Source organism: Mixophyes fleayi, chromosome 9 (genome assembly GCF_038048845.1).
Source record: "Mixophyes fleayi isolate aMixFle1 chromosome 9, aMixFle1.hap1, whole genome shotgun sequence".
Taxonomy (NCBI): domain Eukaryota; kingdom Metazoa; phylum Chordata; class Amphibia; order Anura; family Limnodynastidae; genus Mixophyes; species Mixophyes fleayi.
Genome location: NC_134410.1, coordinates 120,206,611 through 120,278,699, shown reverse-complemented (window position 1 = coordinate 120,278,699; position 72,089 = coordinate 120,206,611). Strand labels below are relative to the sequence as shown.

At 41.9% G+C, this 72,089-nt stretch overlaps 2 protein-coding genes across 3 annotated transcripts in view; one reads left to right on the top strand and one right to left on the bottom strand.

Moving 5' to 3' along the window:
- Positions 1–10,119, top strand: part of LOC142101134 (coiled-coil domain-containing protein 180-like) — a 10,950-nt gene extending 831 nt beyond the window's left edge. The window contains exons 2-6 of the mRNA XM_075185356.1: positions 7,808–7,877; positions 8,071–8,145; positions 8,278–8,344; positions 9,751–9,895; positions 9,970–10,119. Coding sequence (XP_075041457.1) covers positions 8,072–8,145; positions 8,278–8,344; positions 9,751–9,895; positions 9,970–10,088 — 405 coding nt within the window. The 5' untranslated portion in view covers positions 7,808–7,877; position 8,071 and the 3' untranslated portion in view covers positions 10,089–10,119. The remainder of the gene's footprint in view (positions 1–7,807; positions 7,878–8,070; positions 8,146–8,277; positions 8,345–9,750; positions 9,896–9,969) is intronic.
- Positions 10,120–19,348: 9,229 nt separating this feature from the next.
- LOC142101132 (histo-blood group ABO system transferase-like) lies at positions 19,349–59,078 on the bottom strand. 2 transcript variants are annotated; one of them, XM_075185354.1, is made up of 8 exons: positions 58,802–59,078; positions 42,856–42,931; positions 40,934–41,137; positions 40,446–40,502; positions 31,145–31,210; positions 29,347–29,382; positions 22,452–22,586; positions 19,349–21,790 (listed from the first exon to the last, which is right to left on the bottom strand). In XM_075185354.1, the coding sequence occupies exons 4-8, from the start codon at positions 40,493–40,495 to the stop codon at positions 21,058–21,060; spliced, it is 1,020 nt and encodes a 339-aa protein (XP_075041455.1). In that variant the 5' UTR covers positions 40,496–40,502; positions 40,934–41,137; positions 42,856–42,931; positions 58,802–59,078; the 3' UTR covers positions 19,349–21,057. The 2 variants fall into 2 exon arrangements, with proteins under 2 accessions (XP_075041455.1, XP_075041454.1); XM_075185353.1 differs by lacking the exon at positions 40,934–41,137.
- Positions 59,079–72,089: the final 13,011 nt, after the last annotated feature.

Here is a 72,089-nt window from a genome sequence, read left to right as displayed (position 1 = left end):
TACCCTCCTAGGAGCCGGGCACGGTCGCCGCAGGCTGTGTCCGTCCTCCTGATCTGACAGTCAGATAGACTGCAGACACTGCGTGAGGAAGGGTGGCAGAAGGTAAGTGAAACCCTCTCCCAGCACAATGCTGAGAGAGAGGGGTAGAAAATCGCAGTGTGTCCCTGAGCAGGCATTTTATGGAAAAAAAAAAAAAAGATTCTATTTTTCAGGAGACAGGGTCAGGCAAGGATCACTAACATAGTGAGCCCTGCTAGGCACTGGATTGGTTGAGGGTGTTGTCCTGTTGAATGTTACCAATTCAGTGCTGGGCCCTGGGGGAGCGCTGTCTCTTCTATAACACTTCCTCCATGGTGGTCTCTCACTATTTTGTGTGCAGACACCAGAATAAACAGCCATTTTATAGCTCCAGCTTCTCCCGTTTTCTGTCCTGAGTCCTAATAGAAAGGTTTGGTGGTTGCTATTTTCAAAGGTTTGTTATTTTTACTCTGTGGGGCTTTATTGGCTGTATTGCAGGCTCACTTTCTGTTCAGTTTTGTGGGCTGCTTGTTATTTATATTGTGTTTTGTTACACTGTTTATTACACTGTTTGGTTTGTGTTTTGTTCCATCTGTTAACATGTCAGAAGGGTAAAAAACCATGCGTGGTAAAGCTGGTGTTACATCGATGTTGAGTTTCACCTGGGCTGTCTGTCATGTCAAGCTACCATCAGGTCAGTCAGGCGCGCAGGCTCTGTGCGCAGCCTGTCGGTACTCAGAGAGCATACCGTGTAATACAGCAGCTGCTGCTTTACATACGGCAACACATGCCTGGGTTCTGTCTCTCTCCAATACAGTGGCTGAACTTGCTCAGTTGGTGCTGTCACAGGCTGTGGTCACTCCATCTTCTGATTCTGCTTGCACTGTAGCAACTGACATGGGTTCTAGTTCGCTAAGTCAAGGTTTGACTGTTTCTCCCTGGTGGAGTCTGTACGGCCTGCTTGGGTACAGGCAATTGCATCCTCTGTACAGGGTTTGGTTTAGGTTTCATCCTCTTAGAGAGGATGTTACAAACTGCGGCACCGTCTTCCTGACATAAGCGTAGGAGGATGATGCCACAACTTCAGGAAAATAAGCCAGATTTTGACTGTCGTTCCCAGAATGAAGGTAATTTAGCGGTGAATTCTGACATAGATGCTCCTTCAGTTGTGGAGGAGATTCATTTGGTTTGCCAGAGTGTGCTGGAATTAATACAAACTGTGTGTCAGGTACTTCACTTTCCTAAGTAAGAGGTTCCTCATGTTGCACAGGCTCCTCTTTTTGCACGGGAAAAAAAAAAAATATTTATTTTTCTTGGCTTCTTCCCTATTGGAAGATTTGTTGTCAGAGCCTTGGACTTCCCCAGATAGCAAGTTCCAAGTATTTCGGTGACTGCAGTCGGTTTATCCTTTTCCTCCTGAAGTTTTTGCTAAATGATAGACGCTTCCACGTCTGGATGTGCAGTTACAAGGTTAGCCAAGGTAACTACTATTCCTTTTCCTAGCATAGCCACTCTTAAGGATGGTACAGCCCATTAAGTTAAGGCCGTCCTTAAGTTCATTTTCTTGGCAGCATGTGCCTCCTTCAGGCCTGCTTTGGCATCTGTGTGGGTTAACAAAGCGGTAGAACGCTGGTCAAAACACCGTTTTCAAGGTTTGTTGGCAGGCAGGCCTTCCTCTGAACTGCTTCCATTAGTGGAGCAAATTCAGAGGGTGCTAGATTATTTACGAGAGGCAGCTACATACGCGGGACTGATTGGTGCATGTATTTCTGCCTCTGCAGTTTCAGCTCGTCGTATTCTCTGCCTTAAGTCCTGGAAGGCTGATGGCGAGTCTGAAAAGGTTCTTGAGACCATACCGTTTTCTCTTTTGTTTGGACCTCAGTTTGACTCCATTATCAGTCAAGCTACAGGTGGAAAGGGCACTTTTCTTCCAGTTAATTCTCCCAAACAAAGATAATCCAAATTCCAGTCCTTTCAGTCCTCAGGAAGGTTTCAGGGTTAATATTCCTCAGGCCAATCTTCTACAGGCCAGTCATCTGCCCCTAGGGGCGGTTTGCTGCGTGGGCGCCAGGCCTAGTCAGCTTGTTCAGGGATCAGTGATTGCAGTCTACCACCTATGTCAGGGCTTGGGTGTAGTGGATTAAGGATACAAGATCGATCTGCTCGGTCTTACTCCCAGACAGTTCTTTGCCATAGGGCTTCCCACTTGTCTACGAAAGCGTCTGGTTTTACGAGAAACTATTCTATCCCTCCTTTATTCCGGAGTGATGATTCCGGTTCCAGATTCTCAAAGAGGTTTGGGTTTTTATTACAAACTTTTTCTCGTACTAAAACTAAAGGGCTTATTCAGACCAATTCTGACTCTGAAACACCCACGTCACAGTGCCCAGGTTCAAGATTTTGAGCTCGGTCATTGACGGCATGGAGCAAGGAAAATTCATGGGGGTTCTAGACATCAAAAATGCCTATCTTCATGTACCTATCTAGAGGGGTCATCAGTCCCTTTTGAGGTTTGCGGTTCGGTCAGAGCACTAACAATTTCAGGATCTTCCCTTTGGTCTGGCCACGACCCCACGTATCTTCACAAAGATCATGCCGGTCGTGGCTGCTCTACTAAAGTCCAAGAGGATTACAATCATCCCTTGTCTGGACGATCTTCTTTTAATGACAGAGTCTCCAAAGGTGCTTTAGGCGACATATCCAAGTAGTAATCCAGCCTCTACAGTTTCACGGTTGGATTCTCAACTTCAAAAAGTCCAAGTTGCTCCCATCCCAGCAAATTATCTTTTTGAGTATTTTTATTTCACATCCGTCAAAACGGGTGTTCTTACCAACCAAGACAGGATTCTAGCCTTGTAGAACAGGGTAAGATCTTTGTTGGCGGCAAGGTAGCCTTCGGTACATTTTGCCATGAGCATCATGGTATCGACTTTCTATTCAGTCCAGTTTACTCAGTTTTATGCACGCCAGTCCCAGTTGGATCTTCTGTTGCAATGCAACAAATATCATCTGAATCTTGTGACCCAAGTATTTAATCTGTCTCCACAGACTAGTTAGTTGCTTCTTTGGTATACATAAACAGATTCTCGCCAGGGGACGCAATTTATCAATTTAAAATTGGATTTTGATCACAAAGGATGCCAGCCTTTGAGATTAGAGGCCGTCTGTCTTCATGATTGTTTTTGAAAGGTTTTTGTACTCAAAAGGAATCCAAGCTAGCAATCAATGTCTTAAATCTGCGAGCAGTCTTCATGCTCTTATAAGCGTGCAACACTTGCTGCAGGGAAGGCCAGTGAAGACTCAGTCAGACCATGCCACGTCAGTGGCATACCTCAATCATCAGAGTGGTACCAAAAGTCCCTTGACCATGCGGAAATTGTCCCTTCATCCTAAGGTGTTTCGTCATGTCGACATGGTGGCATCTAGGATGAACCACAAGGTTCTCCTCTTCTGCTCCTGTGCAAGAGATCCTATGGCTGTTGCAGTAAACGCCATGTCTGTCCCTTGGAGGTATTGCTTAGTGTACCTTTTTCCACCGGTAGCCATGCTCCCAAGAGTGTTAAGAAAGGTAAAGAGAGAGGGTGTTCCAGGCCCTCTGTGGATTGGCCACAGAGGGCCTGGTACACCGACGAGCTCGGACCTGGCGGTTGCCGCTACGCCCAGATCTATTAACTCAAGATCCCTTTTGTCATCTACGTTTACAGCGTCTAGCTTTAACGGTGTGACTGTTGAAGCTATAATCCTAAGCGCTAAGGTTTTTCCGAACTTGTGGTGCAAACCATGCTTTGTGCTCAGAAACCAGCCTCTGCAAAGATTTCTCATCGACTCTGGAAAACTTTTATTGACTGGTGTAAAAAGAAGGGATATTCTACTTCTTCTTTTTTCTTGGCCAGGTTACTTAGGTTCTTGCAGGATGGGTTGGATGCAGGTTTGCGCCTTAGTTCTCTTTAAGGTCAGGTGTCAGCTTTTTCTGTCTTCTTTCAATGAAAACTTGCTGTCAATCCTTATGTGCACACTTTCATTCAGGGTGTTCTCCATGTACAACCTCCATATGTCCTTCTGGTACCACCATGGGATTTGAATTTGGTGTTGAATGCTTTACAGCATCTGCCTTTTGAACCTTTTGCCCATTTCTACGGCACACACAGTTTTCAGAGCTTGCTGCTTTATCTTACAAGTCTCCTCTTCTTGTTTTTCATAAAAACAGGGCAGTTCTTCGAAACAGGACCTCTTTCTTTCCTATGGTTGTGTCATGTTTCTATCTAAATCAACACATTGTCATTCCGGACCTGAAGGATTTTATGTATTCAGTTTAACGATATTTCTATTGGTTTTCTCAATGTTGTCCGAGTCTTCCGAATTTATGTGCAGAGGTCTCAGAAGATGCGCAAGACTGACGATCTTTTGAGTCTCTATCATGCTCACAAAAGAGGCTGGCTAGCTTCTAAAGTAATTATTGCTAGGTGGATTATGCCTGTTATCCATTAAATCTTATAGTAGGGCTGGGGAGCCTCTTCCAGATAACCTAAGCGCGCACTCTACAGAGTCTGTATGTGCTTCGTGGGCGGCCCGCTATGGTGCTTCCAGAGAACAGCTGTGTAAAGTGGCCACGTGATAGTCTGTACACACATTCACTAACTTTAACAAGTTTAATGTGTTTCAAGTGTGCATCCAAGAATGCAAGTTTTAGAAGAAAGGTGTTTCGTGCCATTTCTTCTGAGTGTTCCCTCCCGTAGGGCAGCTTTGGGATGTCCCTGATGTCCCCCAAAGGAAGACAGAGAAAATGGGATTTTTATACTTGCGTAAAATCCGTTTCTCTTAGTCCATTGGGGGACACCGGGCGCCCACCCGTAACGCTCTAGTTTCTCTTCTTCTGTTTGACATGTAGTCTTGTTGTTAGGAGAATGTTGTTGTTTGGTAATTTTATTCTCTTTTCCTGTTTCTCTCTATCCCCGCTTCATGTGGGCTTGGTTAAACATAAACTGAGACTGGACAGGAGGTGGGGTATAGAGGGGGAGGAGATAGGGCTTAGTTAAACAGAAGTTTAAAGTGCCTAGTTCACCCTGTCCCTACTCTATACCCCAATGTCCCCGGTGTCCCCCAATGGACTAAGAGAAATGGATTTTACGTACGTATAAAAATCCCATTTTCCTGCTACCCACACGCTTTTCCTTGAAATAAAGACATGAAATTTGTTTGGCGAAAAAGAAGTTACAGCTTTATTTTACAATCAATCTTATGAAAGGTGACAAAGAAAACAGCAGTGCCTCTATCAGCTCCAGCTATAACTGTAATTATCATAACCAACAAGAGGGAGCGCTCAATGAAAAATCTCACCCCCTTCCCTTAACCCTGGCTTCTTATAAGAACCTCTATAAAGGTGGTATCAAGCATTTCATCCGCACTTTCAAAGGGGGGGTATCCCCATGGAGCCCACTTGCGCCCCCCATGGCCTCTGACTGCAGTGATTTCCAGCCTTGTTGTGTCTCGTCTGCAAATAAAACATGTTAACATACAAAACAACTTATAACCTATCTGTGGCGTATGTGGGAGGGAATTCTGAAAAACAATTCTACTCTACACTCCTGGATTTCCTTCATTTATCTTCCTGTAGTCGCCTCTGGCCGTCCCTACTACTGCTCCCTCCCTTCTTCTATTGGCTCCCTCCTAACTAGCTCCCCCTCTATCTCACACCTGATCTATCTAACCCATTCCCCTTTATCCCCCACCCCCACTTTCCTCTTTCTTAATTAGTGTAGAGCTGGCACAGCCATGGCGGTTATATTCCTTCGGTCCTAATCAGACCTCTGTCTTCTTACTATATAGCGCTACATATTACTTTGCTTTGCAAAGAATATTCAATCATCAGTCCCTGCCCCAGTGGAGCTTGCAATATATTTTCCCTACCACACAGACTCACACTCTAAGGTTAGTTTAGTCAGAAGCCATTTAACCTAACAGTATGTTTTTTGGCGTGTGGGAGGGGCATTCAGAGGAAACTCACGCCAACACAGAGAGTGCCCTGCGTGGACTCCATCCCATATTCAAGTAAATAAGTACATTGCAATTAGTCTTTTCCTTAGGCTATGGTATTAATGTTCTATTTTTCAAAAACGCATGACAGGTATGCACTTATACAGTATTTAGATGGTAAATGGTTTTATACATAGCCTCTGCTTCCATCTATTGTTCGGTTGTTGGCATTGCTGCATGAATTTTGTATAGAAAAATGTGCATTCTGACAAAGAGGAAACTGTTTGTCAGTTGTTTCACCTATACATATGCCTTTGAATTGTTACATGCATTAAAACCTGAGCCTGATTGGTAAAGGGTCAAGAGAAACATTTGTCCTGGCCCACCATTACAATTCCTACCAATCACTTCTCTGTAGACATAGCGTGATGATGTGAAATGCATTATTACATGTCCTCTAACCCCTGACATCACAGAGCTCCCCTCTGCATCTTCTGCAGCTGAAACCTCAGCTAGAATTTTACATGGTTCTATTCCATTAATTTAGAAATCACACAGATTAAAACTAGTTAGCATTGCCTCCAATATACAGAATAAGAGAAATTGTACTGTGCACTTGGCAAATACTGACACTCTTTCTGATTCGGAAAGTACCCCAAGCTTTAACCCTACACCTGAAATTATCCCAACCCAAGTATATGTGAGAATTATCTGTAAATGCAGCTCAAGCTTTGAAATCTAAGAGATTTTATTTCCCTTGCCAAATTTGTTAAATGTTATTTGATTTTGTGGAAAATATTTTTTGTCTTGTACTGGTCTCTTGAGAAAACTTGATACAATCATCATCAGCTATTTGTATAGCGCCACTAATTTCGCACCGCTGTACAGAGAACTCACTCACATCAGTCCCTGCCCCATTGGAGCTTACAGTCTAAATTCCCTACACACAAAAAGACTACAGTCAATTTTTATAGCAGCCAATTAACCTACCAGTATGTTTTTGGAATGTGGGAGGAAACTGGAGCACCCGGAGGAATCCCACGCAAACACAGGGAGAGCATACAAACTCCACACAGATAAGGCCATGTTCAGGAATGGAACTCATGACCCCAGTGTTGTGAAGCAGACGTGCTAACCACTATACAATGTACAATTTACTGTAATATAAAAGGGTCCTGTCACTGGGGTGTAGGGGAAGAAACAGAGCTCTGTCTAGCTTATATGATAATCACTTCCTATTCTGACTGGGCAGCTCTATGTCTCTCAACTGCCCGCTCCAGCATGGCAGTACTCACTACTGGTCTACAGCACAGGGAGAAGGGACATGTAGCACTAGAAAGACACAACTTTGCCCATCTTATATCACATAGTGTTACAGCTGGGCAGGGCTGTGTCCTTCCAGCAGTGCCTCCCCCTACACATCATTTTTGTCAGTGCTCCCTACTGGTCTACAGTGATTTGCAGGATGGGCGGTATTAGTGGAGAGACAGAGCACTGGTCAGTTCAGCAGTTAATATACTGAGTGCTCCTACTGACCTCTCTTAGGTGAACAATGAGGATGATTAGTGGTATTTTTATGGGGGGGTGTTTTTTTTGTAAAAGATTCAGTTAGTCATCGTTTTATAGTACATAACTATTACTAATCCTCTGTTATTTTGGTGGCAGGTCCTCTTTATGTAGTGTAATGTTCTGTGAGTAGGAGGAGGATACAGCTAGTTTACATGTATAAGTCCGTGCAATAAATCAGAGCTAATTGTATTTACTATGTATAAATGAAAATAAATGTTTTCATGTTCAATGTTCCCTTTTTTCACAGTTTCAGTATAAAATCAGAGTCTACCTATAGTACCACGTCCACCAACACAACCCAGTAGTGGAAATAAGCAGTAAGTTGGGACGACTGAAGGGCAAATGTTGAAAATATCAATATTTTTAAAAATTAAGGTTTCTTTATTAAACCTTCTATTTGTCCCTCGGCATTCCCCATGCAGTCGGGTTGTTTTATGGCCCGGTCAGTTAACGCTGGCTGCTTGTACATAAACCATCCCCAAGTCTCTGAAACACTCTGTTCTTTCTCAGCATGCGGAAGCTTGTGAAGCCCACCCGGTTGGATAAGAAATACCAGATTTTTGGGGAGAAGAAAGAAGAATCTGAGTAAGTTGTAACTATTAATTAATATTAATGCAGTGAGAAGCTTCTTATTGAGTTAACAAATACATTTTTTTAATCTGTTTTTGACTTACCGTGAACAAATTATATATATTTCTGTTCTTTCTATTTTTACAGTAATTTTAAAGTGATCCTGACTTCCATTCTCTGGGAGAGCAATGATAACTTGCTGTATTTGGCTGAGGTACCTGCACACATCTGCACATGAACCAGATATCTGGACCGCACATCACTAGACATATGTTCACTGGCTCCCTTATGTACCTGATTCTGTTTACCCTCCCTTAGGATGTAAGCTCGTATGAGCAGGGCCCATCTTCCCTCCAGTCTCCATACCTGTTCTTCCGCTCCGTCTCTACTGTATCTGCCTGCCTGGAGTTTCTGAAGTGCTGGTACTTTGTGTTTATTGTTCTGTACTGTCTTACCCGGTATAGTCTACTGTTTGTGCCGTGTACGGCGCTGCGGAAACCTTGTGGCGCCTTACAAATAAACGATAATAATAATAATAATAATAATATGTTACCTTGTCGTGTTCCATTTCCCACCTTTTGTCCTTTTTACATGTCTGCATGACGTTAGCCATCTTCTGGGCAGCTATGAATATTCATGAATCGGACGGATGTGTGTATGCTTGACCTCAGCTATCCCTTCCTCTACATTGCTCTCAGTCATCCGCCACTTCCCTCCCTCTTTCTACCCTTCAAGTTGTAGGCTGCCAGCCATCAAGTGTCACCCATCCCTGACATTAAATAAATATCACCGATATTTAATAAATAGGCCTCCTTCACCCCAACTAGCCTGATCATTATATTATTAGCCCCCACATTTATTACAGAAAGTTGACATTACATTATTAGCACCTACAATATATGAATAGTTCTTATCAACCCCAAATTACACTAATAGCTCCACATTTAATAAAACGAGACACCATATTAAACTAATAGCCCCCACCAGCTGCCACATTACATAAACAGTCCACATATTAGTGCTAATTGTAGGTATATTGGTGTAAAGGAACTGCCTAATTATATATAAACAGAAGTATATTCCCTTACCCCCACACCGTATAACAGAAGTGTTATACGGTGTGGGGGTAAGGGAAAGTAGGCTGGAGACCCCAATTTTCACAACTATTATCCAACACTCACTATTGAAGGGCTTTGGTAGGTAGACAACTAGCATAGGGGTATGTGACTGGCAATCTTATTTATTGGTACAATGCTCTGCTATCATCTCTTGATGCTAGTGAATATAATGTAAATCTGTACAATTGTGCTCATATACATACCTGTAATTAGTGATACATGGGTCTGGGGGCAGGAATCAGGGAGTTTCTCACTTCTGTAATCTGTTTTGCCCTGTAAACATTATATTGCACCATGCAGTTTGCGTGTAAACGGTTTAAATGTAAATACGGCACTGGAATTTTGTAAACATTGTCTGATTGTTTGCATATATCCTTTTCTCTATTTGAGTTGCAGACAATACAGAGACATACAGTAAGTTTTTGCTACAGTTTACAAAGGACCACACGGTACTATTTGAATAAACGTTAAGTCTATTTTTCATATAAATCTTGTGGTATAGGAATTCTATAAAAAGAAGGAGCGTTGTCCCATTGGACGCCCGGACTTACTCCAGGAAACGTTTGAGGATTGTGCCGACATGTTAGTGCTCAAACTTCAGTCGTACAAGGAACAGGCTTTGGAGTATTACAACAATTGCTTGTTGGGTAAGGTGCCCCTCGGGTGCTATCACGTTTATACCAAACACATGTTACCCTGACATTTACATGTCAATCTACAGAGCTCCGGGAGCAGCTGGAGCAGGTGGAGGTGCTGGTGCGAGAGGTTCCACCACATCTGATAGAGACCCAGAGACAGGGACGCTTGGAGGCCATGCAAACCAACATCCAACAAGCTTGAGAGCTCTTCACAAAGGACCTTGACAAGTGGGGAAAAAGCCCTTCGTTGTTTGACATCAGGAGTTCTATATAAGATAAATGTGAGTTAAACAAGCAGCTTTGGGAGGAGAAGGGAAATGTCTAAATTCATGATAGGATGAGGGTGAGGCAACCATGATAGTAGCCCATGTTTAGCGGTGATGCTTTCACCTGTGCAAGACGTGCGCTTGTCAGCTCCACAGAGGAGCGCAGATCAGTGATGAGTAACAGGCCAGGGAGAAGCTGTAGAGATAAGTGTGAGGATACTGTAGATGTAAGTGAGCCTCGGAACTGGAGCAATGTCAACATTTAATAGATTATCTTAACATGTTTCATATATTAGTACTATAAGATATATCTGTGTAGTGAAGATATAATCAGTGCTTAACAGGAATTTTGACATATATGTGATCTATTGCACATCACTTAATACCCACACAAGTAGATGGCTGAGCTGGGGCTATTCCAGTAGGGATCTCCTTCTCAACAACCAGTCACAACGCACGTTTTAGGGACCACGTACGGTGATGTCAGACTAATTGCCAAACATCACTTGTGTCACAGGATGTGTTGCCTCCACCAGGAGGAGCTGCTATAAGGATGGAACACAAGAGCTGCACTGATGGACCTGTCTTCTGTCTTCCAGGAGGAGTTGAGGAACCTGCTGAGACCCAGCCTGGGACACCCTGATAATGCTCAGGTTCTAGAGAACATCTGCCAGCAGGAAGAGAGGAGGCAGAGGGAGGAGACGGAGGGGATAGATCGTAACGCCAGACACTTACAGGTAGCAAACGACAGGTAGGGAACTAGGTCACCTCAAATATCTCACTCACCCTGAAGGTTTATTCTTACTTTACAAACCAGGACGTAGGTTATTTCCAGCAAGCGACTGATTATTTACATACATATATAATTTACAATTATCAGAATTAGCTTACTTGGCCCATGTAAATCCATCCATAGCCCCCACTACAGTGAAGCCCATTGTGGACGGAGTATTGTGAATTTAGATTACTTTATCCACGTTTTTTTGGGGGGGGTTTTTATGAAGCATATCCCTTAAATTAGACTATATAGGTTATGCTGTAAGTTCTGTATATAGCAAGTGATTATTTAAGATCTTAAATATGCCATTTAATTAACAATTGTAATAAAAATGTAAATAACGCCGGTCACATTGACAGGACTGTGTCTCGGAGAGTATCCGGTGTTTCACCGCGTCACTGGCGTCCCTCACCGAGAACATGCTGCTGAAACTGGATGAGGTCCTCACCATGGATGACGTCTTACCCGTCAGTAGGTGGCAGTGATGCATCAGTATGGCGGACAGTGATACCAAGTGTGGGCTGATTATGACTTCCATGGGGGAACCAGCAGCAGTGGGATCCTCCTTTTATAATGATTAGCAGCTCCCAGATTACCCAGAGGGGAGGAGGCAAAATATGGCACGGCCCCCTATTAGAGATTACCGACCCTACTTTAAAAAGAACTGGGAGTAAATGTATCGAGGTGCGATTTTGCAAATCCAGAGATTTTCTCGGGAGAGTTGAAACTAGCAGATGTATGAAGCTGAGATTTCATATAAAATCGCCAGAGTTGTGTTTCTTGTCAGAGGTGCTATTTCCAAAATCGATAGAGATCAAACTCCCAACTGTTTGCCACTCTAGCTATACAAGTCTCAAATGTATGAAGCTGCGATTAAGGAAACTCTCCTGAGTTTGCTTTAAGAATTGCTACATACAACACGCTGCATTCTAGCAGCGTGATTAGTAAACACATCACTGTTACACTGTCTGACTATACAGCCGGAGGTCCGGCAGCTGTCAAAAGTGTTAAAATTAGATAAAAGTTACAAAAAAAAAAAGCATGGGGTCCCCCCCACCAGTGCACTATTAACCCTAGTGCTGCCACCCTACTGCTGGTTATGTGAAAATCAGGGAAATATTTTGCGTGGGGTCCCCCTGATTTTCACTTAACCAGCACTTGGCAAACTAGTCAGGGTGGGTGGCACTATAGCAGGGGGACACGCGGCAGAGGTCCCCATGCCATAATGACAACCAACCCCAGGCTGTTCAGCGCTGGGCTGGATTCCCTAGGGAGTGGGACCGCCGAAACAAATGAGCGGGACCCCCCTCTAGGGACAACAAGTCCATTGCTGAAAGCACTAGGGCTCTTCCTACACCCCTGGGCGGTGGATGTAGGGTACTAACGGTGATATAAATGTACACAAAAAAAACACGCCATTTTGTTTTGTGAATCTACAAGTTCCAGCCAGCCAGGGTGCCATAAACAGTGTGGGCATGCTGATGCTTGTTGTGTGAAAACAAGGTATTAATATCACCTCAACCTGTCTGCACCTTGTTTCTCGCAAACTGCGGACTATAAAAACATATACTTTTTCTAGCCCTCTGGTTCCCCATATTTCTCAGTCATATTTAGACTTGTACATTCTATTTTGAAAGTAGCTAAAAGGTCTGCCAGCTTGTATTGTTATCTTGCAGACTAGTCCATTGTTTCAGTCTAGGCAAAAGGATCATTGTCCACCAGTGCTGTATGAATGTACATCACACCAGGGTGTCTCTTGTCTTTGTTTAGCTGTGATCTCTATGTTTAACTACAGAGGACTGCATTGTGTATTTAAATGTAAATGTGTCTGGATTGTGATCTCTCCTGTTTAAATAAACTCTGCTGTATAGCAACAGAATAATACCTGTCCCTAATTAAATCAGGAATGACTCATCTGCTACCCCGTTGTCTGTATGTTTACCTGTGAAAAGGTAAACACAGAAATGGACCAATCAGGCAGGTCCTGGAATTGCTGATGAGGTCATTTTTGGGCTTAAAAGAGAGCTCTAGAGGATAGAAAATTGGCATTTACTTCCAAGTGATAGCTGAAGTCAGGCTGGCTTTGAGATATAGATCTCTGCCCCTGACAGGAAAGGGACAGTCGGTCCCTGGAGTACTGCCGTTGCCCTGATCTAGCTCTCCAGGTCTTGGGGAGCTGTGTGTCCACCGAAAGCGGAGTGACAGTGACTTAGGGCCACTACCTTTGCTGGTAGTCTTAAAGGAAAGAGGGGAGAAGCTTGGATTGATAGACAGCAGTCCCTGAAAGTGACAAGGATACTGGTGAGGTGTTTTCATTATACCCTGTATGTTGTCTGTGCCAGACTGTAGTGTTATTCGTTGCAAGTTATTATTTAAATATGTTTATTGCTGTTTTGTGCTACCATTTTGTTAAATAAACTTATTTATATTATTTTGGATATTTGCATGGGTGATTTTGAACCTTGGATAGGTACCGGGTAGGCCAGTTGTGCGGCGCAGAAGGTTATGTTAAACCCGGTATCCTCACATTTGGTTGGCCACCCAGTCCCGGGCTGGCGAGCCGGGTAGAGCTGCAGGGGATCACACACGAGGTGTGGTCCAGGGCTCTGCGAATATCCGAAGCACCAACCCTGCACACTACAGTCTGTGGCATAGTTGCTTGGGTACCAGTAACCAGTAGTTTGGAGCTGCAAAAAGATCCAATAGCAACTGGGGTACTGGCTCAGGGTCGGTGCGTTCACCCTTTGAGAAGTACAGAATAGTGGGCCGTGTCTCACAAGGAGGATCACAGACAGATGAACTCGGAATTAGGCTAGGATTACGGTACACCTAGATGCAAGATAAGTGTGGCACTTGGGTGCAATCCAGGGCGAGAAAAGTACTGGCACGGTGAGGGTGCGAATGCCTACTGGCAGTACTGAGTATGGGACTGTATGCCAAGGTAAAAGACACAGTGGTAACGGTGATTTATCTAGGTGCAGGCTCAGGGCCATCTTAACAAAATTATGGGCCCCCGGGCAAAGCAGTGCACTGGGGCCCCTAGATATAGATATAGATATAGATATAGATATATAGATGTACAGTATACAGATACAGATATAGATATATAGAGATAGAGAGATGTACTTGCTCAGTGACCCTTGTAGGTTTTTTTTGCAGGTTATTTTCTTTTGCAGGATTATTTATTCTCATTAAGAGCCGTGCCTATGATGCCCCCTTGCCCGTGGGGCCCCCGGGCAGCTGCCCATCGTGCCCAATGGAAAAGATGGCCCTGTGCAGGCTTGGCTAGGGTTAGTAAACCCCGCAAGTCGGAGTGAGGAGAGTGATCCTGTATGTAAAGGACAGAGTAAAGTGCCGGCCAGGTGTTCATCAGGGAGTAACAGTGGACCCTGGGAACTACCAAGTATTACCTGAGTGAGAAGACCGGGAGCGCACAGCGAAGTGGCCCTGGCAGGGAGAGCAGGACAGAACCCCGCCGTGGAGCACCCAACACAGGGGCTCTAAGGAGGCACAAGTGAAGGCTATTGTACCCGTTGGAGTAGGGTCCGCATGCCCTCTCAGAGGTACTAAATGAAGTGAGAGCAGGACAGAACCCTGCCGCAAATATTGTTCAAGGCCCAGAAGCTCTTGGAGCAGATTGCAAGTAGAGTGGGTCCCAGCCCCACAGCATGTAGGATGGGCCCCAACCCCACAGCAAGTAGAGTGGGTCCCAGCCCCACAGAGTACGCTGCAGTGGGTTGTAGCCCAACTGCAAGTAGAGTGGGTCCCAGCCCCACAGCAAGTAGGGTGGATCCCAACCCCACAACAAGTAGAGTGGGTCCCAGCCTCACAGAGTACTCTGCAGTTGGTCCCAGCCCCACAGAAAGTAGGGTGGGGGACCCCCACAGCAAGTAGAGTGGGTCCCAGCCCCACAGAGTACGGAGCAGTGGGTCATAGCCAAATGGCGAGTAGAGTGGGTCCCAGCCCCACAGCAAGTAGTTTGGGTATCAGTCCCACCATAAAGATGGCCCTGAAGAAGGGAACAGAGAGCCATCGCAGTAACAGCACAAGGACAAGCATATATGGAGGCACCCCATTATATCTCCAGGACCCAGAGCTGCCGCTGTCCCTCAGAGATTAATGGGTCTCTTCGTCCTGAGAGCGCCTCTACATTGTCTGAAATGAAGTCAGCAACTGGACTGGAGTTCACAAGCAGGAAAAGTTGGGAATTCTGTTTGACACATGGTGAAATTGCCTGAGTGGAAGAAGGCGCTGGAGTGGACAGCCCATAAGATGTTACAAATGGGCTAAGAGATTCGAGCGCTTAGTTCAGAGGTTCCAGGTCAACAGGGAGAGGAGGCTGACCTCGACCAGGTGGATGATAGGAAGCGATACCTGCTATCCCTTCTCTTCTCACTGGGGGAAGGTCACAGCAAAATGCTCAGTGAGCAGCCTGAGCTGTGTTACAACTGGCCATTTGCGGGTTCGGAGGATGAGGAATTGATAAGTGAATTCCAACCACCAGCTGCCTTAAATGTTACACTGGGGGAGGCAAGCATCGAACAGGTGAATCCCAGGTTACACAGACTGCAAACCCGCCCGTCCAAGGGAGAAGGACACAGAGTGGACAGTATGGAACCAGCAGGGAACACTTGCCCTGATCATGTGGACATCAGGAGTTGTCACTTGCAAATGCTTCTTTCATTTCGGTAAAGAAGCCACATAGTCAGAGACCATGACAGATTTCCAGGAGGAGGTCAGTACGTCCACAAGCGAAGTATTGGAGCCGGTCTTGCAGCAGGTATTTTCAAAAGATCCTTGGTTCTTTCCTGGGGAAAGCACCATTTCTGGAGACATAAGCAAATAGTGGAATATCTCTGAAGTGCAAATTCTGCAGCTGTCTAAAGATCAGCTATATGCGCAGATCAAGTTCTCTAATCGTAAGTGCATAGACAACTGGCAGAAAGGATGCAATGAATGGGACAGTTTAATATACATAATTTAATGCATATGTATATTCACTTGTTTCTTCGGATCCACATACAGTACTGAAAAAGGACTGATTTTGTTTTTTTAAAAATTTGAAAGAGCCTTATATTGTTACCCTAATAAATTGTGTCTTACAAATATAACATTTTATGGGACAGCTTGAGATGTTTGAATGGGGAAAATGTTCATTTGTTTTTCAAAGGTGTTGTATACAATTTTTTTTTACATCATTTATTTTATTTGATATACACAGAATATTGTTTGAATGGGGAAATCACTATTTAGGCGTTCTTCTTTGTGTATATATAGAATGTATTTAGTTTAGTGTGGTGGCACTTTTGAAGACTTTGAATTGCATTCCTTTTGAGCACTGTTATATTAGTATTTACAAATTCTTTATCACAAAAGGAGGATTAGCTATAGAGAAACCTCAGACCGTAAGGAAGAGATCTGTGTGCATAGAATACCTCAGTTGTGAGAGATAAGTGCAGTCCACTAGTAAACTGTGTGGAATTTGCCTAAAAATATTTATATATACTGAACTACAGTAGTTTCCCTTTCTCTCTCAGACAGAAACTGTTAAATTATAATATCCTTTACTGTAGTTTTTTCATTAATTCAAGACATATTGGTCAGCGTGATTAAATTCGCAAAATTGCACAAGAAAACTCAATACACTGATTATACTGGACACCTCAGCATGGCAACGGTTAAATACCTCAACTGCTAATACGTACATCAATGGCTATTTAAGGGTGATGTATATGGATATTGATATATATAGATAGATATAGATATAAACCCTGTAAATATATCTTTCGGACATAAGATTTGTCGCAGCATATCGCAAGGTTGACGGAACTAAGATATTCTATTAAAACCATAGTTGCCCTGCTCTCCCGGAATGTCCGGGAGGTTCCCGAATTTCTGGGAGCTCCCGGGAGAGCAGGGCAACCTCTCGGGTTCGTGGCCAGTCCATTAAGATAACTGGGGGGCGGGGCCTAGTGATGCAGTTCACACAGCCCCGTCCCCCACGGTAATAAGGTAAAATTGTTCTGCCAGCTTAGGGGGCGTGGCCATGTGATGCTTTCGGCTTGACCACACCCCACAAAAATCGCCAGTGAGCTCTCCCCTCCGTTAGGAGATATCTCAAAAGGTGGCATGTATGACTAAAACTCATTATATGTAGAGTACTCATTGGAATTATTTTCATTGATATAATTAATGTTAAACAAAAAGAAAAAAACATGATATGTGAAAATAAATATTGATATAAATGATTATACAGTACTCTTAAATTGATTATACTAAGAGTTGATATTTTTTCATGATTAAATACATTTTTTATGCATACTGATGTGAACTTTTATTGCACTTTTATACTGCAGTCTGACCTGTGTGTCTACAGGCGGCCAGTACTGTTTAGGCAGAGCGTACTTCCACAAAGATTAAAACCGAAACGTATCTTCAGATACCCTTGGACACGAATATGATCAGAACTACACACAACTTCCGCACACTTTTTAAACACGCAACTCACATGCAAGATGAGTTCAGACATGAATTGGGCCCTGAATCACAAGTGAAATATTTAGCACCACCTGTGGATCTGTTACAATGTGTCACTCAGTAACGATTACACCTGTGCTCCAGCAAGGAGATATAGAAAACCTGCCCTATCAGGCAGGGCCGGATTTACCGCTAGGCAACCTAGGCAACTGCCTAGGGCCTAGCGGCCCCAGAGGGCCCTGCCAGAGCCGACGGTGAGCAGGGAAGGCAAGGTAGAGGGGCGCTCCCCTCCTCCCGCCATCCCCCTCTATCCGCCGGCATAATAAGAAGAACCGCGGCCGAAAATTAAGAAGAAGAAAAAAAAAATCATAGTCGCCTGACCGCGAGTCAGCTCCCAGCAGTCTCCTCTCTCCCACTGAATGTCGGGCGTGACGTCATCACGCCCGACATCAGTGTCAGGGAGAATTCTGTGAGGAGCACTGCCGGAGAAGAGAGGAGGAGCTGCGACAGCGCGACATACAATACAGAAAAGAAGACAAGAAGAACAGAACAGAAAAGAGAAAAAGGCAATTGACAGGTAAGCTAACGGAGGCAGTGGGTTAGGGGCAGAGCCGGATTTAGACCACATGGGGCCCTAGGCAAGATACTGGTTTGGGGCCCCCTCTGTCAAAAAAATCCATAGCACTATAGTTTTTTAGCATAACATCTACCCCTATTCAGGGGCTGGCAGGAAGGCTTTAGCCCGGGGGGGCAAGCACATAGCACTGGCCCATAAGTAGTGGCCCATTTTTAAAGGGTGGTCTCACCTCCAGCCCTGGGAGGGCCCTCTGGGGACCGCTGGGCCCTAGGCAATTGCCTAGGTTGCCTAATGGTAAATCCGGCCCTGGTTAGGGGCAAGAGAAAGGTGCAATAAGGGCACAGAGGGGCATGAGAGAAAGGTGAACATTTATGGAGGCCACAGAGGGGCATGAGAGAAAGGTGAACATTTATGGAGGGCACAGAGGGGCATGAGAGCAAGGTGGAACAATTATGGAGGGCAGTGTGAGGGGTAATAAACAATGATGGAGGGCACAATGGGGTGATGAAGCGAGTACAGTGTACTAAAGGGGATCAGTGTGTTGGAGGAGCAAAAGTGATGAAGATGGGGACATTTTTTTCTCTTCTATAGTTCTGCAACTTATTTGTCAAACATTTTTTTGTAGGAGGGAGCTGTGAGAGTTTGCGCAGGCTCAGTGTGCTTGGACTGGGCGTGCAGGGAATGAAGTGACATCATACGGAGGATCGAGGTAGACTGTGCAGAGTTGGGCCAATAATACCAACCGTCAGAGAGTAAAATAACCTTTCTTTTCATCAGCAAACGTGAGTAATGAAAAGTAATCATTATAACAGATTATTGAAAAAACTCCTATTGTTCAAATGTAATTAATTAAAGCTATGTATAACATTATATGTGCTCTGTTTTATGTAAGGATTTAATTAAAAGTTAATATTTATTGGTATATCATTGTCTGCACTATCTTTTCTAGTAGGTATTAACAGTTAATATAATCTATGCTTTAAAAAAATAATTAAAAAAATGCATTGCTAGGGATTGTTTCACTAGGGGGGGGGGTAGGGGGCGGGGATGGGCCCAAACCAGTATCTTGCCTAGGGCCCTATGAGGTCTAAATCCGGCTCTGCTGTCAGGGTTCCCTGAGGACAGGATGTGAGAAATCTGCAAATACTTTATGTTCTATTTATTTAACTATCGCAAACAACTTCTTTGAGACATGTCCTTCTCTTACACGCTCATAAAACACATAAAACTTTGACCCTCTTCTTATGTACTGCTGACTTATTCAAAGGTATTATGGCTCTAAACTTGAAGCATTCTAAGACAATTCGGAGATTCATCCTATAATACTTTGCATTGTTCTTCATAAATGACCAAAAATATCTTAATGATAGTTAAGACACAATTTATTGTTAACTAGTACATAATATTAGAGTTTGGCACAATGAAAGAACAATATAAATATGCTGACATACAGTGTCTATTTTTATTAAACATTCTTACATTGCAGTGTAAATATTGAAGGTGACCTACACAGCTAAACTAGTTTCCAATTGTTGTATAATAGACAATTTCATCGTCACCATGTGTAACTGTAGTCTCCTCATTTTTATCAATACACCGGGGAGGAGGGATGGGGGGGGTAGATTATTCTGTTGACTGCTAATCAAATCCTCTGGATTGTGAAGGTTTCATAAGCAGAAGAGAATGTTAATGGAAACATGGCGGCAGGGTGGTTAGCATTGCTAGCTTACATTGCTGGAGTCATAAGTCCTATTCAGACCAGGGGGTAAATGTATTAAATAGTGTTTTTTTGCAAATCGCCGATATCCAGCGACTTTGCATGGTAAATTTAAAGCGGCAATGGCTTTAAAGGCACAGCTTGCCCCAGGGCCCTATCTGTGTTGGGTACTCACCGTTAGTTCTCCCTGTGTTTATGTGGGTTTCCTCAGGGTACTCCAGTTCCCTCCTACAGTCCAAAAACACACTGAGGGGCTAATTGTCTTATATAAACTACAGTAATAATAATAATTCTAAAGGTATTCCAGGGTTTAGGAAAACAAAAAGAGAAAGACAGACAATTGAACGTTGCTCCACAGGACCTTGCTACTCAGTATTGTTGTGATTTGAGCTGCATGTTCACCTACCATCTCCTCTTCAACCTTACAGACACAGTGACGTTTAGCATTAGTTGATTTAGCTGAAAAATGTTAATTTTAATATATTTTAATATACTGATTTAATTGGCTGCAGGTTGATGTTATCTCCTGCGTGGACTTGTGTAACCAGTTTTGAAGAATGCATGCAATTAGTGCTTTAAAACATGGTTAAAAGCACTTAAAAATTACATGTCTGCTTTTTCCCTGTTTTAAACAACATTTAGCAACAATTCCAGTTTTGGACATTTCCTTTGACCAATGAATACGCCACAAATATAATGGTGGGCTGCCCACTGGTACCACTTTCCTATACACTGGCAGCAGGTCTGTAGAAATCAGATCTCCACAAACCTGACCGCTGTAGAGTACCCATATAATCATGTTCAAACTCAATTTCCCATATATGATGACAGTTGTAAGTCTCAGCAGTCTAAATACTGGCGCAGAGGCTTTCATGTGCCATTTTGCCAGGAAGGTGTTGCTGCTGCACGGCACTGGCACTGGCACTGGCAAACCTAGCAGGACATTCCACATCGCTCAGCTCTGCCCATCAAGTCCATGTTTTTGTAGGCCTGTTTTCTCAGGGAGAGGTCCTGGGCAGGGACAATATAAGAATATGGGGGTTGGGGTACTGATTTTTCAAAGCACATTTCTGAAAGCTTAAGTGTCCTTTAAATTGTCCCTATTTCCAGTGCATGAAGTGGCGGTATAGAAATTTAGAAGTGAGGGTATGGAATATGTAAGTGAATGGAATTTGGTAATCTTACAATCAGAGCAGTAAGAGAAGTGGTTGTATGGCATACCACCGTATACCGAATCAGTGCTTATTATAAACGTTGTGATAATGGAAAAGTGCATCTTGTTTAATGCCCGTGCAATCAATGCTAGGTTTTAAAAGTTCTAATTTATGGAAGATGTTAGATCTTCCAACTGTAGAGTCATCTGTGAAATTTTTGTTTGTTTCTTGAATAGTCCCGCAATGCCCGTTTGTTCCGGATTGCATTATGATTTTTTGGAATGGCAGCAAATCTTCTTCTCTTAAGGAATGCTGGAGCCCCGAAATTAGTGGGCCACAGATATTCAGGAGATAGAATTTTAGTTGGCTTGTGATAAAGAAAATACTTGTTCAAATAGCTCTCATCATGCCAAATGGCTTCAATATTATTTCCCTTATCAGTCATCATGGCATTATGGCAGAAATTGGTCAATTTGTAGACTTCTTCTACTGTACCACCAAAATTTCCACCTGCATAATAAAAGTCCCCTTCGTCTGTAGGAATGTATGCCGTAGACTGTTGTCTGCGCTCGTAGGTGAAACGTGTACGAGATGCAGCATAGAAACTAGGATGTAAAGTGCCAAACGAATGACTTAAAATCTCCACTCCAACATCATCACTGAACATCATGTCTACATCCACGCACACCAAGTAGTCCACCTCATTGACGAATCGTTGACGCGCATGATCTCTGATCATCTCCATCCGCCTCATGGATACCTCCTGCCATCGTTTGTAACTAGGGACCTCCAGGATGACCAATTGTCTGCCCTCACCGAGAGTAATATTTGGAATGTCACCGACGCGGTCTGTAAATATGTAATAGTTGACTTTATGTCCCACCATAAAGAACTTTTCAGCAGTTTCAATAAACGTCTTGATGAACACTGTATACCTGAAAAGTAAGTGAACACTTTTTACTATTCACTAATTCATTAATTAATGAGGCAAGCAAATTTAATGTATGTATTTTGTTTCAAGCAAAAGTACATTTAAACCTGTCTACTTTTGTACAGTGACTGTTCTAATTCTCTGATTGGCTATAGCTTTGTGAAGTCATGCGAATGTTCAAACGCTCTTATTGGCTATAGGTTGCTCTATCTCTCTGAACATTCTAACCACAGTTGGGTATAACCCTTGAATGTTCTCTCTGATTGGATGCCAGTTGGTATAAATCTATGAACATTGAAATGCTTTGATTGGCTGTGATTGGATTGACATTGTAAACATTCTAATACTTCTATTAACTACAGGTTCTTTCTTGTTCTACTCTCATCAGTGTTACTGACAAATGGACAGTGATGAGAAAAAGTGAATACAATAAGTGCTAACAGCAGAGTGAATGCCACCGAACAACTGCACATTGGTAATATTTCACATGTTCATCATCATCGTTTATATATATAGCGCCACTAATTCCGCAGCACTGTACAGAGAACGCAGTCACATTTGTCCCTGACCCATTGGAGCTTACAGTCTAAATTAAGTTGTGTGTTACAGATAACATTAGACATCATCCCTAACCATCCTCATGTCCAGATCACATCATAACTTACTTTTTAATAGCAAAAACGGTAATGCCAATGCTGACATTTTTCTGATGGAATTGAGTATTCAGTATGTCTATATTATAGGTGCCATTCCATACAATTGGGGCAAACCAAGGTGTCATCATCAAGACATCTGATCTCCTTAAAGCAAGAAAAAGACATTCGATTAATTTATGTGTGAATAATTTAGGATAATTTCAAACAAATATTCCAGATGACTGTCTCTGCTGTAAAATCTGCTGCAACTATACAAAGCTGAACTTAATATGTTGTTTTGCATTCAAAGTTGAACCTAATACGGTTACCGAAATACAAAGTACAACCAAATCTAGCAGGGTACAAAACTGACCCAAATTTGGAAGGTACAGTGCAAAGCAAACCTAGTGGTACCAACCACTACCACTGAGCCTAGCTTCTATCATAAAGCTCTACTGCCTGTAGATTGAGCACTGTTTTGTGTTCTACACTGAACTGTGACTGGCTATCAGCGTTCACTGCAAAGTAGGAGATAGATGCCTATCAGCCAATAACAGAGGCTCCATCTCTAAGTGACTGCCCTCCTTTCTCTCCTCGCCCCTTCTCCTGCTCTCTCCGGCCCAACTGTGGTTTCCACTGTACCAACCATAGTAATTTCACCACTGATAGAGTAATTTACCCGGCTGCATGCTTTACAGCTTCTGCAAACATACCCAGTGGTTTACTACTAATGTATTAACAATGTGTTTTCGTGATAAAGAAATAAGAAGCCAATGTCTTAAAGAAATGTGACAATCCCCTTCAATTGCTTTCCACGAGGCACATTAAAGAAACAGTTTACAATATCTTATATGTAATGTCAATTTAAATAAGAATTAAATTCTATATTTTTCACGTAATGTATTCTACAAAACATCAAAAGGGTGATAACTGATCCTCTTCTCTAGATTATAATTGCTCATACACCCAGGTGCCAATATTGCGTGTTAAATATGCAATATTAAAGCCAGGTAAATGTCATTTGAAACTAAAAAAAAAACAATGTAAGGGAACTGATCTGTATATACACAGTTTCTATCTGACAGCTTTGCATCAATTTCAACATTGCCTCCAGCATTCACAAGCGTTGTGTATGATTGGAGCATTCATTAAGTACATAGTACACTGAGCTGAAGCAAGGATTTCAGAAACCAAATGCTCTATTAAAAGTGAGGCATTGTTTTCCAAAGGCCATGACTCAGATGCCCTAAAAATTTCGAAACACATCTTGCAGTTACAATATTTAAATGTACGAAGTTATTTGCTGAATACATTTAAATTGGTCATGGGTCACCAACGTAGCTTCAAATGCCATTATACAATATAAAGTAGGGTGTGTTTTATTATTGTAAGTAATAGGTGTGTGCAACTGCTATCTTGACAATGAATTTTTTATAGAACCATATAATGTATGTGTAACATTTTCATAGGACTCTTCAGAAGATTATGATCAAGTACAAATGTTTTGTGACTTTGTCAATTTGTCAACATTGCTGGGCTTTATCTTAGGGCGTGTAATTGCAACATGGTTATTGACTCTGGACCGTCTGCGCTGGTAAGTGGTGGTCCTTATGTGGTGGTTGCTGCCTTGCGTTAGACTTCCAGAGTTCCAGTCCAATGTTGGGGGTTTGTTCTGGCACAGTGGTGGTGAGGGTCGGGAGAAATAACCATGGGAAGGAGAAGAAAGAGGCTTACCTTTATGGTGTTACGGATACATGGACCAATTGTCCTTGCACCCATATAAACAACATTTTGAGCACAAAACACACTTACAGGTATAACAGCACAACCTCTATATCACCCAACTCACCTATCACTTGACACCCTACACCCACAAAAATATAACACGCCAATACCACACCGTTTACCAAGTATACCACATTAAGAAACACACACAATCTCATCGCACACAGCAGAAACCAAGAACACTAAGGAACTTTTCCTTATATCTGATGTGAGCAATAAACATTTAAAGAGTTTAAACTTTAAATATTCAGAATTATCCTATACACCAGGTGCTATCTAGAAGCTATAAACATATTCTATATTCAAGCTATAAACATTAAGTGCAAAATACGGCACATGAAAGAGCTTTGAATCTTTTTTTTCATTTTTGAATTTTTTTATTATTACAACCGCATAAACAAAAGTGTACATACATTTACAGTCCATTCACTATCATGTAGATAATAATACCGAACATCCAAGTAACAGACTTTGAAAAACATGCACCACATAAAACTGTAAAGTAAGTGACTAAAATGTTTAAGAAAAACAATAGAGGTAGAAAGGATAAACAATTATAAAAGCGCGGAGGTTTTGTGGGGAGGGGGGGTTCTACTTACAGGGGGAAAGGAAAGAGGGGGAGGGATGAGATTTTTCACTCAAGTAGATCCTGGAACCGGAGATTGCTGCCAGTCAAACCATGGAGACCAAATTTTTCGAAATTTAGTAAGTTTATCGTTCATAAGGGCGGAAATATGTTCCATAGAGGAGATAAACCAGATGCGATTGATCAGTTCTGTTCTGGAGGGAGCGGAGGGTTGTTTCCAAGCTCTCGCAATTAGTAACTTGGACGCCTGGTAAATATGACCTATTAGACAGTTGTTGGTCTTGCCTATCTCAGGGATCGGTTGATTCAGTAAAATCTGAGCCGGAATCTTGTCAACTCTAATACCAGTTACTTTACGTACTATGGCCAAAGTAAGGTTCCAAAAGGTTTGAATGACAGGGCAATCCCACCAAATGTGTAAAAAAGTTCCCTTAGCCCCACAAAGGCGCCAACAACGGCCTGATACCGATGGGTACATGCGGTGGAGCCTTTCCGGAACCAGGTACCAACGCAAATATATTTTATAACAATTCTCTTGTATACCTGCATTGATGGAAATCTTTGCTGTTCTCGTTTGGATAGTAGACCACTCCTCGCTGTCCAGTGAGACCCCCAAATCACGTTGCCAAGCCTCTTCATGAGGCTCGAGGCTTTGGTCGGGTGGAGCAGTGAGCATACGGTACATAATTGAGATATTACCTCTGCGGCCTGCTGAATATATACAATGTCGCTCGAATGAGGAAATACTACGAAGTCGAGAGGAACGGGCTTGTAGTTGTAGAAAGTTCCGGATTTGTATGTATTGAAAGTGTATCGAGGGGGGTGGGTGGAATTTATCCTGAAATTCTACATATGAGATTGGGACATTTTCCCCCACTATGTGTAGAAAGCGATCAATCTTGCGCCCTGTCCACCAACCAGATAGCGCATCAGACCTCCCTGGATGGAAGAGTGGGTGGGTCCAAATGGGTGTCAGGGGAGACGGGTAAGGGGCCAAATTATGCCTTTTGTTAGCCAAGTCCCACATGTTTAATGTGAAGGCGATAGAGGTGGAAGAGTAGACTCAGGCTGGTCTACATGATTTCGGAAGCCATAGCAGGTGATGCACAGGTACCTCTGGGGTCAGTTCGTTTTCTATATCCACCCACTTTTTAAGACCTGGGTTGAGATGTCACGAGACAACATAGCTCAACTGAGTAGCCATATGCTATTCGTAAAGTAGTGGGAGGCCTAGGCCCCCAGCCGCTTTGGGCTTAGCCAGAAGCGACTTGTTCAGTCTAGGTTTCTTACCCCGCCATATAAAACGATTACAAGACTATTGAAGGGTTGTTAGTGTCTTACGGGGAATTGGTACTGGAAGCGTTTGGAATAAGTAAAGTAGGCGAGGGAGAATGTTCATTTTGATGACCTGAATTCTTCCCACCCAGGAAATATACATGGGATCCCATTTTGCTATATCTTGTTGAATATTTGAAAGTAAGGGCAAGTAATTTGCTTTATATAGTCCTGAATAATGTTTGGTGATATTTATCCCCAAATATCTAATTGCGTGAGGACGCCACTGGAAAGTGTAAGACTGCTGGAGGGCTTCTCGGGTGGTGCGTGGAATATGTAGGGGCAGTGGGGCAGTGCTTCGGATTTGGAATCGTTAATTTTATATCCTGAAAGCTTGTCAAAATGCGATAGTTCTGCCATTAAATTTGGGAGTGAAATAACTGGGTTTGTCAGTGTTAATAAGACATCGTCTGCAAAAAGGGAGATTTTGTAATGTGCAGATCCCAAGGAGATACCCTTTATGTCTGGATTAAGGTGTATTTTGGCAGCCAGAGGTTCTATACATAGAGCGAACAAAAGTGGTGATAGCGGGCAACCTTGCCTTCTGCCGTTGTGAAGTTGATGTGGCTGGAGACCTGACTGTTGGTCATAACCCGAGAGGTGGGGCTCGTGTATAACGCTGAGATGGCTTGTAAAAAGTGCCCTCGGATGCCAAAAGCCTCTAGCGTGGAAAACATGAAGGGCCAAGAAACCCTATCAAATGCTTTCTCAGCATCCAAGGCCAGAAGCAACGATGGTAGTTTGTGCGCATTAACATGATGGATTAAATCAACTACTCTTCGCATATTATCAGGTGCTTGCCTATTGGGAATGAAACCCACCTGATCGGGATCTATGAGATCAGCCAGGACTCCATTTAATCTATTAGCAAGGATTTTGGCAAAGAGTTTGATGTCTGTGTTAAGAAGGGAGATAGGGCGATAGTTTGCACAGAGAGTGTGGTCCTTATCAGGCTTAGGAAGAGCTTTGAATCTTAATCCAGGCTCATGCAAAAAGAAGTGCAGTCGCTGATATCTATAAACATTGTCTATCCACTTTATATGAGCTAGTTCCATTATGAGCTATTTATTTAGTGCAATAAATTTATATTACTACAAAGAAATAAAGAGCTTTCAATCTACAGCTACAAGAAGACTTGAACTTCAAGGGTCAAAGATACGTTATTCTAAATGACCGAGGTTTCCTTAGAAGGACAATTGATACAATTATCCCACACTTGTCTACTCTCCCAGAATATTCAGCAAACTACCAGATTTCGGGTAATTTTTCCGAACTCCCGGGAGAGCAGGTCAACTGTCAGCATCCATCCGATTTCCTTGTGAAGTGGGCGGGATTGGGACCTCAATGACGTAATTTGTGGTGAATTGCGTCTTTTTTTGGCCTCGCCCCCGGATGGAGATGACGCAGTAGAAGGTGAGCCACGTCATCCCCCCACCCACACACACACACACACACACACATTCCCACAGCAGAACAAGTAGGCAATTATGATTAATCATTAACATCATGAAGGTAATCTCCTCACTCTCTTGTTTTTCTAATTTTTGCTAAAATTGCAACATAGACTCAAAACTGTCTATTTTGCAAATAGGGGTCGTGGTGCAGGCATATACAGTCATTTGTGTACATCTGTCCCCCATCAATCAATCATCAGTGATTTGAACAGAGTTATTTGAAAGCTATTTGTGCTACTTAGTTAAAAACCGATGATGTAGGATTTGTGATGTGCTAATAGGGGGCATCTTTGGACAGAAAATTGGATACTTCCAAAATTGGAGAGGTTATAGTAAAGATAAGTGGCAGATACACTGATACACTAGCAATTTATTAAATTACTATACATGGGAAACTAGTAATGTTTAATAACAAATAAAAATAAACCAAAATGGACTTATCCTTCAAGTAAAAAAATAATTGCAATCCAAACTAAACCGAACACATGCCATTAGAGAAAAACACCACAACAAATGCCTTACTGCCTTCATTACACTTATCCAAGAACATTTGGATCACGTCAACATTGTCCAGTTGTTTTCATTATTTCCAACAAATTCAAAAGGTATTTTTTGACAATAAATTTATTTGCAAGTTATTGCTATATATCCTGCTGACTTTCAGTTCAAAACTAAACATAGATGAAATGTGCTGTAAATTGCAGTGAACATCTCCTTTCATTGTATATTAGAGGTTATACAAAACACACAATTACATGAACGTATTAGGTCCACATGCAGAATTAATAAACAGGCCAGGCAAAAAGACACATGATTAAAGACTAAGGGGTCTATTTATGACCCCAGCACGGTAGCCATTGATATGTATCGCTGCAAATCACAGCAGTACATAATGTGCTACCAATTAAACTTACTATGCCGGGGCTTTTCTGGGGGCCCCTCCTCAATAAAATATTTTCGCTCCTCACCGGCATGGACATGGCTCTTTCGCCATGAGGGATTCATCAAAGCCAGAGAGGCTTCATCCTAAAGCTGGGTATACACTATAGTAATTTCATGTAATTATCGTGCAGATCACATGATAAACGACCATTTGGTCAGATATTGCATTAGTGTGAACACTCCAAAGATCATGTTTTATCGTACCAAAGCATATTGTATTGTTTTATAAACGTCCTAAAAAATCAAAATCAACGATGAGTGTACAGAGTCAGGATCTTTTCAGCAGAAGATTATGAGAGATAAAGAGCACAGATCTGAAGGTAAATCATGTATGGTCAGGTGTGTACACATGAATCGGCATCCTCATCGGGACTTTCAGTCATTGGTAAAATCGTTACAGAAATCGTATGTGCAGTAATTTTCTGTAGAGTGTACCCAGCTTAAGATGGCATAACTTTGCTGCGAAAAGAGTTTAATAAATGAGTTAATGCTGTTGTTCCCATAGAAGTCTATGGGGACTGCAGTAAGCTCCGATAATTAGCTTAATGTCGGAGAAATCATAGATTTCTCTGACATTAACCCTTTGTTAAATAGCAAAAAGCGGTGAAATAGCCTTTTATCTCGCATAACAAATTTGCCAAAATGGGGCAGGCTGTGAGTAGGGAAATGATGTTTGCTAGCAGGGATTCCCTCTGAAGCCCTGCACACCTAGAGTGCTAGGGTACACCGGGGAGATTTTAGGAGAAGGGTGGTATAAAACTATTTAAAATCTATATTTATTGATCCTTTAACAGTGATACATGTGCTAAATAAACACACTTACGGTGGACTCAAGGCATTCGGTTTTTCATACAGCATTCTGAAATAAGGGGGTAAAAAACAAATTTTGAATTGAGATTATGGCATCCGTTATCTCAAGTTGGCATGTATAGGTCCTCTCTATATAAAAAATTTAAAATAAAATTTGCAATTTGTTGTCCATACCACTGAATCTAGTAAAATGAAAGTCTGAGGTATTAGTTCCTATTTTGATCAAAACATTTAAGCCTGCATCCTTGCATCAAAGTCCTCCTTCTTGTAAGTCCTACACACAGACCCTTTATGTTTTGAATCCCTATAGGACATTTATAGTGCCATGCAAATGGTATCCTGTAGAATATGGGATTAACCAAGCGCCTTTTTATTTCTTTTGTAATCTGTTTTGCTTTTAGAAAATTGAACATTATTAATTTTTTACATCTCGCCATACATGTGCAAAACAAATCCTAGTTAGAAGAACTAAATCCCCCAACCTAATAATCATAATTTACAGGAGAAAATAATCTTTTGTCAATTTTTTTTTACTGGTCCATTGTTGTTCTTTTTTTAAGTTTGATTTTATTTTCCCACCCCTAAAATGATGTAAATTTTTCCTCCAGCCCACTAGCCAAAGTAGTGACCAGAGTGAAGCTTCTGAAGATCAAATTTATCACTTTGAATATACGTTAACTTGTATCGGCCTCTAATATTTGAGTACATGCCTCTGCGCAATTACAAAGCCTCTTTGTTAGAAAGGAACAAATGCGCATGGTTATTAAAATAATCAGTATAATTTGCTCTAGTAAACAATTAATTGATTGACATAATCTACCAGTACATATTGGCATGTGCCACTTAAAAAATAAATGTATAAATAAATTTCAAAAAAAGATAAAAAATATTTTAAAAAGTAGTCCCTGGCTACAAGATACAATGCATTTTGTACATTAAGAGCATTCCCTCATGTATACCAACTATTCAGAACAAAACAGCCATGGTTGCATGGCTGCAGGATCCTACAGTCATGCAACCAGAAAGTATCATTTTTTTTCTTGTTCTGTGTTGGATATTTGGAATGCTGCACTGAGGACATTACAACACATGGGAGTAGGTTTATCAAACCTTCTAAAAACACAAAAGTGGAGGTGTTGCCCATAGCAACCAATCAGATTCTAGCTATCATTTTTTTGCATGTACTAGATAAATGATAGCTAGAATCTGATTGGATGCTATGGCCAACACTTCCACTCTTCCTTTTCAGAAGGTTTGAGCAATCTTCCCCTCAGTGTTTGAAGCCATTCAGTCCCAACAGTAGATATGTACAGACAAAACATCAAGGACCTGATTTAGAATAAGGAGTAAATCCAGCTAGACTTAAAGTAAAGCCAGACCATGGATTTAATTGTATCCCACGATGCAAAAAGCTGGCAATTGAATAAAGCCAATTGAATAAAATCTTAAAATATACTTAATTTATAATATTAATGTATCCAAAAGGCAGTCATTCATAAGTATCATGATTCCTGTTGATTTTTTGCTTAATCATCATCATCACCATTTGATCCACCAAGGCATGTTTGTTGTGCTTGTTGTGTATTATGCCAATGTTGGGGAAGTGCTACACCCCCAAGTGTGCAAGAGATTGTCACATTCTTTGTGACAATTTTTTACTGAAGATCCACAAGATCTTTGCCTTGAAAGCCACTGCCATTTTAAATTTGCCCTGCAAAGTTGCTGAATATCGTCAACTTGCAAAAAACCCTGGCTAATACCTTTACCCCCAGTATAATGAGTTGTTCATTTGTGCCTCTCAGGGATTTTACCTGTGAAGAAAGTCTTGTTTTAATAGGTCGAATTGTGAGGAGGTGTTGACATAATTGATGGTCGGTCTGTATGGAGAAAGCAAATATTCATCATTGGTACTATCAACAAAGACATCAGCAGAAACTGGATTTAATCATACAATAAAAGCTTTCTCACTGTAGCAATTTCTAGTTGTTGGTCAGTCTACTTCTAGCATTTGAACTACGCGCCTCATAATCCTGCCCACCTTAATTCTCCATTTCCTTGAAGAGCACCTGTAACCTGTACACACTTTAGAGCTTTTCAGCTTCTCAACAGACACTCATGAGAATTTAGCTTAACAGTTCAATAAGAATCAATGTAATTACTGAAGCATTTAGCGAGGCACTGGTTCTTAGTGAATTGACACTTGGCCGCTATCTGGGGATGCAAGGAGTACACGGGTATGGGGCCTGACAACTGTATGAGGCCTGGCAAGCTCTGGGCCCAAATAGATTTATTAAGAGTGGGGGACCTCAAAAGCGATGTGGCGGCTCCCTTTCTAGGCAGCAGTTGATCCTGAGAAGTGGGGGAGGGGAGGGGAGGGGCACCATGCTGAATTAAGGGGTGTGACAGCGAGCTTCCTTGTAGTCAGTGCATCCGCCTATGGGGGGCACCACGGCAACTGCCATTCTCTCCAGTCCCAGTCCCCCAGATCAGTATCTTCCGAGAGAAAGCCAATAGATAAGGCACAGGTTTAGCAACAACTCACGATACTCGTTCAGCGTGCAGATGAATAGCGGAGAGGAGTTCCAGCTTGCAGGTGAACAGCAGTGAGGAGTTTGCAGCTTGCAGGTGAACAGCAGTAAGGAGTTCAGTCCACCGAGCAGGTAACGGACACAGGGAAGGAGAGGTGTACAGCCAGATCCAAATTGTCACGGTTCTCAAACAGAAGTACAGCTAGGAGTCATGAATTCGGTGAAAACACTCTGTGTTTATTTGCAGAGAGGTGATAACAACAGGTAAGAAGGAGCAGTGATAAATACCAGGTTCCAGCTGATGCAGCAAGTAGCATGAATGTCCAGAAACAATCAGGTAAGGACAACAGGAAATGACATCACAGGATGGGACAACAATAACCAGCAATGACTGCTGGGAGGATCAGGTATATATAAGGGGAATGAGACACACCCAGGTGCATGAGATAATTAGTGAACATACAGGTTAACTCCTTAAGCACAAGAATAATGCACGATAGCAGCACCTCTGGTGAAAAGAGGTACTGCTGGAACACAAAATAGAAATACAAATAATAGAATGACAAAAAGGCAGGAGCTGCCATGCAAGGCAGCATGTAATGCATACGCTGTAGGCAGATCATGACAGTACCCCCTCCCTTAAGGGCGGATTCCAGACGCCCAATTACCAAAAATGTCTGAAATCATCGGAATCATAGTCCAGAATTGGGGGGCCAGCAGAAAAGTCCTCGTCCATGGGTGGATGAGCAAAGGAGACTATGCCAGCTGCCAGTTCAAGCTCTGTAGACCTTGCTCTCTTCTTTCGCTTTTTCTTTTTTCGAGAATTCCCTGGAACAGCAGTTTGAACCAATTGGGTGGAGCACAAAGAAATCTCTAGGCCAGGTGAGATGGGTGGACCTGCTGACAATACAGAGGCCCCGTAACAAGGCATAGCGGGAGGTGTTGGTGAAAACTTGTTGATCACTGCCTCGACAAATAGTGGTAAGTCAGATAGGGTGGGGTGATTAGTCTCAATCAAAGGGTTCGCCCATTCCATAGCCTCTCCTCTAAAATTTGTTAATAAAAACAAAACTTGCCTCTTTGGGTCACTGACAAGGCTAGGTACTGAGGGGAAATAAGAAGCACCAAACCTCAGTAGAGCACTAAATTGAGAAAGGTGTCCCTCAAAGGTAGGTGGCAGCTCAGACTTGGAACCCTTGGCAACGGATGGTTCGGATTTGGCAGCAGGCTTGACAGGAGACCCGGACTGGGCGGCAGGCTTGACAGCGGGCCCGGACTGGGCGGCTGGCTTGGCAGCGGGCCCGGACTGGGCGGAAGGCTTGGCAGCGGGCCCGGACTGGGCGGAAGGCTTGGCAGCGGGCCCGGACTGGGCGGAAGGCTTGGGAGCTGGCCCGGACTGGGCGGAAGGCTTGGGAGCTGGCCCGGACTGGGCGGAAGGCTTGGGAGCTGGCCCGGACTGGGCGGCAGGCTTGGGAGCTGGCCCGGACTGGGCGGCAGGCTTGGGAGCTGGCCCGGACTGGGCGGCAGGCTTGGGAGCTGGCCCGGACTGGGCGGCAGGCTTGGGAGCTGGCCCGGACTGGGCGGCAGGCTTGGGAGCACTTTGAGAAGCCTGAGGGCAGACAGCACTTTGAGAAGCCTGAGGGCAGACAGCACTTTGAGAAGCCTGAGGGCAGACAGCACTTTGAGAAGCCTGAGGGCAGACAGCACTTTGAGAAGCCTGAGGGCAGACAGCACTTTGAGAAGCCTGAGGGCAGACAGCACTTTGAGAAGCCTGAGGGCAGACAGCACTTTGAGAAGCCTGAGGGCAGACAGCACTTTGAGAAGCCTGAGAGCAGACAGCACTTTGAGAAGCCTGAGGGCAGACAGCACCAAGTGGTAACTCGGGCTGGACCGCATGGACTGGCAACTCGGGCTGAACCGCATGGACTGGCAACTCGGGCTGGACCGCATGGACTGGCAACTCGGGCTGGACCGCATAGACTGGCAACTCGGGCTGGACCGCATGGACTGGCAACTCGGGCTGGACTGCATGGACTGGCAACTCGGGCTGGACCGCATGGACTGGCAACTCGGGCTGGACCGCATGGACTGGCAACTCGGGCTGGACCGCATGGACTGGCAACTCGGGCTGGACCGCATGGACTGGCAACTCGGGCTGGAGGGACAGAACCCCCTCTGGAGCAGACTGTAAGAGCAGCGCCCCCTCTGGAACAGTTGGTAAGGGCAGCGCCCCCTCTGGAGCAGACGGTAAGGGCAGCGCCCCCTCTGGAGCAGACGGTAAGGGCAGCGCCCCCTCTGGAGCAGACTGGAAGGGCAGCGCCCCCTCTGGAGCAGACTGGAAGGGCAGCGCCCCCTCTGGAGCAGACTGGAAGGGCAGCGCCCCCTCTGGAGCAGACTGGAAGGGCAGCGCCCCCTCTGGAGCAGACTGGAAGGGCAGCGCCCCCTCTGGAGCAGACTGGAGCTCAGGAACAGAGACAGCGGCTGAAGACTCAAAACTGGACACAGTGGCAGGAGACTCGGAACCGGACACAGTGGCAGGAGACTCGGAACCGGACACAGTGGCAGGAGACTCGGAACCGGACACAGTGGCAGGAGACTCGGAACCGGACACAGTGGCAGGAGACTCGGAACCGGACACAGTGGCAGGAGACTCGGAACCGGACACAGTGGCAGGAGACTCGGAACCGGACACAGTGGCAGGAGACTCGGAACTGGACACAGTGGCAGGAGACTCGGAACCGGACACAGTGGCAGCAGGCTCCAAGCTGGAGGCAGATGATGTGACCTCAGAGCTGGAGGCAGATGATGTGACCTCAGAGCTGGAGGCAGATGATGTGACCTCGGCACAGGAGACAGAGGCTGGCACCTCGGCACAGGAGACAGAGGCTGGCACCTCGGCACAGGAGACAGAGGCTGGCACCTCGGCACAGGAGACAGAGGCTGGCACCTCGGCACAGGAGACAGAGGGAATGGGTGCCTCAGGACAGGCGGCTGGAGCTGGCAGATTGGGTCTCTTCGCAGAGAACAGGAATGCTGGAGCATGAACAGATTTGGAGTGCCGAGAGGAAACAACAGGAGATGGTTCAGTAAGCTGACGTGGTCTACGGACAGGACAGTCCTGCAAGAAATGTGCATTGCTGGCACAGTAGAGACACAGTTTGTTGGTTACTCTGCGCTGTCGCTCCACTTCGGTCAGATGGGGGCGTGGCCCACTTGTGAACCGGGCATTAGTTAAACTGCAGTTGTTAGTTAAATGCAAATTTGACATGGTATTATTGCAAGGTGTTGGCGGCACGGATTCAGCAGCAGACAGAGTTGGCTGGGTCAAATCAACAGCATTAGATTTCAGTGAAACCGTCTCTGATAGTCTCCTGAGTGGGTCCAAAAGCAAAGCGGAAAATCCGGCCAGCTGGGAGCGCAACAATATAATGTCCATTTGTAAGGTTTGTAGCAGGGGTAATTCCATGATTGGTAAAACAGACATGTTGCAAAAGACAAATGAAAACTTGATTGCAGCAAAAAAAGTCCCAGAATAAAACAAAACTTTCACCTGACTCCAAAGCTGTTTTTTGGGCTGGTTATACTGTCACGGTTCTCAAACAGAAGTACAGCTAGGAGTCATGAATTCTGTGAAAACACTCTGTGTTTATTTGCAGAGAGGTGATAACAACAGGTAATAAGGAGCAGTGATAAATACCAGGTTCCAGCTGATGCAGCAAGTAGCATGAATGTCCAGAAACAATCAGGTAAGGACAACAGGAAATGACATCACAGGATGGGACAACAATAACCAGCAATGACTGCTGGGAGGATCAGGTATATATAAGGGGAATGAGACACACCCAGGTGCATGAGATAATTAGTGAACATACAGGTTAACTCCTTAAGCACAAGAATAATGCACGATAGCAGCACCTCTGGTGAAAAGAGGTACTGCTGGAACACAAAATAGAAATACAAATAATAGAATGACAAAAAGGCAGGAGCTGCCATGCAAGGCAGCATGTAATGCATACGCTGTAGGCAGATCATGACACAAATGCAACCAGAGTAACACGAAGAACAGGCAATGAGCCCATAACCTTGGGAGGTTAATATAGTGCTCCAGGACCAATGAGGTTCAGGAAGAGGTCCAGATCACAGTAGCCAGGAACACCTGTGAAAGTAATGTCTCTGAGGCAGAAGCAAGCAGAATTATGGTTCTTAAAGGGAAAGTCACAACGCCGGCACCTAACTATGAGACCGGCGTGTGACAGTAAACTACTGGAAGGGGCTAGATAAATCCGGGGATGGGGTTGGCTGGAGAGAATGGGGGAGTAGCTGGAGAGAAGAAGAAGTGGCTGGAGAGAAGGGGGATGGCTGGAGAGAAGGAGAAGTGGTTGGAAAGAATTGGGATTAAGGAGCCAAGTGTTGGGTAGCGGATAATTTCAAAATGGGGAGGAAGGAAGGGGGCCTATTACATTTGTACTGGACATCACAATTTCTGGTGGCAGCCCTGAATTTACTGTTACGAGTTGCGACGGCTCAGGCACCGCCGCAACTCGCTCTGGCTCCACAGATGCGTCCCTGCCATCGTCATGACGACCGGGGCATCGCTTCCGGTTATCGCCATGACGACAGTCGGGGCGCTTCTCTCATCACCGCGCACGCACTTCAGGCTGCTAGTTACTCATTCCCAGGTAGGGAATGATTATTTTCCTTGCCCCTCCCATTTCATTGGCCCTTCCTTGTATATTAGGCAGGGAGGGCTTAGCCTCCCTGCCGGTTATAGTTCCTGTTTCTCTGTACTTACCTGCTCCGTTCTCTGCTCCTCTGCTCTAGCTATTTGGATTGATTCTGCTGTGTATGACCCTTGGCTCGCTTACTGGACTCTGCTGGATTGCTCATGACCCTGACCTCTGCCTGTTACCTGGATACGCTGTTTGCCGCCAGCCCTGACCTCTGCCTGGACCTCACAACCGCTGCCTGCTGTACCCTTTGACCTTGACCCGTTTTGGACTTCGCTGTTTCTACCACCTGGCCCTTGCCTGTTCTACCGTAAGGTTATAAACTTGTACTATTATTATTATTATTATCATTTATTTGTTAGGCGCCACAAGGTATCCGCAGCGCCGCACACAGTACTAACAGTAGACTATACAGGGTGAAACCATACAGAACAATGAAAAAAAAGTACCAATACTTCAGAAACTCCGGCCAGTCATATCCAGTAAAGACGGAACGGAAGAACAGGTATGGAGGCAGGTGGGGAGGGGGCCCTGCTCATACGAGCTTACATCCTAAGGGAGGGTAAACAGACCATGCACAAGAGGAGCCAGTTGAGGCAAGAGGAGAGAAGGGAGGACGAGCTAAAGGGAGGTCTTTAGCTCAGAGCTACTACTCTGGCTGGCTGCAATAGGTGAAGACCTCTGTTACCTGTTCTACAAGTTTATGATACTTGTCCTAACATTAACAGACTGCATTCTCAGAAAATGGCTGCTTAGACTGTGTGTACAGGATGCTATAGGATATGCAACTTATTTAGGGAAGGGTAAATCTCCATGCACACCTCTTTGGAGGTATATCTGTTTTGACTCCCTAAGCCTTGGCATAAAGATTCATACTGATCAGTGGTCGATTAGAAGTGCTGTTTTGGAAACTCTCATTTTGAAATGAATGGTCAATGTAATGACAGCAAGTGGAGAAGGTAGATTTGTGAAACACAAGGCTGATATCGATGGGTCGGAGAATGTTGAATCCTGATGGACAAAGCTGAAGTCGATTAATAGGCAAAGAAAACAAGACTCTTGAAGCACCAGGAGAGGAACAGTTTTCCAATGTTGCCTGTGCCAAGATTGGTAGGAGTGAGGCTGAATACAAGTGAGGTCTCTTGTAGTAAGTGAAAAAGAATGTGCAGTTTTCAGTGTTAACATTGCACTGCCACCTGTCATCTGTAGCTGGAATTGCGGCGGAACCCCACGTCTCCTTAGCGTTCTTGCCTATGAAAATAGTGAACAAACTCCTCAGGTTCTTCTTCAATCAACATTGAAGGTGTTCCAATTAACACTGAGTGTCCAATGTATACCGTGTATAAAAAAAATAAAAAATTCAAAAAAACCTAAACCAAAATGTTCAAACGGGTTGGATAAGAAGGCCTGGAGACTTCAGAAGGTATAAAGATATACCACCACCAATGGTGATGTACTATCTGGAGGATACAACTTTGTGAACATTCTGTGTCATGCTTAACATTTTTCCAATCTGGTAGGAATCTACCTGTATTTCATTATGCCCAAGAAGTCTTTCTTGATTATCATTTTCATGCTTGGTTTTATATTCGGTGTATTAAAATATTTTTAAACGATATTACACTAGGTAATGTTTTATTGCAGTTTTATGGTTTCACATCACAAGCGATATGAATGCATCAGTACACCAATAAGGAAGGAACTGCTAAACAATTTGCATACAACACTTTTATTCTTCTTTAAACATACAATTTGAATGGGTGAGAGTTGGTGAAGGCAGAAGATCACAGAAGCAATGAATTCATCCTATATATGTATATGCGGCACCTATCACATTTGTGTTTAGTGCACTCCCTATAGGGGGATAATTGAAGAAAATATTTCACTGAAAAACGGAATCTATGTTTTACACTATGTAGCGAATTATTAACATTAAGCGGGTCTATAAACAGAATCACGCTATGTTGTTGTTTAGTTGTTGTTTTTGTCATATACGGTACACATTGGTCACTCAGTATTGTTTGGAACACCATCAATGTTGATTGAACAAGATTCTGAGGACTTCATTAACTTCATATAAGCATTCAGTTATTCACTATGTAATGGGTTGTCTATGTTTATAAAACAATTATTTTTTTCATTATTATTGTTTTGGGAAAAGTGTGGATTCCTTTTAGAAAAGTACAGTAGTCATTTGACCGGAGCGCCGTCTCAGTTTAGTTTTCGCCATTTCTTTGCCTATGAATATACCAACTGTGCCCCTTCAAATGATTATACCAGAGCTGTGTCCTTATAACTATACCTTAGAGGGCCCCATTTCACAGACCCTGTAGACAGCCTCCTTGTACAGGTTCTATTGTCAGATATTTTGCCTGGACTCCACTGAATAGAGACTGCCAGTGCTTGCCGTAATACACAGAGACTTCCGCTGCTAGCTACACTGAACACCGAGGGCCTGCTTCTTTAAGGAGCATAAATTCCGATATGTACGGATGCTGCTGTGTGCGCTCAACCTTGGCACGCCCTTACTATATATTGTGCCCATTCATCTCCCTGTCCCGCCCTTCAATTCACAGCCCGTCGTTCATGTCATTTATGTACAAACGTTAATTGCGTAAATGGACTTGCGTTCCTTAATGAATCAGGCACATTATGTCCATGCAGTATCCTCTAATGAAGTTGTATTAACTATAACGGAACGCGTCAGTAAATATCACCGTTACACACTGGTATACTTCTTCTGTTTTATTTTGTTCCTGGACTGTGAAGGATTTGATAGTTTGATCTTCCTCATTGTGATTACATGCTCTTACTTTGGGAGTTCCACTGATGGACTTTTGCAGTGTGTCAGCTGCCTAATTATTCCACTGTGCTTTGGACCTTTTGAAAGCAGACCTCACAACAGCTAAATCAGTGGCGTCTATATTGTGGATAAAGCTAAATCTGTTCGCTGACGACATACTTAAGCAGAAGAGACACCGCTACATATGATCGTGGATCTAAGTTGTTGTGAGTGGATAATCTATTAAGGGGTCACATCATACTCCCTACTATTAAATCAACGAGATCTAAAAATGCACCATGGAGTCCGGATAAGTATATGCCTTTTTTTCTTGTGAAAGTTGCATGTTATATCAGCTCATTAGTTTATTTTATTTGACAGAATACTGTTTTACATTATTATTGGTGGCAATAAAAATATGTTTTTTGATTAGAAGGTGGACTTTATATTTTTAATTAATTGTATTTGTATTTATTTTTTGTAAACACTACTATTTCAGATTTACTTTAGGCTTCGTGCTGATGTTCGTTTCTTTTTTTGTGCAAGGCACATTGGGCCTGATTCATTAAGGAAAGTAAGGGGATAAAAGGGGTAAGTTTTCTCCTGCAATACAAATTAGTTTATTATTTTGTATATAAGTTAAACACTGTCTGTGTTCTTCATGTTGCACACACATACTTGATAGCTTTATTTGTACACTGAAATTTAAAGTTGATCTAGGACATGCCCTACCCCAACTATAAATCTGCCATCACATTTTAAATTTTAAATTTGCCTCCCCCTCCAATGCAACATGGTTTTACCAAGGTGCAAAGTTACTCATTTTTATTGCTGTACTTTCCTTAATGAATCCGACCCATTGTGTATAACTCTAATGAACCAGCCCCTAGACACCAACAGACAGTAAATATATTTTTACATCAGATTAACCATGGCAATAAAGTGAAAGATTAAAATGCATTTGTATAGGAAACAGTGAGGTCATGGAAGCCCCAGAGTCAAATTATTGCAAATTACGTACTCATTACATATGCAATATGCAAATCAGAAGACAGAAATAAAAAAAAATTCTTACTGTGAGTTACAGTGAAATACAAGACTAGGATGCCACGTGATACTTCTCATATTGTACCTGAAACAACAAATCGTATCAATTAAATCATGAAATAAAAATGCTGTAATGTTCCTTTTCATCAGTCATTACAATAAGTGTCGCTCTTTAGTATTAATTCTACTGTTATCGTTACAAAGCTTCTGCTTCTAATTAAGAACTTCTCCATAGTCCAGAACAAGAAGTACTCAGAAGAGGCTGTGTTTGCTGCATCAAGGCTTGGGATTGGAAAATCACACTGCACCCGGTGCAGAATTGTCATAGATTATTAAAAAAGAATGCAATAATAGAGTATTTCCACCCATCTGCAGAGCAGTACACATGTGGTTTACTCCAAGTCATCATTATCAGCGTGTACTTGCACCTGTCTTCTGGCAGGTCCGAAAGACACGCTCCCTAACGGGAATATATGCCTGTTTCTGCAGGTCTGTGTGAGCCGCGTTTCAACATACTTTTACTGTATTTAGCCGACGTCAGACCTCCCCTCTCCTGTTCCTCCACTCCAATCGTAGGATCTCAAGTGGAAGAGATGAGCAAGTCTGCAAATGCATCCATTCTCTTTGTGGGCAGGAGCAGTGCCATATTTGTGCAACTCACGCTACGCGGTCTGCTGTAAAATTCCACTCAGCCTCAGGCCCACAGTCTGCACCTGATCACTATAAGCAAGAGGGACAATTTGCTTTTCCATGGCTGGTTAAATTCATTTAAATCTATCACAACAGAAAGAGGGATAAAATGTGACACCACCGCCCTTCGCCCCCCAAAGCATTACTATGCAGCAAGAGATTATGCCATGTTTATGTGTGACGTCCTAGAGTCAAATAATTAATACTTTCAATTGTTAATTGTGTTAAACGCACACATTTACGGTTAGCTGCTATCATTTCGTACATTGTTGCGATCACACCTGATTTATTCATATTATTGTTTAATTTTGTATGAAATCAGACTTTGTATAACATTATACTAAGTACGCTTATGTCGCTCTTTATTGGCAGAAGAACTGAAGGTAAAAATAAAGTCCATCGTTCAGCTCTAAGAAATTCATTTGCAAATGCATCAGTAGCTGTTTGTTCCAGGTAAAAGGAATTTATTTCTGCAGATACCGCAAGACCGAAACAGCTGCTCAATGATCCCCATTTCGCGGTGGCCACCATGCGGTAATTATAACCTCTAATATACTTTTGTGTATTGCTTTGTTTGCAGCATATAGAACTGTGAGCAGTACTTAATAGGAACCTCATCTGGCTCTTTCTGGCCGTTGTCAAATAAACGTCAACGGGAGCTACCATTGGAACCGGCTAGAAACACAGTATTTTTCTCTAAAGAAGATTATTAAAAGCTCTAATTGAACGAGGATTGTGCCGATGTTAACATACTGAATTGGTAGCTTTTTGGCTATTTCAAGCTGCTATTGTCGGCTATTTTGCTTATTACATGATCTAAAGTCTGGCATAGTTCTACCTAATATTTACTTGCCAACCACAATTGTGTTTACAACTATAGAGGCATACGCTGTATACTTCTTTCTTTTATTATAGTCAGGAACCAGAGGGGAAATATTTGTTTAACCAGTATCTGGGGGGTGGCTGAGCAGTTTGATCCATACACAGTTACCGCTGAGATAGACACAAGCCTCAAGAACAATTACCTAAGATCTTTCCTTTAGTAAACTGTGTTATCGGGCAGTCCCTGCCTTTGACCTAGGAAAGTGACCAGAAGCGTTTCCACGCCCTTACCGTACTGTGCCTGTGCTTGTCCAAGTGTCTGCTCTGAAATCAGGCCCAGATATAACTTAAGCTGGGTACACGCTGATGCAATCATGGCGCAGACCGCACAATAAACGGACGTTTGATCAGATATTGCAACATCGTATTGTTTGATTCGGTTTTATAAACTTCCTAAAGATCACAATCAACGATGGAACGATGTCGGACAAATGTGGAAGTGCGTAAGCACTGAAGACCAGCAGCGTTGGCAGATCTCTGTAGAGTGTGCAGAGTCATCATCTTTTCAGCAGACGGTTATGAGAGATGAAGATCACAGATCTGAAGGTAAATTGTGACTGAAACTCCTGTAAAACAATCAACCCCCTCTATTATCTCGTGCATAAAAAAAAATCAGCTCTGCCCTTTGGACTGCAGGGGCTTTGTGGATAACATGCTCAATGCTGATACAGGCCGCGCTTGCGCACTATAATGGTCGTACTTTTGAACTTACTTTTAGCTGCAAAATAAAACTTTTTGTGCCTTGAAACCATAACCTGATTGGACGTCCACTTATTTACCTTAAATAAGGGATCAGTACATTTAGCATCTTTGCCAAAACACCTTGTCCTACAACTGTCCTCCAACATTTAGTTTCATAAACTTACCAGCAGAAAGAGAACATCATGAGAGCCATGACAAAGAGCAGTACAAAAATCCATTTCTTTTCACAGCTCATTTTATCTGAAAGAAAAAAAATAATTATGTGCGGTATATGCACCATGCACTGTGAATTGTACAGTCCAAGGAACTTTTGATTTCCCTTTATTGAAAAGGACCATGTTATTCCTTATAATATTGGCCCTTTACTTTTTTCATTCTACATCTCTTCTCTTGGAGCACTAATTTGCTCATTCGGCCTCCAATACCACCTCTACACTGATGACAGCCAAATCTATATCTCTTTCCCTGACCTCTCCACTTCTGTACTATCTTGTGTAACCAACTGTCTTTCTGCTATCTCCACATGGATTTCCCAACGCTACCTAAAGCTCAACTTGTCCAAAGCACAGCTTATTATCTTCCCTTCTGCCAAAGTCACCACCTGCCCTCAAATCTCCCTCACTGTCAGCAACACCACAATTTCCTCAGTCTCCTAAGCCCGCTGCCTGGGTGTCACACTTGACTCTGCCCTCTGCTTTATTCCTTACATCTAGACTCTCTCCCAGTCCTATCGACTCCACCTTAAAAACATTGCCAGAATACGCCCTTTACTTACTCAACATGCTGCTAAAACTCTTATCCATTCTCTCATCATCTCCCGTCTTCACTACTGCAACCTCCTGCTATCTGGCATTCCTGACACCCATATATCCACACTTCAATCCATCCTAAATGCTGCTGTAAGACTGATCTTCCCCACTCACAGCTCCACATCTGCTGCACCACTTTGCAAATCCCTACACTGGCTCCCTGTGTCCTCCAGAATCAAATTCAAATTACTCACCCTTACCTACAAAGCCCTCAACAACACCCCTGCATACATCTCAAATCTCATATCAAAATACTCTCCCTCCCACCCTCTTAGATCTACCTCTGACCTGCGCCTTGTCTCGTTACTGGTAACCACCTCTCACTCCCACCTACAAGACTTCTCCCATGCTGCTCCCTACTTATGGAATTCCCATTCCCTACCATGCTCAATCAAACTTTTCCACAGCCTTCAAATCTTTAGATGCTCTTTGAAAACCCATCTCTTTTTTTAGAGGTGACCTAATCCCCTATAACACTATTCACACTAATGCACCCTCACAACTGTCCCAATCTCTACTCTGATCCACATTTGCTCCTCTTGTTTCAGTTGTACCCTCTTCCACTTAGAATGTAAGCTCTCTAACAAGCAGGGACCTTCATACCTTTTATTTCATGTCTGCAGTTGTTTTGTCTGCCTTGTATGTTCCTGTTTAATGTATGTACTGTTTTCCCTACTGTACGGCGCTACGCAGCTCTGTGGCACCTTACAAATAATAATAATAATAATAATACACAGCAATATTAAGAAATAGTTGGCTTTCTGTGATTGGGGTGAGGGTGGGGTAGGTCTAGGAATAGGTAATCATATCTTTAGGTGGAGGATTGAGGAATGAAGCAGGTGAGGTAGATTTCATATGAACAATTGCAAAATTAATCAATCGTATCCTGCAAGCATGGGTGATGGGTGAGCCATTCTCAGAAATTATCTGTCACCACAGATCAGCAGATTTGCAAAACTGTTTGTGCAGATGTTCATACCACTTATATATTGTGTAACAATTTTTAACATTTTCACAGTAAGTTTTAAAGAATCCTAGAGCTGACCCAGCTTGTTTCTTATGAAACATGTGCTACGTAGTTTAATATATTGTTTGAGGGCACTTGCGAGCTACGTGTGCTGCAGTGTACACAGATACTGAGAATAACACACAAACCGCAGAACAGAGGAATGATCCTGTCCAGAAAAGATATTGAGAATAAAAGTCAGTACACCGAAAAGAGAATTGGCAATGTCCATACATACAGAATAAGAACATATACCAGGGGGTAAATGTACCAAGCTGCGAGTTTCCACCGGGTTTGCAAAGTGGAGATTTTGCCTGTAGCAACCAATAATAATATACCTGTAATTTTTTTAATAAATGGTAACTAGAATCTGATTGGTTGCTATAGGCAACATCTCCACTTTATGATAGAGAAAGGTATAGAGATAACAACGCTGCTCTAAAAGGTATGAAGCTGCCAGAGTGGGTCTGTGTGGGACGAATTCCTAACTTCCCAATAGAAATTGGCAAAGACATATAATGCTGACCCACGGCGCTATGAATCATAAAAACAATGTGGAGATAGAGATGAGAAAAATACTAGAGAATGTAATGTAACAAAAACATCAATAGATTTACCACATATAACCAGAAGGGTTTATTACAACTCCACTTTATGAACCCGCTGGAAACTCACAGCTTGAAACACTTACCCCCAGGAATTGCACCCATATAATAGAACAAGAAAAATAATACTGTGCCACTGATCAATACAATGTAGGAAATCCCTAGAAATTTAGGATATTAGGAGGTGACTCCAAACCAAAGTTCTATATGGGAGTCATTAATTTACCAACTGATTTTATTATTATCCTTTATTTTTTAGAGCACCCATTATATCACACAGTGCTGTCTCTTGAAAGGGGAATCATAATATCAAATAAATCACATACAACAACGTGGTCCCTGCCCAAATACGCTTACAATCTAAGGTACGGAAAACGATTGAAACCTAAGGTGGTGAAATAATAATTGTAGCTGATGGTGGTGACACAATTGATTTTTAAAGTAGACACATACAGTATCAGGGATCTCAAGTTTCAGCTCAACGGCTATTAGATAACCTTCACGTTCCTTGTCTTGCGTTGAGTGAAACCGTATAAAGTTCTGGACCTGGTGGTTACCCAGCAATGTCTGCCCTCAGAGATGTAAAGTATGTCTACACGACATAGGAGAGAGTGGGTCCAATGAGTGGAGAAGACAATAGTTAACAGATTACATTTAAATGCAAAGAGAAGAGAATAGAGAGAAGATGACACAAAAAACATGGCACAGATGATGTTCGGTCCCTCAATCCACATTTAGTGATTCCATGGTCTAATCAATCTGACAGAAGTATTTAATGAAATGAAGAGTAAAACCAACGTAGACATTAGTTTGTGCATGTATTCTTGCTTGTCCTCCAAATCTGGAGCCCGGTATTTGCTCAGCTTACTAAACTCAAACACTGCAGCATTAAAAGTGATCAAACAGTTCTACACTATTAAAGAGAAAGATAAGATCATCCGCACAAGGTTAGGATAATCCTCATTCCTATAATATCATTAAAATTTAGGTGAGGGGGTGCTCTTCCCACTTATAATCATAGAACAAAAAGGAAAGAAGGTAATGGGTTTGCAAGGCACTGCTACCCTATTGGAAAGGTTATGTTAAAATACATTGGTTTATACCTTTATTAATTGTTTTACGTTAAAAATTAATTTACCCCGAGCAGATGAATAAACCCTTGGTCTATAGTAGTGAAATATTAAAACATAGATATATACATGTAAATAGAAGAAAAATAGTGTTTAAAAAGATCAACCACGAAAATTGGAGCCAGTAAGTAAGATCTTTTTATCAAACAATAATCAGAATCTTAAGCTGGGTACACACTACAGAAATTCCGACCAACTTTTTATGCTGAGCGATTTTACATGCGATCGATGTTCCGATCGCTCGGTCCATGGACTGCATACACACCCAGCCTTGTTTAGGACGATAAAGGGAAGAGCGGACGTCCCTTTAGCGACTTTTTACAGCCATGTTGTCGTGAGCAATGACTGTAATTTCGTACTCACTGTTGTGGATCGGTCGGAAGTTTATACACACTACACAGCCGAAACGAGATTGGAACGAAAATATTTAACGGTACGACCAACCAAATGAGGCGACAATCGTCAATTTGGGCAGACTTTCCACCATCGTGTCACTGCACACACTGACCCGACTTTTGAACGAGCGGTCGTATGTCGGCTGATTGAGCCGATTATTGGACCAAAACTGTGTAGTGTGTACCTAGCTTTAGCATTCATCAAGCTATATTCCTATTGTCCCTCCTTTATTGCTCCTATAAATTCCCAAGATGTCAGTGGAATTTTATGGCATATGGTGATAACGATGGATTGTTAAGCCATATAGTTGTAAGTATGCAGACTTATAAATACAATCAGTTTAGCTGTCACCAGTACTCAAAATAACAAGAAGAACTTCCTCATAATCTGCTCCCCAGTATACCTGTATGTAAACATTAGATCTAAGGGATCCAGATTATATCAATCCCTACATAGGCTGTTAATAACATCTAATAGTACAATTATCAGAGAAAATACCCCACTTCTACTATCTTATTTCATATATCATCATAATGGTTATGGGTTTAAAAATCTACGAAATAATGTCATGCAACGTTGCAGGAAATATGTGCTTCTTATAAGGGACAGTCTCCTACTCTATAGACACTAGTCCCCCAAACTCTGGTCTCATCATAGAGGGTGAATTTGTAGCCATTCATTCACTACATAAAATACATCCCTGTCTATCATACACCCGCAGCGTATAGACTGGGCATATATATATATATATATATATATATATATATATGTTATAGCCCCATAATGGATCTAAACACTATTGTATGAAGCGATAATCAAAAGTATATGGTATTTGCTGGGGAGCGCTAGCAGCGACTCAGCAAATACCATATATTTGCTGAGTCGCAGTGGGGTAGAAGTGGGTTATTTTCTCTGATAATTGTACTATTAGATGTTATTAACAGCCTATTTAGGGATTGATATAATCTGGATCCCTTAGATCTAATGTTTACATACAGGTATACTGGGGAGCAGATTATGAGGAAGTCCTTCTTGTTATTTTGAGTACTGGTGACAGCTAAACTGATGGTATTTATAAGTCTGCATATTTACAACTATATGGCTTAACAATCCATCGTTATCACAATATGCCATAAAATCCAACTGACATCTTGGAAATTTATAGGAGCAATAAAGGAGGGCCAATAGGACAATAGATTGATGAATGCTAAGATTCTGATAATTGTTTGATCAAAAGATCTTACTCACTGGCTCCAATTTTCGTGGTTGATCTTTTTAAACACTATTTTTCTTCTATTCACATGTTTATATCTATGTTTTAATATTTCACTACTATAGACCAAGGGTTTATTCATGTGCTCGGGGTAAATGAATTTTTAGCGTAATACAATTAATAAAGGTATAACCCAATATATTTTTACATAACCTTTTCAATAGGATAGAAGTGCCTTGCAAACCCATTACCTTCTTTCCTTTTAGTTCTCCACTATTGCCAAGCAAGTAAGTTCATCAAAAAGTCTTGTATTGTGTCATCATTCCCATTTTTATTTTCTATTCTGTGCTTTTCTATATTCCACACTGATTGTAGTGTACATGACCTTAGCAGGCCTATTTAGCTACATTTTATGGAGGCTTTGTCATATGCATATAATACAAGTAAAAGAGCTAAACCCCCAGTGCACCCTATGGGCAGTATTCAAATAAGCACTCTTCATAAGGCTGGGTACACAGTCAGGGATTTCAGCTGATTATCGGGCCAATCACACAATAAACGACCATTCAGCTTGATATCGCATTAATGTGTACGCTCTAACGATGAACGATTATCATTCCAAAACACATCGTATCGTTTCATTTGATTTTTAAACTGAACTTAAAATGGAACGATGTCGTTCCATTTCCGCAGTGTGTCTGCACTCAGGACCGGCAGTGTCCATAGATCTCTATGCAGTGTGTCTGCACTCAGGACCGGCAGTGTCCATAGATCTCTATGCAGTGTGTCTGCACTCAGGACCGGCAGTGTCCATAGATCTCTATGCAGTGTGTCTGCACTCAGGACCGGCAGTGTCCATAGATCTCTATGCAGTGTGTCTGCACTCAGGACCGGCAGTGTCCATAGATCTCTATGCAGTGTGTCTTCACTCAGGACCGGCAGTGTCCATAGATCTCTATGCAGTGTGTCTGCACTCAGGACCGGCAGTGTCCATAGATCTCTATGCAGTGTGTCTGCACTCAGGACCGGCAGTGTCCATAGATCTCTATGCAGTGTGTCTGCACTCAGGACCGGCAGTGTCCATAGATCTCTATGAAGTGTGTCTGCACTCAGGACCGGCAGTGTCCATAGATCTCTATGCAGTGTGTCTGCACTCAGGACCGGCAGCGTCCATAGATCTCTATGCAGTGTGTCTGCGCTCAGGACCGGCAGCGTCCATAGATCTCTATGCAGTGTGTCTGCACTCAGGACCGGCAGTGTCCATAGATCTCTATGCAGTGTGTCTGCACTCAGGACCGGCAGTGTCCATAGATCTCTATGCAGTGTGTCTGCACTCAGCACCGGCAGTGTCCATAGATCTCTATGCAGTGTGTCTGCACTCAGCACCGGCAGTGTCCATAGATCTCTATGCAGTGTGTCTGCACTCAGGACCGGCAGCGTCCATAGATCTCTATGCAGTGTGTCTGCACTCAGGACCGGCAGTGTCCATAGATCTCTATGCAGTGTGTCTGCACTCAGGACCGGCAGCGTCCATAGATCTCTATGCAGTGTGTCTGCGCTCAGGACCGGCAGCGTCCATAGATCTCTATGCAGTGTGTCTGCACTCAGCACCGGCAGTGTCCATAGATCTCTATGCAGTGTGTCTGCACTCAGGACCGGCAGCGTCCATAGATCTCTATGCAGTGTGTCTGCACTCAGGACCGGCAGCGTCCATAGATCTCTATGCAGTGTGTCTGCACTCAGGACCGGCAGCGTCCATAGATCTCTATGCAGTGTGTCTGCACTCAGGACCGGCAGTGTCCATAGATCTCTATGCAGTGTGTCTGCACTCAGGACCAGCAGTGTCCATAGATCTCTATGCAGTGTGTCTGCACTCAGGACCGGCAGTGTCCATAGATCTCCATGCAGTGTGTCTGCACTCAGGACCGGCAGTGTCCATAGATCTCTATGCAGTGTGTCTGCACTCAGGACCAGCAGTGTCCATAGATCTCTATGCAGTGTGTCTGCACTCAGGACCGGCAGTGTCCATAGATCTCTATGGAGTGTGTCTGCACTCAGGACCGGCAGTGTCCATAGATCTCTATGCAGTGTGTCTGCACTCAGGACCGGCAGTGTCCATAGATCTCTATGCAGTGTGTCTGCACTCAGGACCGGCCATAGATCTCTATGCAGTGTGTCTGCACTCAGGACCGGCAGTGTCCATAGATCTCTATGCAGTGTGTCTGCACTCAGGACCGGCAGTGTCCATAGATCTCTATGCAGTGTGTCTGCACTCAGGACCGGCAGTGTCCATAGATCTCTATGCAGTGTGTCTGCGCTCAGGACCGGCAGTGTCCATAGATCTCTATGCAGTGTGTCTGCACTCAGGACCGGCAGTGTCCATAGATCTCTATGCAGTGTGTCTGCACTCAGGACCGGCAGTGTCCATAGATCTCTATGCAGTGTGTCTGCACTCAGGACCGGCAGTGTCCATAGATCTCTATGCAGTGTGTCTGCACTCAGGACCGGCAGTGTCCATAGATCTCTATGCAGTGTGTCTGCACTCAGGACCGGCAGTGTCCATAGATCTCTATGGAGTGTGTCTGCACTCAGGACCGGCAGTGTCCATAGATCTCTATGCAGTGTGTCTGCGCTCAGGACCGGCAGTGTCCATAGATCTCTATGCAGTGTGTCTGCACTCAGGACCGGCAGTGTCCATAGATCTCTATGCAGTGTGTCTGCACTCAGGAGCGGCAGTGTCCATAGATCTCTATGCAGTGTGTCTGCACTCAGGACCGGCAGTGTCCATAGATCTCTATGCAGTGTGTCTGCACTCAGGACCGGCAGTGTCCATAGATCTCTATGCAGTGTGTCTGCACTCAGGACCGGCAGTGTCCATAGATCTCTATGCAGTGTGTCTGCACTCAGCACCGGCAGTGTCCATAGATCTCTATGCAGTGTGTCTGCACTCAGGACCGGCAGTGTCCATAGATCTCTATGCAGTGTGTCTGCACTCAGGACCGGCAGTGTCCATAGATCTCTATGCAGTGTGTCTGCACTCAGGACCGGCAGCGTCCATAGATCTCTATGCAGTGTGTCTGCACTCAGGACCAGCAGTGTCCATAGATCTCTATGCAGTGTGTCTGCACTCAGGACCGGCAGTGTCCATAGATCTCTATGCAGTGTGTCTGCACTCAGGACCGGCAGTGTCCATAGATCTCTATGCAGTGTGTCTGCACTCAGGACCGGCAGCGTCCATAGATCTCTATGCAGTGTGTCTGCACTCAGGACCGGCAGTGTCCATAGATCTCTATGCAGTGTGTCTGCACTCAGGACCGGCAGTGTCCATAGATCTCTATGCAGTGTGTCTGCACTCAGGACCAGCAGTGTCCATAGATCTCTATGCAGTGTGTCTGCACTCAGGACCGGCAGTGTCCATAGATCTCTATGGAGTGTGTCTGCACTCAGGACCGGCAGTGTCCATAGATCTCTATGCAGTGTGTCTGCACTCAGGACCGGCAGTGTCCATAGATCTCTATGCAGTGTGTCTGCACTCAGGACCAGCAGTGTCCATAGATCTCTATGCAGTGTGTCTGCACTCAGGACCGGCAGTGTCCATAGATCTCTATGCAGTGTGTCTGCACTCAGGACCGGCAGTGTCCATAGATCTCTATGCAGTGTGTCTGCACTCAGGACCGGCAGTGTCCATAGATCTCTATGGAGTGTGTCTGCACTCAGGACCGGCAGTGTCCATAGATCTCTATGCAGTGTGTCTGCACTCAGGACCGGCAGTGTCCATAGATCTCTATGCAGTGTGTCTGCACTCAGGACCGGCAGCGTCCATAGATCTCTATGCAGTGTGTCTGCACTCAGGACCGGCAGCGTCCATAGATCTCTATGCAGTGTGTCTGCACTCAGGACCGGCAGCGTCCATAGATCTCTATGGAGTGTGTCTGCACTCAGGACCGGCAGTGTCCATAGATCTCTATGCAGTGTGTCTGCACTCAGGACCGGCAGCGTCCATAGATCTCTATGGAGTGTGCAGAGCTACGATCTTGTCAGCTGATGGTTATTACAGATGAAGAGCACAGATCTGACGGTAAATCATGTAAAACTTCAATAGTGTGTACACAGGAATTACCATGCTGATCGGGACTTTTGTTTTTATCAGTCATTGGTAAAATCGTTAACGATATCGCATTGGGAGAAATTTTCTCTAGTATGTATCCAGCCTTAGGCTAGGTACACACCGAATAATTTTCCGACAGACGTGTTATATACAACGACTTTACCTTTGACCAAAGGTCCAATCACTCGGAAGGATTAATGCATACACACTAGTCACGTTTTAGACAATTAACCAAAGACCGACAGTCCGGGCAGCAACTTTTCACAGCCATATTGTGGTGAGCAAAGATTTGAATTTCATGCACACTGAAAAGACATATGAGGTCCATCTATTGATAGCCCCAAGAAATTTAAATAAAGGGCAGAGCATGTTCAATAGTAATACACATATTTTGCATTTTCAATGAATGTGTATTGAGTGTACAATAAAGGGACAATGGCCATAATTTTGGAGGCAGTCATAAGGAATACACATACATTTGAAATTTACATACACACGCCCCCACAGAAGTCGCAGTTAGAGCAAGGATCGGCAGTTGTTCATGGATCTATCGGAAATCTATAAGCACTACATGATCGTTAGGTGATTAAACAGTACGACCAACCAGATGAGCCAACGATCGACACTTTGGGAAGACTTTGGACCATCATGTCATTATACACACTAACCCGACTTCGGACCGAGCGGTGGTGTGTCGGCTGATTGGCCGATGATTGCACGAAAAAGCTCCAGTTGGTACCTAGCCTAAGTCTTTTCAGTACTAGTGAGGTTACCTCTACAGGTAGAAGTAAGAGGTACCTCTACAGGGCTTCACATGCTGACCAGAACAATGAGAGCTATTCTGCATTGAAAATATCAAAGAAGGATGTGACATGCTGTAGGTGGATGTTCTACATTGGCAAATAGTTGTCATGTTCTAAGACTTGTAGGTTAAAGCATTTAGGCTGGGCACAAACTACAGAAACTTTCTCTCGCTGTGATATCTTTAAAGATTTTACCAACGACTGAAAGTCCCGATCAGCAGCCGATTCCAGTGTACACACTATACACGTTTTACAAGATTTACCTACAGATCTGTGATCTGCTTCTGTCATAACCATCGGCCGAAAAGATTGTGACTCTGTAAACTCTATGGAGATCTGCCTAGACTGCTGGTGGTGAGTGCGTACACACCGCAGAATCAGTGGCGGATCCAGGGGGGGGGGGGGGGCTGCCCGGCTGCTCTGATTGTGTTTAAAACACAATCAGAGCAGCCGGACAGCACATTGTCACTGCCGAGCGGACCTGCACATATTGTGCAGCCGCCGGCAGCCTTGAAGTAAAAAAGGGGACGGGGCCTAAATCGCCCCTCCTAAATCGCCCCGGGTAGGATACTTTTCTAGATCCGCCCCTGCGCAGAATCAACACAACATCGTTCCATCGTTTATAGAGATTATTACATCTGGTTCTAAAAACAAATGAAAGGATACGAAGTGCTTTGGAACAATATTCATTGATTGTTGTAGCATTCACAATAATGCGATATCAGGCCGAAAGGTCGTTTATCGTGCGAATGGCCCGATAATCTGGTGATAAACCTGTAGTGTGTACCCAGCCTAAAACTCAGAGATTAAAGCATGTTAACAGAATTCTGTTCTCGTTTTCAACTGATTTTGTTCCTGAAGCGCATGATTTTATTTAAAACCAGTAAGTCCTCATTTGTTTCTGGTTAGGGTTTAACATTGTGCACACAAAGATGGAATCCATTTTGTTCTCTATTATCAACCAAGGTAAATCCCACAAGTAACAACATGTGAGTTCTTTTTTGAATAACTGTACAAAAATACATAACTGTCTGTGTGTGTGTGTGTGTGTATTTATATATTTTTGTTCTTCATATTTTGTTCTTTATGTATCATGTTGTGTCATGGGTCACTGTTTTCTGTATATGTCATGTACGGCACTGCGGACCCTTTTATAAATTAAAGATAATTATAATAATAATAATAAAATCGTTTCTCCTGATTGGCTGCACAAGAAGTATAACAGCTTTTAGGTGAACAAACTGGGGGGATACACTATTGTTTCTCTAGGAGTAGTACCGTTGCTAATAGATTGGTATTTTATAATGTATGTTTTGCAAATGATAACAAATGTATTACATATATATGATTATGGAAATCCCTGCTTTTTTTTATTTTGCCTGAATGTTTAATGTTTGACTTCTGTCTCTCCTGCTGTGCATTTGGAAGTCCAGATCAGCTCTGCAAGTTGCTGAAGGGAAGAGATCTCTCAGATGCTAAAGGTGCACATGACAGGTGACAGCACATCTTCATCCCTGACATTCCATTTCTCTTAAGTGATTAATACAATTAAGACGAAGAGACCACACCTGTTTACAACCATTGTAGAGCTGGGTACACACTACAGGTTTTTCAACTAATTATCATGCCAATTACACAATAAACAATTTTTAGGTCTGATATCACAAGAGTTCGTAAGCTCCTATGATCATGTTTTATCGTTCCAAAAGCACATCGTATCGTTTGATTTGATTTTATAAACTGACTAAAAATCACTATGAACATTGGAACAATGTTGAGCAAATTCTGCAGTGTGTATGCACTGACCACCAGCAGTGTAGGCAGATCGATGGTTATGACAGATGAGGAGCACAGATCGCAAAGTAAATCATGTAAAACGCGTATAGTACGTACACAGGAATCTGCTGATCGGGACTTTTAGTCGTTGGTATAATTGTTAACGATATCGCATTGGAAGAAATTTTCTGTAGTGTGTAAGCTTAAGGATCTCATTCCTACCAATATTACATCTATCTATCTATCTATCTATCTATCTATCTATCTATCTTGTATCTTTCTATCTATCTATCTATCTATCTATCTATCTATCTTGTATCTTTCTATCTATCTATCTATCTATCTATCTATCTATCTATCTACCTATTTATCTATCTAATATCTATCTATCTATCTTATAACTGTCTATTTATTTAACTCATATCTTTCCATCTATGTATTCATCTATCTATCTATCTATCTAATATCTATCTCATATCTATTTAACTCATATCTATCTATATATCTATCGCACATCTATCTATCTCATATCTATTTATCTACCTATCTAATATCTATCTATCTCATATCTATCTTGTATCTATTAATTCATATCTATCTATCTATCTATCTATATCTATCCATCTATCTATCTATCTATCTATCTATCTATATATCTATCGCATATCTATCTATCTCATATCTATTTATCTACCTATCTAATATCTATCTATCTCATATCTATCTTGTATCTATTAATTCATATCTATCTATCTATCTATCTATATCTATCCATCTATCTATCTATCTATCTATCTATCTATCTATCTATCCATATATATCCATCTATCTCATATCTATCTATTTATTTAACTCCTATCTATCTATCTATCTATCTATCTATTTATCTATCACATATCTATCTCATATCTATCTATTTAACTAATATATATATCTATATATCTATCTCATATCTATCTATCTTGTATCTATCTCATATCTATTTAATTAACTCATATCTATCTATCTACCTATCTATCTATTTAACTCATATATTTCTATCTATCTATCTACCTTTTTATCTATCTATCTATCTATCTATCTATCTATCTATCTATCACATATCTATCTCATATCTATTTAACTAATATCTATCTATATATCTATCTCATATCTATCTATCTATCTATCTTATATCTATCTCATATCTATTTAACTCATGTCTATCTATCAATCTATCTCATATCTATATATTTAACTCATATGTATCTGTCTATCTATCTCGTATCTATCTATCCATCTATCTAACTATCATCTATCTATCTCATATCTATCTCATATCTATTTAACTAATATCTATCTATCTATCTTATATCTATCTCATATCTATTTATTTAACTCATATCTATCTATCTATTTATCTATCTATCTATCTATCTATCTCATATCTATATATTTAACTAATATTTATCTATATATCTATCTCGTATCTATCTATCTATCTATCTATCTATCTATCTATCTATCTATCTCATATCTATCTATTTATTTAACTCATATCTTTCCATCTATCTATTTATCTTTCTATCTATCTATCTAATATCTATCTATCTAATATCTATCTATCTATTTATTTAATTCATATCTATCTATCTATCTAGCTATCTATCTATCTATCTATCTATCTATCTATCTATCTATCTATCTATCTCATATCTGTCTCATATCTATTTATTTAATTCATACCTATCTTAATATCTATCTTGTATCTATTTATCTATCTATCTATCTATCTATCTATCTATCTATCTATCGGCACATTATTCAAATGTATTATTTTTATTCAAATGTAAAATATTCCAAAAGGATAATAGTACTGGGGTCATGAGTTCAATTCCCGACCATGGCCTTATCTGTGTGGAGTTTGTATGTTCTCCCCGTGTTTGCGTGGGTTTCCTCTGGGTGCTCCGGTTTCCTCCCACATTCCAAAATCATACTAGTAGGTTAATTGGCTGCTATTAAAATTGACCTTAGTCTCTCTCAGTCTGTGTGTGTATATTAGGGAATTTAGACTGTAAGCTCAAATGGGGCAGGGACTGATGTGAGTGAGTTCTCTGTACAGAGCTGCAGAATTAGTAGCGCTATATAAATTGCTGCTGCTGCTGCTGATGATGATGATAATGAACATAGATCATTTGAATAGACTGCATGACACGCAATGTGGTAAATGTATCAAACTGCGAGTTTCCGGCGGGTTTGAGAAAGTGGAGATGTTGCCTATAGCAATAAATCAGATTTTATCTGTCATTTATTTAGTACATTATACAAAATGACAGCTAGAATTTACATTTAGAGGGATGCAAAATGCAAATATAGCAGGTCACTCAAATATATTTTCATTTAAATGTAATACGTACAAATCCATGCAATGGAAAGCACTATAATTATTAAGTATATAATCCAAATATACCAATCAAAACATTTGTAGATCCTGGATATTCAAATATGTAACTCAGTTATATCAGTGATAGTTTAATAGATAATCTGAATTATAGTACAGAAGTATATTACTTATTAAACAATTTGACCATCACCTTTTGGAATTATATTTTACATTTAAATAAAAAGTTGTATGTTTCAATGACCTGCCCCATTATATAGCTGAGTTTTGCTTCCCAGCTAATTTAAAGGCAAATTGAGGTATGGAATTGGTAAAATGTTTATGGGGACAAAATAGGTTGTTCAAATTGCTTCTTTTGAACTATTCTTTTTCCTTTTTTTATGGTCTTCACAGCATAGGGGGCGCTATAATGGGATTCAAGCACAATACGCGGGTAACTAATCCATTATGTGTCATATAGTTTATTCAAGCTATATGTTAACACATAATATTATTATCATCCTTATGGAAACATAGATATTTAAATAAATACTTTTCCTGTTTGTGTTATGTCGGGGTCATATATTAACGGGACAGACACCATGATCGGGTTTAGATATTCTTCCGGTGTTCTGTGAGTTAACTCTCTCGATAATGATTGACTACAGTGTTCCTTGCAAGAAATAAACCTGAATGTCTGCCAGCAGGAATACTTATCTTTTTTTTATTTTCACTGTGACTCTTTTTACATTTTGAATGTAAAATAAGGTGATGTTTGTCAATGTAACAAAATTATAACGAGAGGTGCAGATTGGCACCGTTTTGTCAGGCAAAAAATCGGTGCAAATGTTAAAACAATATATATTTTTTTTATATTCTGTCTGTTGTACTAGGACTTTAATTTGCATATATGTATTGATCATATCTTGCAGACATTTCTGCAGATTCTCTTGTAGTTGAATATATGGACGTACGTAGGACTTTATTCACCATAAGTTTGCTTTGCCTGCCTTAATCAATCCCATAGTATTTTCGAACCTAGATATACCCCAAACATTCATTTATATATTTTACAGTTTACATCTATACACCTATATGTCATGTTAGTCACTATTTTTGTTTGAGCTATTTGTTAAAAATGCAGTATAGAGAAATCAATGATTATTCTTTTTTTAGTTATTTCGTTTGGTGGGGGGTGTTGTTATACCACTCGCTGATTTACTTCCCATTTTTTATGCTGGCATTGCTGTTAGTATGATCTATAGTAATGGCTTAGCTGTTGGCTTTGTTTTGTGCTGCATAAAAAAGTGCATTAATAATAATTTAGGTGTCTGCTTCCTATGTTAGTAAGTTTGGCATGCTCCCCGGGAATCCACTGTTTATGATTAGTCAGTAATCATGAAGTTTACAGTCAAATCATTCTAAACTGGTGGAAACCGAGGATACATCAGCCACCACCCAGTCAGTTGATATTATTTATGGCTTTGATCATTCGTTATTAAGAAATAGTTTTGGATCAAAGTTCAGAAACAAACGTAGGCAAAATTAATGACTGTAGAATAACACACTACAAAATTCTCCGCTCCTAAACCTCCCTCTACATGAACTATTGACGATACCTGTGCTGAATTAATTCGTGAAAGGGTGTTTTTTTTTTAGAAAACTCAGTTAACGAATTCAGCCTGGCTAACTGTGATAATAAATTAAATGATACATTCATGATGAGGTATTTTGAACAAGGTAGAAGTTTGGATACCGTACAAAACGTAATACTTACATTACTACATGTTATTCCTACAAATCATTTTCAAATGATCCCTAGACCGTTTTTTTTAGTTTTTCCAGAGAATTTCTAATAATAAATCCTATGTCTCCACTTTTATGATAGTTAATAGATGTACTTACATTTGTCCAGATACAGAATTTAGGAGGTAATCAGTATCCTCAGACTGTAACTGTGAATCTATCTTGCTGGTAGACTTTAACTGGTGAATAGTAGGTGTGGTACAATCTCCTATTTCAAGCAATAGAAACAGTACACTAGAGGCTGGGGATATGATCCAACTTCAATCTACATATGTTCTATTGGAGCACAGTCAGAGATGCATCCAACAATACTCTAATACTGCATTGTATTGTTCTTTTAGACTGTATAAAGGGTTTCACCTGGAATACATAAGAGCAAATCGCTGCAACAATTTGTATTTCACTGAATTTATAGTCTATAAACTGGGACAATCATCCTATCATTATCATCATTATTTGGGACGTGCCACCAATTCCGCATAGCCAGACGGTCAGCTTTCAAAATACATGGGAACAAATGAAACATGATAACAAGCTGTGTAAGTACAACTAACAAGTACAGAGCGTGCAAGTCAAAGCCGCAAGTAGCATCTATAAAAGTACATAAGGACAAGTTAAACATAATACAATAAAAGTGAAACATAAAAACATAACAGATACATTCAAGGTAGACAAAGGAGGTGCTGACATATAGCCCTAATCAATGCTTGATTAAATACCATGGCTAACCTAGGGCCTCACAATGTGTATAGATCATTTATTTATCTAATGTAACTGATAGGCATGTGATCCATAATGTCTCTATTGTCCTCTATTGTACCCCTCTGGCTTCAGTAGGAATACACTGTGTTTGTAGTAGTGAAATGTTAGATAAACAATCCCATTGTCTAGTATGTCTTATTTTATCCTGTGTGACCTGTAAACAGCTTCAGCCTTCCCCTGAGGCGATACTAATGCAAACAGACCATCTAGTCAGTTCTCTGTTTCACACCCTGACTCCACATAGTGAAGGAAGCATTGGTGTCTTTGAGGGTAAGGGCTTTAGGTGTTGTGTCCGCTCTGTTCTTATTTATCAGAACCCTCAGGGCCTCATTCATTAAGGAACACAAAGCGAATGTAATGTGCATCTTTCTAAAAAAACACAAGTGCATAGGGCATAAGCACATCTGTATGTTGCCATATACTGTCTGCGGAAACATCTCTTGTTGAATACGTATTCAAACGTAGATGGGCACTGCGCTCCCTGATGAATACGGTACGTGACACTAGCGCACGTAGGACTGTAGCATTATTTTCCCCTCTAGCTAATTAATCCGGCAGACGTGCGTTTCAGTACGATAGGCATCTGCATTGCCTATTGACAGCGGAATACACAGGTGTGCAATTCCTTCCTTTATCATCATACTTATCATAATTTCATACTAACAAAGCTTATTTACCCTTTCTACGATGCTGTATGTATGCTGTTTGAATGATATTGCCTGATATAAAAAAATAAATATATATAAAAATCATATATGATGAGAGTTTAAGAATGGCTGTGCTGCCATATACTGTGTGATTATAATGGCTGTGCTGCCATATACTGTGTGATTATAATGGCTGTGCTGCCATATGCTGTGTGATTATAATGGCTGTGCTGCCATATACTGTGTGATTATAATGGCTGTGCTGCCATATATTGTGTGATTATAATGTGATAATGCCTGTACTGCCATATACTGTGACTATAATGGAATCATGCCTGTGTTGCCATATACTGTGTGATTATAACAGAATAATGCCTGTGCTGCCATATACTGTGTGATTATAATAGCTGTGCTGCGGTATACTGTGTGATTATAACAGAATAATATATGTGCTGCCATATACTGTCTGATTATAATGTATGTGCTGCCATATACTGTGTGATTATAATAGCTCTGCTGCCATATACTGTGTGATTATAATGGCTGTGCTGCCATACACTGTGTGATTATAATGGCTGTGCTGCCATACACTGTGTGAATATAATGGCTGATCTGCCATACACTGTGTGATTATAATGGCTGTGCTGCCATACACTGTGTGATTATAATGGCTGTGCTGCCATATACTGTGTGCTTATAATGGCTGATCTGCCATATACTGAGTGAGGGAAGGAAACGATTATCACCCAATCAAACTGTGCCTCATTTCTCACACTAATAAAGGACGTGTTACTATACTTTTTATGCCTGGTCCTCTAATCACACACAGATTTCATTACATTAGTAAACAGTTTCCTTATCAAAAATAGAAACACCAATTTGTTGTAGACAAAGAACTTTGTCTACAACAAATTGATTCTTGCTCGTGGCCCCGAGGGCTGCGAGCAAAAACCAAAGTTAAAATTACTGTACTAGCGGTAATTTTGCACACTATTACCATAGTAGCGATAATAGTGCACAGGCCGCGTTATTCCTAGAATAACGTGTCCGAATCAGAGTGTAGGTCTGTCACCTCCAAAACAGCAACATCAGTGCACGAAAACAACTCTGAGGCTGACAAACAGTTTGAGCACTCACAGGAGAGCCCAAGGGTATCCAATATGTGAGTCTGACGTTTCAAATTCTGACACTGTAAGCAGCCTCCTTCACAAAACTCACAACCATTTGGGAATGTGAGGATGAGTATTAATGATGATGATGGAGACATAGAAATCAAAGATGCTACTTTGGAAATTGCTAATGTGCAAGAGGAAGAGGGGGGATAATTGTGGATTGAAGATTCACCTTTAAGATAAGAAATTTGTTTCAGTTGGTTCCTGTTTTCCTCATGCTTCTTTTTTGTAAATAAATATTCCCACCATTGTATTTCTTATCATATTAGCAGTCTTTTGGAACTGCAAGCTCCTGTGTCTGTGAAATAAAATACTGACTTTGAAAAGACTTAATTGTTTTCAGAGTTAATCTATCACAATATCTGTCACACAATGTCAGGGATTATACATTTAACCATTACCCATAGTTGCCAACTCTCGGAAACAAGTTTCCGGGAGAGGGGGCGTGACTGGAGGGCGGGAGGGGGCGGGACGAGGCCAAACGTGTCATTTTGGTCCCGCCCCCCGCAAAAACGTAATTTACGTCGCGGGGGCGGGGCCAAAATGACGCGATTGGCCTCGTCCCGCCCCCTCCCGCCCTCCAAAATGGCGTCAATCACCGAGAATCGGACGCGATTCTCGGTGAAATCCAGGATGCGGGAGAAATGCCATCTCCCCCGGGAGCCCGGGAGACTGAACCGAATTTCGGGAGTCTCCCGGACATTTCGGGAGAGTTGGCAAGTATGCCATTACCTATAAAGCACATATTATTGCAATAAACATAAATGTTAGTAGATTGTTAGATTTTGTCACACTATTAACAGATATACAGCTGTAGCCCAAAAGGGTTAAACACTTTTTTATGCTGAACCTATGCTCATAAAATATGAAAACTATAAAATGAGTCACTAATTAACAAACAGGTGAATCCGCTTCAGGAAGCTGCTGGACTGAGCATTGTAGTTTAAAACCAAGTTTCATTTAAAAAAAAAAAAAAAGTTTATACCTTTTCAAATTAAAAGTGAAGATTCTCACTGAAAGCTGTTGTTTTTCTGCAACAGTTTGTCCTCTGTCCCAAATTACTTTATTAGATCAATTAATAAATGTCCTAGTCACATCCATTGAGGAGAGTGAACATTTTGCGACCTTGCCTTTTTTTTTTTAGTGCACAAACAGACTGATACGTCTCTGCTATTATGCTGGGTACACACTACAAGTTTTTCACCCGATTATCGTGCCGATATTGCATTAGTGTGTACACTCCAACGATCATGTTTTATCATTCCAAAGCTCATTGTATCGTTTGATTTGATTTTATAGATTCTCTCATTATCTCCTCTCTTTGACTATATTCACACTTCAATCCATCCTAAATGTTGCTGCAAGACTGATCTTCCTCTCTCACCACTCCACATCTGCTGCACCACTTTGCAAATCCCTACACTGGCTCCCTGTGTCCTCCAAAATCCAATTCAATTTACTCACCCTTACCTACAAAGCCCTCAACAACACCACCCCTTCATACATCTCAAATCTCATATCAATATACTCTCCCTCCCGCCCTCTTAGATCTACCTCTGACCTGCGCCTTGTCTCGTCTCTGATAACCACCTCTCACACCCGGCCACAAGACTTCTCCCGTGCTGCTCCCCACTTATTCCCTACCATTCCCAATCAGACTATCCTACAGCCAGGGGCGGATCTAGAATTTTATTTTACGGGGTGCGATTTCGGGGGGGGGGGGGCGATTTAGTCCCCGTCCCCTTTTTGACAGCTCAGGCTGCCGGTGGCTGCACACTATGTGCAGGTCCGTTCGGCAGAGACAGGCAGCACACTCTCCCTGCCTGTCTTTGCCGAACGGACCTGCACATAGTGTGCAGCCACCGGCAGCAAGCCCCTGCTAGGGGAGGCGATTGCCCCGATCGCCCCCCCCTGGATCCGCCACTGTCTAAAGTCTTCAAATATTTAGATGCTCTTTGAAAACCCACCTCTTTTTTAGAGGTGACCTTATCCCCGATAACACTATTCACACTAATGCACCCTCACAAATGTCCCAATCTCCACTCTAAGCCACACTCACTCCTCTTGTTTTAGCTGTGCCCTATTCCTATTAGAATGTAAGCTGTCTAATGAGCAGGGTCCTTCATAATCTTTGTTTTCATGTCTGCATTTATTTTAATTTGCGTACCTTGTATGTCTCTGTTTTATGTATGTACTGTTTTCCCTACTGTACGGCGCTACGGAGCACTGTAGCATCTTACAAGTCTACGATAATAATAATAATAATAATAATAATAATAAACAGACTGAAAATCTCTGTAAACTATGGAACGATGTCGTTCTAATTCTGCAGTGTGTACGGACTCACAAACAGCAGTGCAGCCAGATCTCCATAGAGTCTACAGAGTCGCAATCTTTTCAGCCGATGGCTATGACAGATATGTGACTATTAGTACATTTAGTTGTGCACTGTGTAAACAGCCCTATAGCATTATATGAGAATATAAAAGAACACACTCTCTACCACTCTATATACTGCAAGGTTCACAAGGTCCGCTCCTTGGCTACAACCATAAACAGTGGCGCTCATTGTCTATACCGTATACATAAAATGTTGTAGTTACATTTATAGCATTAAAACACAAACTAGATTGCATAAATAAAAATTTAAAACTTATATATGAGAAAAGTAAAGTGAGAAAAAGCTGAACTTTTTCAACTAATCTTTACATATATAGAAAGTCAGTGTTTGTTTTTCTTGCTGTATAGTACTATAGCATTGCCCTCCTGATTTAACTACCCCATCTTTTTACATATTTTACTTCCTTACTACAAGACACGGACTGCTGAAAAATGCAATTGTTTCCATACTTGTCATTACCTATCTAGGTGTAGAACTACAAAGGCAATTTATTGTGGTCTACATAGGTGGCACAAAAAAAATCTTTTGGGTTTTATTTTCTGTTCTTGTCATAAGCACAATGATTAAAGTCCTGTGTTAAATGTTTTTTGTTCCGTGAACTACGATTTGCGGGTATTAAAAAAAAGTCTCTTTTATAGGAGGAAATTTGGAGTTGGAGTGGATTTTTGGATTTTAGGTTCACAAGAGGCTGATAATAATTGCCATTAAGCACTCTGTCATAAACAAATTTATCTACTTAATTGTGTACAGTATAGAGGTGTGGGAGACATAGCTATATGCTAATTTTGGGTTAGTGCTCTATTTTCCTTGGCCATGGCCCTCAATGATGTCTTACTACACCCCTAATTATATATGGCTCAACCCCTGTCATTAGACAATCCCCAAAAGATGTTCCGTAGTGAGCAGATTAGTAAGATTAATAAAGACAAGGGGGTAAGCTTATAGACAGACAAAAGCAATGGCTCTGCCTGCAAAGCTTAGCTTGCCTAGAATTAGTAAAAACCTTTGTAGATGCCAGTGGAAGTGTTGCAGCAACACTTAATATAAATATAACATAAATATAAATATATATATAGCAACATAATATAAATATAGCAATAATAAATATAAATATAACATAATACAATAATAAATATAATATAATATATAATATAATAATATAATATATAATATAATAATAAATATAACATAATATAAAAGCCTAGCGGTGTGTGTTAGTCTGTGTGTGGAAAAAAAAAAACAAGCTGCAGCGCCACCTGCTGGGCGGAGTTATACACTGACCTACTAAATTCTTACCATTATCTAATATATAAAAGTAAAAGCCTAGCGGCGTGTGTTAGTGTGTGTGTGTGTGTGTGTGTGTGTGTGGAAAAAACTATTTTCTCAGAAAGGGCTCATCCAATTGACCTGAAATTTGGTATACTGACATTATTTGACAAAAAAAATAGAATAGTGAAGTCAGTGAACTTCCATCATCCCCCCTTCCCCCCGTGGGAGGGGTAGTAAAGGCTAAATTTATGAGTTGAGGTGTCAAACTCATTTTTGTGAGGTAATTTTACCTCATGAACACACATTAAAAAGGGAGCTTGCATCGGGAAGTAACGCTCTTCCCCTGAGGAGGCCTGGGCTAGGCCCAAATGCATGACAAGAACCTTTTTAAGACCTTAAGTAGCTTGATTTGACTAGAATGCATGAGTATCATGCACGGGTTAGCTTGTAACATAATATAAATATAGCAACATAAATATAAATTAATGTCTTGATTTTTACTAGAAAAATACTAAGGTAAGATAAAAAAAAATAGCATTTCTAAACGTAATATACAAAAATGTCAACCGTGTGAGTTATTTACCTTTTCATTTTGTACAAATGTACCTGATTGTTCACCTCGTGCATATATAGCTGCATGCCCGTACCTTGACTTTGAAAACTGCCCTACAAAATGTATTCGACTCTACTTTTGCAAGATAGCCAAAACAGGTGTCGATGGCATTTATGCTACATATGGCACTGTTTAACATTTATATGGAGACGACCATTTGTGCGTTTGAAAAGTTTTCCTGATGAAAATTAAATGAAAACACCTCCTCAAAATTGGTTACAACCTGCCCAACTTGCAGTTGGTGTTTCACCTGGATTTAATATTTCTTCCCCAAAAAAAATTAAACATAAAATGGAACATTGTATAGTGTCCAGTATATCATTGTCTCCCAAATCAGGAACGCACAGCACTCATAATTTCATATAATTTATGTGTGTTTTATTAATAGGAGTAAAAGTGTTTTGGTTGAGACGGAGATTACCAATGCACACCAGAACGGTGTTCAGAGAAAGCAAATATTAGTGTAATGCTACTTACACTTATAAAATAAACATTACAATCTGTTGCTTACGGTGCAGTGTAGAAAGGAGCAGTAAGCATCATTGTTTAATATATCTAGACACCTCATGTCGAGTGCATCTGTCGTTGCCAATTCCTGCCAACTCAATGCCATTTGCCATTTGTCTTATAAGCATTATGCAATACAGAGCAGGTTAATATATTTTTGCTGCATTTTCGACTCAATTTTTCCAGTGTGAACATTGGCGCATTGTGTGTCTGTGGAATGTTCCGAAGACACGTCAGTCCGAATTAAATCTCTCTCATAGAATGGAATCAATACATATGATATGGGAGGAAACCAGAGCTCCCGGAGGAAACCCATGCAAACACGGCCAGAACATACAAACTCCTCACAGATAAGGCCATGGTCGGGAATCAAACTCATGACCCCAGTGCTGTGAGGCAGAAGTGCTAACTACTAAGCCACCATGCTAACCACTGAGCCATTGTCCCTTTTTTTTAAACACAGTTAATTGTAAAGACTCAATGGAGATCCACATATGGCCTATCGGAGAGCTTTTATAAACAAGAGGTGGAGAATTCAGGAATCTATGTTTTCCACTGATAGCTAAGACTACAAATTGTTTTCATAATCTGACGCCATCAAAATATCAAGTTTTGTGTCCTCTTATGTGATGTTGAAGCCAACCTGACTGACAACATATTGATTGTTTATGGTTAATATTGTATCAATTAAGTAATACAATATACTTATATTTTGTGTGTCCAATTCTGTCCTCTACAGAATTCAGCTAGAAGGAGTCACATGGACTGAACGGATGTATTCTTAGTGACAGCTGGACAAACTTGCTTTACCTTTAGGTTTAAATGAGAAAGGGCAACATAAATAAGGTGAGGTGAGATTATCAATGCCACCACACCTGCTTTAAACAATGTTAATATATGCTGATCTTTATCTCAAAGTAGACAATGTGAATTAGAAACTTGTTTATCATATTAGGGAACTGTAAATAAGAGTTAAGATCATTACACTGTGTAATATATATTGTTAAAAGGTATAAAAGCTTGTACTTGTCTGCACAAGCCAACACTCCTCACATCTGGGGTAAATGTATTAAGCTCCGGGTTCTTCAACACCTGTGAGTTCTGCGTCTTCGCGTTTAAATTTAAAGCGGCGCTGCCTTGTAAAGGGAAAATTCCCTTTACAAGGCAGCGCCGCTTTAAATTTAAACGCCAAGGACGCCGAACTCGCGGGTGTTGAAGAACCCAGAGCTTAATACATTTACCCCCTGATGTGAATGCAATAAAGACTTGGAGCCTGAGTCATTAAGGAGAGCAAGGTAAAAAAAGGCAGTGAATTTTCTCCAGGACAAATCATGTTACAATGCAAAGGGTGCAAATTAGTTTATTATTTTGCATATAAGTTAAATCCTGGCTGCTTTTTCACCTAGCATACAAATACTTGATAGCTTTATTTTTAATCTGAAATTTAAAGCTGATTTAGGACATGCCCTACCCCAACTATAAATCTGCTTATAAATTTACCTCCCTTCGATTTACTCGTTTGTTTGCTTTCCTTTCCTTAATGACTCAGGCCCAAGGACTACCCAAGCAATAGCAGCTATTAGACACCTAGGAGATCACTGACACACGCTGGATGGGAGGGGAGCAACAAGGGGTTATAAAACCTATTTTGTCAATAGGCTATACAATATTGTGCCGGAATGCCGGAACACTGGAATTAGTCAGTTTAAGATAGCGCCCTCTGCTGCTTGGTGTGTCTGTAGTAAAGATGGCTGTCTTTTCTAGGCCTGTATACTGCATTTTGGAATGCTACACAGATATCTTCTCTGGAATATGTGGGAAAACTTTGGCACATAGTACAATATTGCATATATATATATCTACTATATAAAAGCCTAGTGGCGTGTGTCTGTGTGTGGGAAAAAAGAAACCAAGCTCCAGCGCAACCTGCTGGGCGAAGTTATACACTGGCCTACTAAATTCTTAGTGTGTGTGGAAAAAAACCTCAGAAAAGGCTGAAATTTGCTGCCGCGCCACCTGCTGGGCGGAGTTATACACTGACCTACTAAATTCTTAGTGTGTGTGGGAAAAAACTCAGAAAGGGCTGAAATTTGGTATACTAAGATGTTTTTAATTTGTTAATTTAATTTGTTAATTGTTAAAAGTGTTTATAAAGATTTTAAAAAAATATATATATATTTCTTGAAGGAGAAGTGACAGTTGGGAGTGGTTGGTGGTTGCCGGGGGTGACAGTGGGGAGTGGTTGGTGGTTGCCGGGGGTGACAGAGCGAGAGGAGTGTGATACTCAGGACCGCTGAGAGAGATCCCTGTGTCTGGATAGACATCTGGATAGATGTGGCGATAAAGATGAAGAATGAGGTGATGGAGAAAAATGATGAGGTGGTGACATGGGGACAAAAACACGCTAAAAAAGGGCGCTTGCGTCGGGAAGTAACGCTCTTCCCCTGAGGAGGCCTGGGCGAGGCCCAAATGCATGACAAGAACCTTTTTAACACCTTAAGTAGCTTGATTTGACTAGAATGCATGAGTATCATGCACGGGTTAACTTGTGTATATATATATATATATATATATATATTGGAGAAGCCACCTATAGATTCCACTTATCTGTTCTAGCTGCCTTCATGTACGCCGGAATGACTTTATCAGTGTGTTTACCATCCATGCCGCCAGCAGGAATGGAGTGCTGAGTGCATTCCCCATCCATTCCGGCACCCGGAATGGATGGGGAATGCACTCAGCACTCCATTCCCGGTGTGGAATGCACTCAGCCAGCCATTTCGGCTGCCGGAATGGATGTTTAGGGTATTGTAAACACCATTCTGGCAGCCGGAATGGATGGCTAAGGTACTTGCCGAAACATTCCAGTATCCTGAATAAGCCCTTCCAATATCTGACATGGAGCTCAAGCAAATTGTATTGTGCTATAAACCCAAATAAAAAAAAAAATTGGACACACAATATATTCTATTGATTCTCTAGGTAAAATGGCTCTTGTGTAAACAGTTCTTTGCTACTGTATGTTAACCCAACTGCTTCCAAACGCTACTCAGATTAATACTCTGAGCTGTTTGTAATTAAAGCAAGCGTACTTTTACACCAGAGACACTTTGGAACTCAATACATATATAGGAAGAATATTACTGATTCCACACACACAAGAGTGTTGTGGAGGAATTGAACTCAGGTTTCTAGTTTTCAAAGGTGCATTCTCGAACCGCTAAACCAATGTTCAAGTGGTCTAAAAATGATTTAAATGGCATAGAATGAAATCCAGAGCATCAACTTCTCTCAGGACAAGTTTTGGGATGTTTTGTTAGGGATAATGTCATTTATTTCACTAGGAACTATTACAGGCGTCAATCCTTGGTATATGCACTGTTAAACTTTTAAAATGGAAAAGCAGCCCTGTATAATATTTTTTTTTTTTTTTCATTTTGGACTTCTTTTTTGCTAAGGGGTTTTGGGGCCAAATTTGGATTTACACAACTTTCATTTGTGGGTTAATCCTAAAAGTGTTTGCAAGCAACTTATTTGGGTCAGCTTCTTCTCTGTGATGTAGCTGCATACAATTTGAGTTAGCATGTATTATTAGCAACATGAGGGTTAACGTGAAATAAAGTACTACACCTAGACACACACACACAATTGTCTTTTTTTCAAACCCAGCATAGCTGTAATACTACAATAGGAACAATGAGTAATCACGAATGCAAATATTACCGAGAACAAATTGCAATCGCGTACATTAGTTTTATTAATTGTGTTGAAAGTTACATGAGGGTCATATTTGCACTTTGTTATAAAGGTAGACTTGTGGACTTGAACTTATGACCTTAGCATTGACAGATGGAAAACCTAACCACCACACTATCATCTACACCAAATGTTGCATATGTTCTCTTGCAAATTTACACTCATGAAACCATGATCTTTGCACACCACAAACATCTAAGTCCATTTTATAAACATGTTAATCATCGTAAAAAAATACACTTACCCTAGTTTGATTACACATTGAAAACATGCCAGATATCTTTTCAAACCAAACACACTCGTTCTCTCTCAACGCACCTGTGTGCTCGTAATGCCGTTATCCGCCGGCGTACTCATTGGTGGATAATTCAGAATCACTAGGTGGAATTGATGATACCTGCCAGCAGTTGGCACTACTGAGTACTGAGGCGCGGAGTCTAACACGCCCTTGGTTTTCACCAGGAACCCCCGCAAGGAGGTATGGACTTCGCTGCAAGGGACGTGCAGGTCGCGGCCCTCAGTATCAGTCAGCTGGCAAGGTAACAATTGAGGCAGCAGTGACAGCCCACCAGGAGGCAGGATGGAAGGGTACTATTTACAAAAGGAAAGAGACTGCACCAAGTAATCCATAAATTTCCATGCAACTGTATATAACAATCTCACTTTAATGGCATAACGTATACATTCCAAGGAAAGGTGCACTCGATCATTAAATTGCCATAGAACAAAATGAAGAAAAGAGAGAGAAGGAATGATCCTATGGGGCACTCATATGGATAAATAGATTTAGAGAATAAGTGCATCCTATAAAATTAATCTTTATTGAATTACATCATTAAAATATTCTAATAGCGAAATATAAAAGGTGCATAATGGATTAGAACATGAGATCATTATTATAGCCAACAATTATTTGACATTTGTCTAATATATGTATAGTAAGCTAATCTGAGCAATATCGCGGTTAGACAATTAATAATTGTCTATTTTATCAGTTTATTTTTATCTCATGTTCTAATCCATTATGCACCTTTTATATTTCGCTATTAGAATATTTTAATGATGTAATTCAATAAGGATGGAAGAGTAGTCAGCAAGCCGGGTCAAAACCAGAGGAACGGATATAGCCAAATCAGAGACAGGAGAATGGTCAGGAAGCCGGGTCAATACCAAATATCACTCTAAGCCAGAATCAGGAACAAGCCGGGGTCAGAATCCAAATAACAGCAACACAGGAACAAACGCTGTAGCAAGGCTGAAGGTACTAGACATGTGTCAGAGGCAGCTTTATATACCCTAAGGTGCCTCCTGATTGGGTTAGGGAGATTTTGGCGGTAAGACATGCTGGCTGCAGACAGGTGAGCAGAGATAGCGTCCCGCTGCTAGGCAACAGGACGTGGTTGCTGAGAAGGTGCAGGCGTCCGTCTCCTGCACCAAGTGTCAGTGCGGAGACAGCGCCTGACACACAGTGGTCGTTAAAAACGCCTTTGTGGACTAAGATTGCGCATGTGCAGAAACCCTGAACTGTTAATACCTCGCCTCTAGTCTCATTGGTTAATTAATCACCTCTCAGTACTTAAGGCACCTGTTGCCCTATTACCTTTGCCTGTTCTTGGTTCTCATTCCTTGAGACTCTGAGGTGTTTCCTGTTTCTGCTCGTGTTATCCGTTTGCTCTGGACAAGTCTCCTCTCCACATCGGTAGTAGAACTTACCCGCTGCAGACTACTCTCGCTACCTCCGTTACCTCCCTGCTTCTGGACAAGTCTTCTCTCCTCATCGGTAGTAGAACTTACCCGCTGCAGACTACTCTCGCTACCTCCGTTACCTGCCTGCTCCTGGACAAGTCTCCTCTATACATCAGTGGTACAACTTGCCTATTGCAGACCACTCACGTTACTCCGTTTCATGCCTGCGCCTGGACAAGTCTTCCCTTCACATCAGTGGTACAACTTGCCTATTGCAGACCACTCACGTTACTCCGTTCCATGCCTGCACCTGGACAAGTCTTCCCTTCACATCAGTGGTACAACTTGCCTATTGCAGACCACTCACGTTACTCCGTTCCATGCCTGCACCTGGACAAGTCTTCCCTTCACATCAGTGGTACAACTTGCCTATTGCAGACCACTCACGTTACTCCGTTTCATGCCTGCGCCTGGACAAGTCTTCCCTTCACATCAGTGGTACAACTTGCCTATTGCAGACCACTCACGTTGCTCCGTTCCACGCCTGCTCCTGGACAAGTCTTCCCTTCACATC

Excerpts from the sequence above, each read along its gene's own strand:
- LOC142101132 (XM_075185353.1), bottom strand. The coding sequence starts at position 42,926 with ATGAGCTGTGAAAAGAAATGGATTTTTGTACTGCTCTTTGTCATGGCT. Across the intron at positions 31,211-40,445 it reads GTATTTCACTGTAACTCACA|ACCGACCATCAATTATGTCA; the intron begins GTAAGAATTTTT and ends TTCTCCATACAG. Across the intron at positions 29,383-31,144 it reads AAACAAGACTTTCTTCACAG|AATGCTGTATGAAAAACCGA; the intron begins GTAAAATCCCTG and ends CCCTTATTTCAG.